The 72,089-nt window shown below is 39.1% G+C and overlaps 4 protein-coding genes and 1 non-coding gene across 6 annotated transcripts; 3 read left to right on the plus strand and 2 right to left on the minus strand.

The window, feature by feature from the left end:
• The first annotated feature begins 486 nt into the window (after positions 1-486).
• On the plus strand, positions 487-8,634 carry prop1 (PROP paired-like homeobox 1). The gene is made up of 3 exons (XM_061962963.2): positions 487-580; positions 3,601-3,815; positions 8,287-8,634. Exons 1-3 carry the CDS (start codon positions 487-489, stop codon positions 8,632-8,634), a joined length of 657 nt encoding a protein of 218 aa, XP_061818947.1.
• Positions 8,635-13,398: 4,764 nt separating this feature from the next.
• mcfd2 (multiple coagulation factor deficiency 2, ER cargo receptor complex subunit) lies at positions 13,399-21,480 on the minus strand. The gene is made up of 4 exons (XM_061962928.2): positions 21,356-21,480; positions 17,563-17,727; positions 17,297-17,456; positions 13,399-13,612 (listed from the first exon to the last, which is right to left on the minus strand). The coding sequence occupies exons 2-4, from the start codon at positions 17,721-17,723 to the stop codon at positions 13,481-13,483; spliced, it is 453 nt and encodes a 150-aa protein (XP_061818912.1). The 5' UTR covers positions 17,724-17,727; positions 21,356-21,480; the 3' UTR covers positions 13,399-13,480.
• Positions 21,481-25,954: 4,474 nt separating this feature from the next.
• Positions 25,955-40,471, plus strand: haao (3-hydroxyanthranilate 3,4-dioxygenase). The gene is made up of 10 exons (XM_061962865.2): positions 25,955-26,128; positions 26,246-26,324; positions 33,810-33,893; positions 34,449-34,555; positions 35,925-36,014; positions 36,080-36,123; positions 36,191-36,336; positions 39,846-39,914; positions 40,023-40,105; positions 40,225-40,471. Exons 1-10 carry the CDS (start codon positions 26,040-26,042, stop codon positions 40,295-40,297), a joined length of 864 nt encoding a protein of 287 aa, XP_061818849.2. The 5' UTR covers positions 25,955-26,039; the 3' UTR covers positions 40,298-40,471.
• A 2,219-nt stretch (positions 40,472-42,690) lies between these two features.
• On the minus strand, positions 42,691-50,851 carry LOC133607872 (transmembrane protein 229B-like). Of its 2 annotated transcripts, none has more exons than XM_061962904.2 (2): positions 50,723-50,851; positions 42,691-43,319 (listed from the first exon to the last, which is right to left on the minus strand). In XM_061962904.2, exons 1-2 carry the CDS (start codon positions 50,772-50,774, stop codon positions 42,853-42,855), a joined length of 519 nt encoding a protein of 172 aa, XP_061818888.2. In that variant the 5' UTR covers positions 50,775-50,851; the 3' UTR covers positions 42,691-42,852. The 2 variants fall into 2 exon arrangements, with proteins under 2 accessions (XP_061818888.2, XP_061818897.2); XM_061962913.2 differs by having other exon boundaries at positions 50,738-50,802.
• A 13,573-nt stretch (positions 50,852-64,424) lies between these two features.
• On the plus strand, positions 64,425-64,518 carry trnai-uau (transfer RNA isoleucine (anticodon UAU)). Its single transcript has 2 exons — positions 64,425-64,462; positions 64,483-64,518. It is a non-coding gene; the product is annotated as a tRNA-Ile (tRNA).
• Positions 64,519-72,089: the final 7,571 nt, after the last annotated feature.

Here is a 72,089-nt window from a genome sequence, read left to right on the forward strand (position 1 = left end):
AAATATGTAGCTTTCTAAATGTTATTATATAAGTCTTACTTATTGATAGTAAAACGTGTTATTTTGTTTGACAATTTTGCTTATAATTGTTTTAATGACTATTTTGTTGAGACGAGATGTTACAAATAAATATGGCACTTTAAAAAATTTTTTACATAGCAGTATTTGTCTTATTTTCCACAAACCGTGTTTATTTGTGAAATATATTAACATGAAGCATCATGTGTTTATTTATGACACCAAAAGTGACATTAAGACATCATTCCTGTTTGCCTTTGTCAGTCAGTACGTCTGTTTAGGCCCCTGCCTCTTCTTTGGAGCGACCCCTTGACCTACCATCACAATAAAGACAGTTCACAGGTGACGTCGCCGTCATGTCTCATACAAAGGTGAAGAGACACGTGACTTTCGGGTTACTTGTGTCTGTGTGTGTGTTGGGGGCCCCGACAGTGCTGACCTATCGTCCTTTCAGTGAGCAGTGCAGGGATGGCCCAGGTGAAAGTAACAGGGGAGGCTGTGAGAAACCACCAGGACTGTGTTGAGGTGTTCTCGGACATGGCGACTGTTAGCTCCACTGAAGGTAAGTTTAAAGATATCTCATTTAATGTAGTCTGTCTTTAGTTGATTCATTTTGAACAGGGGCATTCTGGTATTTTCCGATACAAGATTAGTATTTCATCCATAATAACTAATACTGTAGGCCTACATGAGTGTAACCAAAAAACACAACAGTTTGAATGAATATTATTATGTAATGATAACATTTACTACATGATGTTCAGCCAACAAACTAAACATTTCCCTTTAATCAAAGACATTTAAATTTGCATCTAATATTTGAATATTTCAACGAAAGGTTGCATGTTTTACCTCCTAAATCGATATATTCCAGACTAAGAACAATTTTTATTATTATTTTTTTTAAGTATGATGTTCTCAATGTCTAAAATTTTAAAAACATGTTCACACAACTGAGGGTTTATTTGCAATGTTTTATGGCCTTATAGAAATAATTGATAAACCTATATTAATTTTCCTGAGGGAACTCTCCTGAAGGAATCAATAAAGTACTATCTATCTATCTATCTATCTATCTATCTATCTATCTATCTATCTATCTATCTATCTATCTATTTAACAGTATTCAATATCAAATTGACGTTACAAGTGCAGATGGCAAAACAAGTATGTTGTATATTTAAAAGAAAAAGTGCAAAATATAATTTTAAACAATGAAATACTTATCTGGAAAAACTATATTATGTTCTAAAAATAAAGTTATAAAAAATGTTTTTAAAAAATAACAGCAAAAATTAGGGAAAAGGAGCAAAAATGTGTGATGTAGGGAGTGTTAGTTGAAATGTTGATGCTGATAACACATATCTGGCATGAAGACGTTTTTTTTATATATATAACTTCTCAGCATATTATTGGTTTTAGTCGTCGTACCTAAATATATCATACATATTACCAGCCAAAGAAACCACATTTTTCTTTTGAAGCATTGCTGTAGGTGTTATTTTATTTCATTTATTAATGGATATCATATGCTATACAGGTAAAAGCCAGTAAATTAGAATATTTTGAAAAACTTGATTTATTTCAGTAATTGCATTCAAAAGGTGTAACTTGTACATTATATTTATTCATTGCACACAGACTGATGCATTCAAATGTTTATTTCATTTAATTTTGATGATTTGAAGTGGCAACAAATGAAAATCCAAAATTCCGTGTGTCACAAAATTAGAATATTACTTAAGGCTAATACAAAAAAGGGATTTTTAGAAATGTTGGCCAACTGAAAAATATGAAAATGAAAAATATGAGCATGTAAAATACTCAATACTTGGTTGGAGCTCCTTTTGCCTCAATTACTGCGTTAATGCGGCGTGGCATGGAGTCGATGAGTTTCTGGCACTGCTCAGGTGTTATGAGAGCCCAGGTTGCTCTGATAGTGGCCTTCAACTCTTCTGCGTTTTTGGGTCTGGCATTCTGCATCTTCCTTTTCACAATACCCCACAGATTTTCTATGGGGCTAAGGTCAGGGGAGTTGGCGGGCCAATTTAGAACAGAAATACCATGGTCCGTAAACCAGGCACGGGTAGATTTTGCGCTGTGTGCAGGCGCCAAGTCCTGTTGGAACTTGAAATCTCCATCTCCATAGAGCAGGTCAGCAGCAGGAAGCATGAAGTGCTCTAAAACTTGCTGGTAGACGGCTGCGTTGATCCTGGATCTCAGGAAACAGAGTGGACCGACACCAGCAGATGACATGGCACCCCAAACCATCACTGATGGTGGAAACTTTACACTAGACTTCAGGCAACGTGGATCCTGTGCCTCTCCTGTCTTCCTCCAGACTTTGGGACCTCGATTTCCAAAGGAAATGCAAAATTTGCATGGTTGGGTGATGGTTTGGGGTGCCATGTCATCTGCTGGTGTCGGTCCACTCTGTTTCCTGAGATCCAGGGTCAACGCAGCCGTCTACCAGCAAGTTTTAGAGCACTTCATGCTTCCTGCTGCTGACCTGCTCTATGGAGATGGAGATTTCAAGTTCCAACAGGACTTGGCGCCTGCACACAGCGCAAAATCTACCCGTGCCTGGTTTACGGACCATGGTATTTCTGTTCTAAATTGGCCCGCCAACTCCCCTGACCTTAGCCCCATAGAAAATCTGTGGGGTATTGTGAAAAGGAAGATGCAGAATGCCAGACCCAAAAACGCAGAAGAGTTGAAGGACACTATCAGAGCAACCTGGGCTCTCATAACACCTGAGCAGTGCCAGAAACTCGTCGACTCCATGCCACGCCGCATTAACGCAGTAATTGAGGCAAAAGGAGCTCCAACCAAGTATTGAGTATTGTACATGCTCATATTTTTCATTTTCATACTTTTCAGTTGGCCAACATTTCTAAAAATCCCTTTTTTGTATTAGCCTTAAGTAATATTCTAATTTTGTGACACACGGAATTTTGGATTTTCATTTGTTGCCACTTCAAATCATCAAAATTAAATGAAATAAACATTTGAATGCATCAGTCTGTGTGCAATGAATAAATATAATGTACAAGTTACACCTTTTGAATGCAATTACTGAAATAAATCAAGTTTTTCAAAATATTCTAATTTACTGGCTTTTACCTGTATATAGCCTTGGCCACAATGACCCTTCTAATGCAAGGATTTACGTAAGTTACTAGAGTGCAAATATTCCAAAAAGAAAAAGGCACTTTATGAAAGCAATCATCAAATTGACGAAGGCCAGCAGAGTCGTGCACTTTGACAAATGAGTGACTTTGCTGCTAGTTGTGGTCATAATCTGCATCAAATCCCTCAGTTTCTGGTATCTCTTTCTCACGAGCTTGTGTGTGGAAACTAAATCTCTCTCGCTCTCAGGTTGCTTCGTGCCAGTGGGAACCATACAGTCCGTCTAATCCTTCTTTTATCGAAACAGTCGTAGGTGACCTTACGAGTTAAGTCAAGCTTTCTGCGAGATGGAAGCTGGGCTACACCACGACATCATGAAACAGGAGCTGAAGAATTGTCCTTAAAGTCAATGTCTGTGAAAAATCTCACTGTCTTTTTTCATCTCGAAAACAGAAATTGGAGATTTATCGTGTGCGACCTCCACGGCTGTAGGTGTCAGCCGACGGAGCAGAGCCTTTCAGTCTCCAACGAGGAGACGCCTGCGCACAACTTTCAGCCACAAGCAGCTGGAACATCTGGAGATGGCCTTTGGACAGAACCAGTATCCTGACATCTACTTCAGAGAGGAGCTGGCACGAATCACCAAGCTCAATGAAGCTCGCGTACAGGTATATATACACACACACATGCACGCACACACACACACACACACTCACACACACACACACACACACACACACACATATGTACGCACACACACATTCTTGTATTTGTTACCTTATTGAGACCTCCGAAAAATGCCTTCCTTTTTAGGACCACCATTTCTAGATATACAAAGATTTGTATATACAACAACGATAATATATACATACTATGCAACTATAAACATTTAGTTTTGTTTTTTTAATTTTTTTTAATGTTTTGTTTGCAATTGGTTTTTAATCTTCATTATTTACTTCAAGTTATTACAGTATGTCTCTATATACATATTTATTTATTTATTTTAAATTAATTTTGGCCTATGGGGGTGCATTTAAATTTCTTACACACACTTATTACATATGTTGGCCAGAGGGGGAGCACTTCAATTTTTTACACAAACTTGTTATTTCATATGTTGACCAGAGGGGGAGCACTTTTAAAACCGACACACAGTCAATTTGAAAAATCCCTCCTTTTTGGGACCACCTTAATTTTGATATAGTTCACCACCAGGGGTGCAAATGAGACATTCTCAATCAGATGCAATGGGTTTCCTTATTGGGACCATAATTTTGGTACAAGAGAACACACACACACACACACACACACACACACACACACACACACACACACATACACACTGACTAGAGATGTGCAAGTCATGAACGTGTTCTTCAAAACTTGCACGTTTTTTTCACTGATTTGGGACACATGTTAACTTGATCACTTACTCAGCTCTGCTACTGTTAGCTAAATAAAATTGGAGGCCAGGTTAACAAGCCACAAATTGCACAACTGTTAGTCTCATTGCATTTGCATTATAAAAGTGGAAAAAGCAAACGATCTGTTCCTTGCCTCATATATACTCTCCCGAACAATTTACTTGTGTGAGGTCGACTCACACTCACTTGTCGGGGGCTCGTGGGGGCTCGGTTGCTGGTTGGGTGGGGGCGGTCTTGTGTATCTGCGGGGAGTCTCTGGGCCCCTCAGGGCGGGACGTCATGTCTTTCATATATTAGCATTTTTCCCCCAGGGGAAACTGGGTAAAACACGGCACACGGACAAAGCTTAACCTATTTTACTATAACAATCTACAAGGTCTCTTTCTTCCCCTCCATTGATCTGCTTTCTTTTGTATTTCAAGTTATCATTACATATATGTATTGTTGCATTTGAAACAATTGTATTGTTGGTAACAGAGGTAAATATTGTTATTATTCATTATCAATAGTGTTTTTTCTATTGATATTGTTATTGCTCCATTTGTGGAGTAATAATATGTTAATTGTCATTTCTGTGTTATTAATATTTACTTCACTAGCTGCTTCTTTGCTCTCACTTCTACTATCATATTTGTACATATTGTATTCACTGATGCTGTTTTGTTGTTGTTGTTGTTTTTGTCTCTCTGTTTTATCCCCCTCTTGTCCCCGCAATTTCTCCCTCTGTCTTCCTTTTTCTCTCTTTCTATCTCCTCCTGCTCTGTACTGGCTGTGCCGAACATTAATATAAATCCATCTAATAAAGTCAAATACAAATAAGACAACAAGAGAAGTATCCCACACTTTTCTTTTTTAAAGTAAATCTGTACAGCAAATATGGGAATCTACATCAACAATATGATTGGCCCGAGTCGCTGGACAGGACAAAAAAAAAAGTTTTCACTGACTGGGTTGACAAAAACTGTTTCATTGTCTCGGTGGTACTCGACAAAGATTTAGTCGAGGTACAATGACACACGGGTTGCTTGATGAAGACAGGGATTTTACTGACTGAAGACTACTCGACAACGACGCAAGTTATCCTGACTCCTAGGTATTCGACGGAGACTCAAGTCTTACTGACTCACATGTTGACAAATACTCAAGATTCACTGACTAATGGGTTGCTCAATGAAGACTGGAATTTTCCTGACTCACAGGTATGCGACCTAGACTCAAATCTAGGTTGATAAATACTTACGTTTCACCGACTCATGGGCTGACAAACACTCGAGACACTCTCGACAAAGATTCAGTCGTGTTACAATACTCACGGGTTGCTTGATGAAGACAGGAATTTTACTGACTGAAGAGTATTGGACACAGACTCGAGTTTTGTGCTCACTGTTCACTGACTCACAAGTTAACAAAGACTCCAGTTTCACTGACTCACGGTTTGCTCAATGAAGAGATGAGTTTCACTGACTCACAGGTACTCGACTGAAATTTAAGTCTTACTGACTAATGTGTTGCCAAATACTCAAGTTTCATTGACTTACTGGTACTGGACAAATATTTGATCGTGTTTCACTGACTCACTGGTTGCTCAATGAAGATCACAGAGGACCCGTGTTAATAGTACACTGTCTGATGCTCGCTTATGCTCCACAGGATCACCCCAGGGACGGGTCATGTCCCCCCTGCTGTTTGTACTGTACACAAATGACTGTCAGAGCACACTTCAGTCAAGGTACATTATTAAGTTTGCCGACGACTCGGTCACAGTCAGCCTCCTGCAGGACAAAGAGTTAGACCACGGTCCTGTTCTGGAGAACTTCGTAAAATGGTGCGATGATTCGTACCTGGAGCTTAATGGCGATAAAACGAAGGAGATGTACATTGACTTTTGCCGTGATCCCCTGCCAAAGCACCCATTCTCATTAATGGCTCTGCTGTTGAGATAGTCCATGATTACAAGTATCTAGGCACAATTTTAGACAATAAATTGACCTTTGATGCCAACACTGACCATATTTGTAAGAAGGCCAATCAGAGGCTGTTTTTCTTGAGGATACTGAGGGGCTTTCAGGTTGATAGGACACTGATGAGGATGTTCTACTTATCTTGTATTTAATCTATTTTACTTCCTGGTTTGGTAACCTCAGTGTGGCCAATAAAAATAGATTGGGTGGTATAATCAAGGCGTGCCAAAAGACCATAGGCACTACCTTGAACCCCCTGAACCAGATCTATCAGGCCAGAGTCATCCAGAAGGCAAAAGCAATTCTGGTCAACCTTCAACACCCTCTCTTCTCAGAGTTTAGACTCTTACCCTCAGGATGCAGGTACGCCCCTACTAATAGAAAGGCCAAAAACAACAGATACATAAGATCCTTTGGTCCCTCAGCTGTTGCCTTTATAAATTAGCTTCTTAAACAAGCTTAGCTGCTATGCAGTCACTTTAGTGGGAAGCGACGTGTGATGATTAGTTTTTATTGTTTTACAAATGTTTTTAGTTTTTAGCTCAATGCTTTCATGATGGTTTGTATGTTGTATGTATTTTATGTATTTGTACCTTGTTTTTACTGTTGTACTTCGTTTTTACTGTTGCACTTTGTTTTTTTACTTTTGTACCTCGTTTTACTGTTGAACCTTGTTTTTTAATGACTACTACTGCAAACCAAATTGCCCCTGGGGGACAATAAAGATTTTCTAAGTCTAAGTCTAAGAGTTTCACTGACTCATGGGTACTCAACAAAGACTCAAATTTCACAGATACACGACATGACCAAGACTTGAGTTTCATTAACTCGATGAAGATGAAGACTCAGCGCAATTGCGAGTTTTTGCGCGAGCGATTTGCGATGGGTGCCTTGAGTGAATCAAGTGTTCTATTCCCTTTATTGAGTGACTCATATGAACTCAAGTCAGTAAAAGGAATCAAATCTCCAATTACCAACTGACTACAACACATTTGTTCTTTTGGTGATGTTTGCAAAATTTTTGTCTCAAACTGAGAGTGAATGTCTTCATTAAAGCAAAAAGTGCTTTACAAATAAAATTTTAGGGGTTGGATTAGTGTATTTATTACCTCTGCCAGGAGGTTATGTCTGTCTGTAAGCAATATAACTTAAAATATTATAAATAGATTTTCATGAACATTTCAGGAAATTTCCAAAATGGGATAAGCAACAACTAATTAGATTGTGCCGCTGATCTGAATCATTTCTACAACGTTATCTTACGTTTACATTTTGAGCTTCAACTTGTGTGTATGCTTGCGGCCCCGCCTCCACCCACAAAAACAAAACGAGTGGTGGACTCAACTCGGTTTCTTTGATTCCGCTCTAGATACTGTAGCTCAAAAAGTTATGGGCACATTTTGATTCAATTTTCAGGTACTGCCAGAAATTGCATAAGGAGCAAATGATAACATTTTGGGGGTGATCCGGCACTGTCTGGACTCAGGACATTTTTACTACTGGAAGTTAGGGTAATTTTTACGGAATTAGGTTCAGTTAGGCAAGTTTGAAACGATTTTTGTAGTAATTTATTACATGATATAATGTTTGAATTAGGTTAGTAAAATTGCAGGATGCCGTGAAAGAAGGGTAGAAAAAACAGTAGTGTGTAAAGACTGGATCTTAAGTGTTTCATATGAGCATCTTAAAAGAATACATTGTCCTCTCTCCTCTACCTGATTAACAATCTGGAATCTTCCTTTATGTGTCAACAGGTGTGGTTTCAGAACAGAAGAGCCAAGCAGCGTAAGCGTGAGCGGGCGTCCCAGAAAGCCCTTTCTCTGGGTGTTATACCAGGCCACAGGGCACTGCTGGGCAGCATGCACATCCCACCATCCATGGCTCGGCACTATTATGCTCAACCCCTAGCCACAGTTCTGCCTGCCGCCATGTTCCCCCACCACCCAACACCAGGCAGCCAGTACCCCTGTCCCTCTATGCCACCGCAGGTGACCCCTCAACATCAGCATGAGGAATGGTACAGCCCCCTGAGGAGCAACCTGACACCAACTATGTTCTCCCTGACCTCCATGCAGCCCCTGGACACCTCTCACTGGAGCTGAGCATCCACCAGTAACAAGATTGTTCACCAAACTATAGTTAGGCTGTCGAGTATTAACCAAAACCTCAGTCACATGTCCTTTCTCACATATTCATGTTCTTGGAGCACCTTTTTTATTATGAAAATATATTATAGTATATCAATAAGATATCAATGCAATTAATAGAAATTGCCCTTTGTGTAACAATGAAGTTTATGATGTCCATGTCCAAAAAAACTAATATCAACATTGAATCCAAAATTCTGTCTTTACAACGATAAAAACACACAGCTTTTGGTTACGTTGGTATGCCATTCCAAACGGTCCGATGGATATAGAACTGTACAAAAAAACATAACATTCCATTGGAAATGTTTAACTCCAATCGGCTCATCACTCATAGGAAGGGCCATAGAGGTTGGGTGTAGTGTGAGCTGGGCGGAAACCGAAGGCAAGGCACACGGTCCAATCATTGACTACATAAGCGAGCTCTTACGACGTGGAACGTCACTTCGCTGGGCGGGGGCCTCTGGAACCAGTTTTCTCGAGAGGGGATGGACTCTCTTCCACACTGGTTTTGCACGCAGTGAGAGGCGACGGGCTGCGGTGGCAATTCATGTTGCTCCCCGGCTCAAAGCCTGCACGTTGGAGTTCAACCCAGTGGATGAGAGGGTAGCTTTCCTCCGCCTATGGTTGGGGGGGCGCGTCCTGACTATTTGTGCTTACGCACCAAAAATCAGCTCAGAGTACCTGCCCTTTATGTACTGAATGAGTACTGAAGAGTGCACCCTCAGGTGATTCCCTTGTTCTGCTGGATGACTTCAACGCTCATATTGGCAAAGACAGTGAAACCTGGAGAGGCGTGATTGGGAAGGACGGGCGCCCGGATCTGAAGTATTTTGTTATTGGACTTTTTTGCTCGTCACAGATTGTCCATAACAAACACAATGTTCAAACATAAGGGTGTCCATATATGCACTTGGCACCAGGACACCCTAGGCCGCAGTTACATGATTGACTTTGTAGTTGTCTCATCAGATTTGCGGTCTCATGTTTTGGACACTCGGGTGAAATGAGGGGCCGAGCTTCGAAGTGATTCTGGACCACCATTCGCCGCCTCAGGAGAGGGAAGCAGTGCACTGTCAACACCATGTATGGTGAGGATGGTGTGCTGCTGACCTCGACTGCGGATGATGTGAACCGGAGGAAGGAATACTTCGAAGATCTTCTCAATCCCACCAACACGTCTCCCTATGAGGAAGCAGTGCCTGGGGAATCTGTGGTGGACTCTCCTATTTCTGGGGCTGAGGTTGCCGAGGTAGTTAAAAAGCTCCTCGGTGGTAAGGCCCGGGGGGTGGATGAGATCCGCCCAGAGTTCCTTAAGGCTCTGGATGCTGTCTTGGTTGACAAGACTCTGCAACATTGCGTGGACATTGAGGGCTGCACCTCTGAATTGGCAGACCAGGGTGGTAGTACCTCTCTTTAAGAAGGCAAACCGGAGTGTGTGTTCCAACTATCGTGGGATCACACTCCTCAGCCTTTCCGGTAAGGTCTATTCAGGTGTACTGGAGAGGAGGCTACGCTGATTAGTCGAACCACGGATTCTAGAAGAGCAGTGTGGTTTTCGTCCTGGTGGTGGAAATATGAACAAGCTCTATACTCTCGGCAGGGTCCTGGAGGGTGCATTCGACTTTGCCCAACCAGTCTACATGTGCTTTGTGGACTTAGATAAAGGCATTCGACTGTGTCCCTCGGGAAGTCCTGTGGGGAGTGCTCAGAGAGTATGGGGTGTCGGACTGTCTGATTGTGGCGGTCCGATCCCTGTACGATCGGTGTCAGAGCTTGGTCCGCATTGCCGGCAGTAAGTCGGACCCATTTTCAGTGAGGGTTGGACTCCTCCAGGGCTGCCCTTTGTCACCGATTCTGTTCATAACTTTTATGGACAGAATTTCTAGGCGCAGTCAGGGCGTTGAGAGCATCCGGTTTGGTGGCTGCAGGATTAGGTCTCTGCTTTTTGCAGATGTTGTGGTCCTGATGGCTTTATCTGGCCGGGATCTTCAGCTGTCACTGGATTGGTTCACAGTCCAGTGTGAAGTGACTGGGATGAGAATCAGCAGCTCCAAATTCGAGTCCATGGTTCTTGTCCGGAAAAGGGTGGAGTCCATCTCTGGGTTGGGGAAGAGCTCTTGTCCCAAATGGAGGAGTTCAAGTACCTCGGAGTCTTGTTCACAAGTGAGAGAAGAGTGGATCGTGAAGACGCAGTGCAGCGTCTTCAGTAATGCAGACACTGTATCGATCCATTGTGGTAAAGAAGGAACTGAGCCGGAAGACAAAACTCTCAATTTACCGGTCAATCTACATTCTCATCCTCACCTATGAGCTTTGGGTTATGACTGAAAGCGGCCAAAATGAGTTTCCTCCATTGGGTGGCGGGGCTCTCCCTTAGAGATAGGGTCAGACGCTCTGTCATTCGGGAGGAGCTCAAAGTAAAGCCGCTGCTCCTCCACAATGAGAGGAGCCAGACGAGGTGGTTCGGGCATCTGGTCAGGATGCCACCCGAACGCCTCCCTGGTGAGATGCTTTGGGAACGTCCGTCCGGTAGGAGGCTACGTGGAAGACCCAGGACACGTTAGGAAGACTATGTCTCTGAAAAATGGATGGGCGGAAGGGTGGGTGGATTCCTCGATTCCTTGGGATATGGAACTAAAATTGTCTCACATCAACTTATATATATCAATATGATATTAATACAGTACATGTGCATATATTAATAAATATACAAATAAAAATGTGATATACAAATAAATAAATAATTTGTATAAATAAACGCGTATTTGTAAATATATTTTTGAGATAAATACATACAAATAACATTTATAAACATAAAAATGTGACATACAAATAATGGTTGTTCAGGGGAGTGTGTAGGTCACATTTATTTGTGCATCTGGTTTGTGGGAGGAATGTCTCATCGACACAAAAGCAAAAAAGCAATCCACATATGCAAATTCAATACAAATCCAAATACAAAATCAAGCATATTTATATTCGAATCTCAAAAATATATTTATAAATACACGTTTATTTATACACATTTTTGATTTGTTTGTATGTCACATTTTTATATGTATACATTTTATTTGTATATATTTTCAAATCTCAAAAATATATTTACAAATACGAGTTTATTTATACAAATTATTTATTTATTTGTATATCACATTTGTATTTGTTTTTTTATATTTATTAATATATGCATATGCATTAATATCATATTGATATATATAAGTTGATGTGAGACAATTCTACTTCCATAGTGGGATGATTAGCAAGCAAACAGACCTGCTTTTTGAAGCAAACTTTTGGGGAAGATGTAATCCAAAGCAGAATCACATGAAAAGTGGGGCATATGAAAAAGTTTGTCACAAGTTGCAATGATGAATGACTGTACTGCATCATACTAAGCCCTGCTTTTAACATGTTGGTTACAATTAATGTAGTGCAGTTCTGCAATCACAGAAGTATTCATTAAACATTGCAATAGTGTTGTTGTTTTTTACTGTTTTTATGCATTTCTAACTTGTGTTTTGTATATAGCATGTTCTGTACTTTTTAATCTTTTACCTTTCTGTTTTAATTTGTACAGCACTTTGGGGCAGTAGTCTTGTTTAAAAATTGGGCTATATAAATATGTAATCCTTGACGTAGTTATTGTAGTTTGCAATGATGTGGAACTGTTCTGCATTCTGTTGAGCTGTTTCTAATTTGTTTGAGCAGGTTAGCAACATGAAAGGAAATGAGAACAAATACTGTAACAGTTAAATTATGACACATTTTGAATACAGTTCTGTACAGGCTGGGTTGGACATTTGATGTCACATGATTAAAAAAAACTAAATAGCAATGCTTATTTTGTCTTACTTTACAATAATGTGCCACAGCCTTAATGGTTACTTCTTAGCAGTAATGGTATACAATAAAGAAACAATAAACGTCAAAGTCGGCTGATTATAGATTTTAATAGTTCAGATTTTCATAAATATTTTCATTCAACAAGACAAACTGAAGAATCAACACAAGACACACACACACATATATATATATATATATATATATATATATATATATAGACTTCATCTTTAATAAACTATACTATAGACTTCATCTTTAATAAACTGTACATTATCAAAAATCGCAGATGGACAAAAATGGCAGCTGACATCCACAAATGTGTTGAGGTGTTTCACTGGGAATACCAAGTAAGCTTAGTAAGAGTACGTTTTATGAGCTTGTACACAAACTAGCGCACTTCTCGTTGATCTCATTCAGTGATAAAGAGGCAGCATTTCACAGAATGGCACTGCGATACATTCACAATGTAATGATACATTCATGACAAGTAACTGCTGGATGCACACTGTTACATTCCAGATAAGTAGCAGTTGGATGCACAGTATTTGGCTCAGATGTCTAGATATCGTCATCCGGATACAACGTTCAGGCAGATTTGCATTTAGTTTTTTTGTTTTTTTTAAGTATCACACTTTTGGTTTGAGTTGTAATCCAGCTGTGGCTCAGTGCATTTTTAGCTTGGGAATATACTACTAAATGTGATTTGAATGAAGTGGCCCCTTTAAAAGGCACTATTGTAGGAATTTACAATCATTAATAGTGCAGACATGTCGCCCACAGGGTAATGTTTGATGTTGTGTTTTGCTATGAATTATCTCGCTTGCTGCTGCAAGATGGCAAAGACAACTCGACTGATTCCTGGAAAAGAAAATGATGTTTTAAACAAGTGGCCACTCTGAAGGCTGTGCAGGTTCCATTTTGCTGTGTTGTGGGCAGCATTGTGTAAGGTGATGTGTTATTCCAGTGATTTGGCAAACTCGGCGTAGTCTATGTAACCATCATTGTTTAAATCATCGTCCCTCAGAACGTCGTCGATTAGATTCATTAGATCTTCCTCGCGCATCGGCTGGCTGTTTTCTCCTTTTTCCTAAATAAAGGAAAAGAAAGGAAAGTAACTGAGTACTCGGGTAGAAAACAAGTCATAGTAGTAATGTTCCAAAACCTTTTAAAACAGCCGTATATCTGGCAAATGTAACCTCATATTGCTTTTACAGTAAAATAGGGCTAAATGATTTTGGCCACAAATAAAACCTCAAAACTACAGAAGGCAACAAGAGGAATGGGGGTTGCTGATGTCATCTTGTGATTTTTTTAATGAAATAGAATAATAAAAAAGAAAGAAAAAGTTATACATAGTGTATTTTCCGGACCTATATTTTATATACCTACATTGGTATATAAGTTGCTAACACTGAAACACTAAAAAATATTTTCCCATATAATATAGCAGCACTGAACTCTAAGCCGCAGATGTATACTTTGTGAAATGAGTTATCTCCACAGTAAGATTTTGTAAATGTTTATTAATTCTTAATTGTTTCCAAACGGTGCCTGTAACACAGCAGTAAAACGATTAATCAAACAAAACACAAGTCATCGTCATGGACCCATTAGCTGCGGAAGTTAACTCTCCAATCGGCTAAACAGACTCAATGACTCCACGGTTACGTTTTGGTGAATTTGTGAAATTTGTGAAAGGAATTTGTGGAACTGAAACAATACAAAAAGAATACCATTCTAAGTTAATAATGCTAACACAGACACTCGTAAACGTGTTAGCATATTAGCTAATGCTAACGACGCTAGCTTCATTACGTTACAATAGCACATAAAAATATGCATGAAAACACTCCTACCCACGTCACATATGGCAGTGGTCCCCAACCACTGGGCCGCGGCCCGGTAACGGTCCGTGGATCGATTGGTACGGGGCCGCACAAGAATAAAAAAATAAAAAATAAAAAAAAGTTTTTAAGTTTTTTTTTATTAAATCAACATAAAAAACACAAGATACACTTACAATTAGTGCACCAACCATTCGCACAAAAGGGTTGTTTCTTTCTGTTATTAATATTTCTGGTTCCTACATTATATATCAATATAGATCAATATAGTCTGCAGGGATACAGTCCGTAAGCACACGATTGTATTTTTTTATGCCAAAAAAAAAAAAAGTAATTAAAATCTTTCATCAATTTTTAATCAGAAGGATTCAATCTCTCTCCTGTGCTATTTTGAAGCCGACACGACAAACGCGCTCAGAGGAGATAATGTTTAAAAAAAGGTGACTGTTTTGACCCAACTTTTGTTTTGAAGGGGGAATTGCAAACTTCCTGTTGATTTTTGCTGAGGGTTGTCAATATATGAAATATAGGACTAAGTGAGACCTACATAGAGGTTTTTGTTTCATGTCTCTACGAAATTCCTACTGGGAGTTACAGGCAGTTTTGTCTGTGTTTTCTTCCTAGGGGGCGCTAGAGCGCAATTTTGAGTTTTGGGGTTTGGTTTTTTGATTAGATCGCAATTTTTGCCAGTCCTGATGTGTGTGTCTAATTTGGTGAGTTTTGAAGCATGTGAAGAGGGTCAAATTACAGCTCAAAGAGGCAAAGGTGACTGTTTTTACTAAACTTTTGTTTTAAAGGGGGAATTGCAAACTTCCTGTTGATTTTTTCTGGGGGATGTCAATGTATGAAATCTAGGTCTAAGTCATGTCTCCACGACATTCCTACTGGAAGTAATAGGCAATTTTGTCTGTGTTTTCTTCCAAGGGGGCGCTAGAGCGCAATTTTGAGTTTTGGGGTTTGGTTTTTTGATTAGATCGCAATTTTCCCCAGTCCTGATGTGTGTGTCCAATTTGGTGAGTTTTGAAGCATGCTAAGGGGGTCAAATTACAGCTCAAAGAGGCGGCGGTATAATAATAAAGAAAGAATAAAACGCTAGAAATTCAATAGGGTCCTCTGTCCCCAAGGGACATTCGGTCCCTAATAAATAAAGAATAGTGAACAACAGGCTTAATAAGTGTACGTTATATGACGCATAAATAACCAACTGAGAAAGTGCCTGGTATGTTAACATAACATATTATGGTAAGAGTCATTCAAATAACTATAACATATAGAACATGCTATACGTTTACCAAACAATCTGTCACTCCTAATCGCTAAATCCCATGAAATCTTATACGTCTAGTCTCTTACGTGAATGAGCTAAATAATATTATTTGATATTTTACGGTAATGTGTTAATAATTTCACACATAAGTCGCTCCTGAGTATAAGTCGCACCCCCGGCCAAACTATGAAAAAAACTGCGACTTATAGTCCGAAAAATACGGTATCTTGAAAAATAGCTTAATAGTGAGGTTTTCGAGAATTATGGACCTATCAAACATGTTTCACTTTTGAAAATGAGATAAACTGAATATGGTGTGGGGGTGGGGTGTAATGCAATGAATGAAAAAATTAAAAATATTACCGTATTTTCCGCACTATTAGCCGCACCTAAAAACCACAAATTTTCTCAAAAGCTGACAGTGCGGCTTATAACCCGGTGCACTTTATATATGGATTAATATTAAGATTCATTTTCATAAAGTTTAGGTCTCGCAACTACGGTAAACAGCCGCCATCTTTTTTCCCCGTAGAAGAGGAAGCGCTTCTTCTTCTACAGTAAGCAACCGCCAAGGTAAGCACCCGCCCCCATAGAAGAGGAAGCGCTTCTTCTTCTACTGTAAGCAACCACCAAGGTAAGCACCCGCCCCCGTAGAAGAAGAAGCGCGCGGATATTACGTTTCATTTCATTTGTGTGTTTACATCTGTAAAGACCACAAAATGGCTCCTATTAAGAGACACGCGTACAACGCAGAATTCAAACTCAAGGCAATAAGTCACGCAGTAGAACACGAAAATAGAGCAGCAACGAGAGAATTAAACATAAATGAATCAATGGTGCGTAGGTAGAGGAAGCAACAAGATGACCTGCGCCACTAAGACAGGGAGACAGCGCCGGACGACATACGCCAACATCTGCCAGTGGATTGTAAATGCCTGGGCGGATATATCGGTCTCAACTGTGGTCCGAGCTTTCCGGAAGGCAGGATTCACGGAACTGCTGGACAACAACAGCGACATTGACTCTGATGACTTCGACGAGACGTAGCCGGCCATTTTGGATGCCGTATTCGCCCAACTTTTTAATTCAGACACTGAAGAAGAATTCAAGGGATTTATGGATGAGGAATAATTTCAGAAAGTGAGCTTTAAATGTTTATTTTGTGTGTTGTGTGACATTAACGTTCGAGCAACGTTGAGTTATTGATGTTGCTATTGCTCTGCACTAATTTGAGTGTTACTATTTTTGTGATTGCACATTTGCACATTACATTTTGGGGGTGAACAAAGTTGTTAGAACGCTGGTTTGTAATATATTATTAAAGTTTGACTGACCTATCTGACTGTTTTTTTTACATTCCCTTTAGCGCAGCGTAGGCGCGGCTTATAACCCGGGGCGGCTTATTGGTGAACAAAGTTTTGAAATATGCCATTCATTGAAGGTGCGGCTAATAACCCGGGGCGGCTTATAGTGCGGAAAATACGGTATGTTACTCTATAAACCGGCACTGTCACTCAAGAAATTCAACAATGGGAGGAACATTCAAATTAGAGCATGTTCAAGAATTCCATGGTCTTCAAGAGTTAGTAAGTAGCAAATGTTCACATGCACTTCTGGTCTCACCTCAAGAAGAGCAAATGCACAGAGCACAGATTTTTACCTCTCTGTGGACATGCGTAATAGCTGTAGCTAACTCCAGTCCATCCAACAGGTTGTTGCCGTCATAATCGTGCATCTTGAAATAGTGCAGCTGAAGCTCCTGGGGCGACATTTCTTTCTCTGGTTTGTCAATGACACCCTCCAAATGCTCCATTATGTGGCTGCAAAACAAGAGAGAGGAGTTCACACTGCTCCTGTCTGCTCAAAGTTCATCAGAAAACAGTCTCAATAGTTCATCCACATGACGGTTACGCAGGCATCGCTCACTCTTTATCTTGGACCGCCGCTTTGTCAAAGCGACCGTGACTCGATAAGGTGGCACCACTCTCAACCACAGGCGGCTGTCTCTGGACATGGTCCCCGTGACAGTGGACACACAGCAGGCAGGAGGACAGGAAGAGGAGGAGACCACATCTGCTGCTTCTCATCGTGCTGCAAGGCAAAAGGACACACATAAAGCAAAGTTACGCGAAAAATTAATGCACTGCTGCCTTCTGCTTAGTATTATATTCTATCATATTTTACCAGACTGTGGTACGTGTACCACTAGTGGTATGCCAAATAATCACTTGATTCAAGTAGAGTATTTTATTTTCGTAAAATCAAACACAGTGTTACTCTTCAAACTATGTGTAATGTAACATTGGCCAAAAATATTAAATATACTTGTAAAATGCAACCTCTGCCTTGTTTTTATTGAACTCTTAGGTCTACTATGCTACTGTTTTTTTAATGTTGGTTACCGTATTTTTCGGAGTATAAGTCGCATTTTTTGGAGAAATTTTGATAAAACCCAACACCAAGAATATACATTTGAAAGGCAATTTAAAATAAATAAAGAATAGTGAACAACAGGCTGAATAAGTGTACGTTATATGAGGCATAAATAACCAACTGAGAACGTGCCTGGTATGTTAACGTAACATATTATGGTAAGAGTCATTCAAATAACTATAACATATAGAACATGCTATACATTTACCAAACAATCTGTCACTCCTAATCGCTAAATCCCATGAAATCTTATACGTCTAGTCTCTTACGTGAATGAGCTAAATAATATTATTTGATATTTTACGGTAATGTGTTAACAATTTCACACATAAGTCACTATGAGGCCAAACTATGAAAAAAACTGTGACTTATAGTCCGAAAAATACGGTATTATGGTAGTATTTGGAGAGCCATGTTTCTTCTGAGGTAAAAAAAAAAAAAACACTTTGAAAATCACTGTATTATATTATGACAAATGAACAACACGCAAGTGGAATGTTTAGGTTAGATCAATGCTTCTCAATTATTTTAAGTTCCAACCTTTCTCCTCTCTCCCATGCACACAAACCACAACGACATCCTCGACATGACATTGTGCCCCTTTTAACATTGGAGAAAACAAAAAGTGGATCAACCGACAGCGAATAATAACTTCATTAAATAGTTTTTTAGTTGGTAACCAAAAAGATTACAAGTGCATCAATTTGTCTGACATTCAAAACATTTAATCCTTATTTAAACTATAACTATTTGATACTGAAAAATGTAATCAACTTAATAAATAATAAGCAAATTAAAATTTATCAGCAACATTAAAACTCGGGAGCACAATATGTTAAACACTTTAATCTACAAAGCCAAAAATAATTTGACAAATTGTGCTGATTTTTTTGTTTTTTATCAAAATTTGTAGTGCACAGGTTTTTAAATCATGATACTGATAAAGCATGTTTTCGGGGTCACGCGTGTACCCCCTGGCATCGCATCCCACCTGCCCCATTATTTGAGAAACTCTAGGTTAGATGCACAGAATATCATATGGAGGCAGCTTGAAAACATGTGAATAATCGTACCTGTGTACATAATCAATAGTGCTGAAAAACGTTATACGAATAATACATCTATGGGATGCTGACAATATTTTGCTATGCCAATCACACATAAACATACAGTCGTGGTCAAAAGTTTACATACACTTGTGAAGTACATAATGTCATGGCTGTCTTGAGTTTCCAATCATTTCTACAACTCTTATTTTATTGTGATAGAGTGATTGGAGCACATACTTGTTGGCCACAAAAACCATTCATGAAGTTTAGTTCTTTTATGAATTTATTATGGGTCTACTGAAAATGTGACCAAATCTGATGGGTCAAAAGTATACATACAGCAACATACATTATCAATTTTGGTGATGTAGAAAAGTTACAATCAAATCAAATTAGCTTCATGGCATGGCCTCTTAACTTCATGTGAGTGATTATGATTGTGTTGACTTCTCTGAGCCCATTTAAATAGGGCTCACGTGATGCAGTCATTAGACTCGGTTACAAACGCAACAATGGGCAAGTCAAAGGAACTCAGCACAGATCTGAAAAAACTAATCATTGACTTGAACAAGTCAGGAAAGTCACTTGGAGCCATTTCAAAGCAGCTTAAGGTCCCAAGAGCAACTGTGTAGATAATTGTTCGTAAGTATAAAGTGCATGGCACAGTTTTGTCACTGCCACGATCAAGAAGAAAACACAAGCAAATTGGTCAGGATTATCAGGAGTCAACCGAGAACTACCAAAAAGCAGGTCTGCAATGAATTGGAAGCTGCTGAAACACAAGTGTCTGTGTCCACAGTCAAGCGTGTTTTGCATTGCCATGGACTGAGAGGCTACCATGCAAGAAGGAAGCCCTTGCTCCAGAAGCGACACCTTAAGGTTCGTCTAAAGTTTGCTGCTGATCACATGGACAAAGATAAGAAATTCTGGAGGAAAGTTCTGTGGTCAGATGAAACAAAAATTGAGCTGTTTAGCCACAATACCCAGCAATATGTTTGGAGGAAAAAAAGGTGAGGCCTTTAATCCCAGGAACACCTAACCTACTGTCAAGCATGATGGTGGTAGTATTATGCTCTGGGCCTGTTTTGCTGCCAATGGAACTGGTGCTTTACAGAGAGTAAATGGGACAATGAAAAAGGAGGATTACCTCTAAATTCCTCAGGAAAACCTAAAATCATCAGCCCTGAGGTTGGGTCTTGGGCGCAGTTGGATGTTCCAACAGGACAATGACCCTAAACACACGTCAAAAGTGGTAAAGGAATGGCTAAATCAGGCTAGAATTAAGGTTTTAGAATGGCCTTCCCAAAGTCCTGACTTAAACATGTGGACAATGCTGAAGAAACAAGTCCATGTAAGAAAACCAACACATTTAGCTGACCTGCACCAATTTTGTCAAGAGGAGTGGTCAAAAATTCAACCAGAAGCTTGCCAGAAGCTTGTAGATGGTTACCAAAAGCGCCTTATTGCAGTGAAACTTGCCAAGGGACATGTAACCAAATATTAACATTGCTGTATGTATACTTTTGACCCAGCAAATTTGGTCACATTTTCAGTAGACCCATAATAATTTCATAAAGGAACCAAATTTCATGAATGTTTTTTGTGACAAACAAGTATGTGCTCCAGTCACTCTATCACAAAAAAAACAAGAGTTGTGGAAATTATTGGAAACTCAAGACAGCCATGACATTATGTTCTTTACAAGTGTATGTAAACTTTTGACCACGACTGTATCTAGGTGGAAAACCTGATGTCAATGAAAATTGTATTTAGGATAGCCCCTTACACGGGGGTCCGACACCAATACTGAACAACAAAAACCTACATTACAATGAAACAACAGCTAAAGCCACTGCACTACGTCCACATCACATCTGCTCACTCACATTTACATAAACCATTGCAATACATTACAATACAGTACAAGACAACGTCAACAGCAACTAAATACAATTTCAAAATCAGAAACAAACACAACTTGCTTGCAAGTGGGAAAATACATCTGATAATGATTTTTTTTAAATAAAAAAAAGAAGTAACGGACTTCAAAATGTTTCAGATTATTCCAATCGCCGCTTTGTGGCGTTATAGTCCACAGCTTGTTGATACACTACTCGCTAGCAAGGAGTTTACACTAGCATTGCGTCCAGTACCACTGGCTGATGAATGTATTGTATTATAATGGCATGAGTTTCAAACATTTGCATGGTTGTGGTGTAAATAATAAATGTATTCACCTGACTCTACGAGGATGGGTCTTGTTTCTCAGCTGTAGAGTGACAACGAACAGTCAAAGAAGAATTGACAGACCTCGACGCTTGCCGTATTTCCACAGTGACACGACATCGCATTGTGATTGGTCCAAATTGCCAAAGATGATGCAAGTGAAGCAAGAGAGTTACCTCAATCTTATTTTCGAATCTACGTTTGCTTTGTATCGCCTGTATGTCATGTTCGTCGAGTTATTAGCACATGGTTTATTTACTGGTTTATGCACAACTGTCGGTATTTTCTGTATGTAAAAACCTGGTATGCGTTCATTCTGAATATGTTGATTGAACTTGCAAGCACAATTATTTTAAAACGACGGTACCTAACGTACTTAAGTTACAGTATCCAAACCAAAAATTATATAAAAAAAAGTAAACCATGTTGCCATTAGTGGTTTAAAATAATATTTTTAAATGTATATATGTTTCACAATTACTAATTATATTGGAAATATATTGATCATCGGCCGAATAGAAGGGTTGGCGTTCAGACTGTCATTCATGGCTGTCTCATACGCACAGAGGCGCTCCTGGCGAGAGTTGCGCCCTGGGTAAACCATCCCTTGACGCCCCCATCCAAAAAATAAGACTTATCCCCAAACCCTGCCACCAACACAACAATATGTGTTTATTATGTGTATTATTTTATTATGTTATTATTTTATTATATAATCTTATATGCTAATGGTAAGAAGAACAGAAAAACTATAAATGAAATAGAGTATTTATTTCTTTATTTACAGATAGACATTGTTTTGTATTTCATTATTGTTTATTTTGTTAATATCAGAGTCCGTTCTGCAAAAAGGTCATCCCTAGAGGCACACAGCTTATGGACAGGGACCCACAGTTAAAATATACAGTACATCATCGTATAAGATACAAAATACAGTACAATACAATACATTTCAAAATCTACCCACCAAATACCCATTTACAATTCCATTTATAAATAAAAAGGAAATATTTAAATCCACCAAATCAGTCTCAATATCCTATTATTCATGACAATAAAGCTGATTCTGATTCTGATTCTTCTTCATCTATCCATCCATCCATTTCCTACCGCTTCAAATTTGATTAAAAGGTTGCATCTTGAAGATCTGTGAGAATCTCATCATACATACAGAGGTCAAGTCCAAGTATATAAACACCAATGTAAATTGCACAAATCCTTCATCACAGGTTCTAAAATTTATGCTTGAAAAATCCCAGAAGAAACATTAAAAAAAACAACTCCATTTTTTTGTATGTTACGTACAAGTTTTGTCTTGCATCATCCTAATAACATCTGAACAGTTCCAGCTATGATAACACGGCCGCTTTGTACATAGAGAAACAGCAGACCATAATATGAATTTAGTGTTGAGACTAGCAGAATTTTCAAATCGTGTTTTTCAACCTGTTTAAGCTGCTTACAAAATGTCATGTCAATGTATATTAGAAGTTATTTAACTTAGCGAATAGGAATAGAAAATTCCACAGTCAGGACGTCAACAATTTGCACTTGAAACAAACTGGACTATGTCGCATGAGATGGTATCTCATTTCTTATAATTGCTAGTTAAGAAAAACAAAAAAAAATACAATTGTTTTATGTGGTTAATGGCAACATATTAGCAAGAGGCTAGTTAATCAATCAATAAACAATCAATCAAAGTTTTTTTCATATAACCCTTAATCACAAATGCCTTAAAGGGCAGCACAAACCACAACGACTTCCGCGGCTCTGATCCCACATCCGGGCAAGAAAAAACAACCCAATGGGAACAATAAGAAACCTCAATAGCCTATAGCCTACGGTCACTCGCATCACTCATAGAACTCTGCATACTTTTATCTTGTGCCCGTTTCTCTACCAATGATTGTCACACACGCACGAGGTGTGGCGAAATTATTTTCTGCAAATGATTCTCTGGGAGGTGAGAGGAGCAGTGAGCAGCAGCGGTGGCTGCGCCCGGGAATCATTTTTGGTGATTTAACCCCCAAATCCAACCCTTGATGCTGAGTGCCAAGTAGGGAGGTAATGGGTCCCATTGTTATAGTCTTTGGTATGACTCGGCCAGGGTTTGAACTCACAAACTACCGATCACAGGGTGGACACTTTAACCACTAGGCCACTGAGTAGGTTTTTCTTCTTCTCTTCTTTTTCTAAATTGGGCACGTGATGGCTTCTTTGGTCTTTTACTTTGATCCATGATGAAGATGAAGACTCGACAATCAACATCATTAACTTTTCCATTACCTTTTGCCAGCACGTCCATTTGCCAGTCAATCAACCAGAGTCACGTTGATTGACTCCGGTTAAGTCCCAATTAATCACATGTTGGTAAATGGGTCTATTTTAAGTTTAGGAATACATTTTTTTGGAAGCAGTTTGTGTTGTGGCCTCAGCTGAGATCAGTCTATCCCTCGCCCGCCTCTCCCTTGCAAACCTCTGTCGCAAGTTGATCCCCCGATCCACCCTTTTTGCAGACAGGCCGGCAAATTGCTGCACTTACTTTGAAGCATATTTGCCGCTTTCTCTATTTAAATAAAAAAGGGCCACTGATGGAAATGAGTGGCAATAGTCTAGAAAACTGGCAAGTTGGTTTTTTTTTTCTGTTTTTTTTTTGTGCGTGCGCCCTCACATAAATTACGCCCTAGGCGTTCGCCCACATTGTCCATAGCAAAAACCGGCCCTGCATGCGCCTACAGTACGCGCCATGCACATAATCAAAAGCAGTCCAAGAGAAGCTGCTAACAATTCAAGATTCAAGATTGTTTATTGTCATATGCACAGTTAAACAGACAGTTTGCCGTACAATGAAAATCTTACTTTGCTAGTCCACCCTTCAACAAGTCACACGGTACTTAGCTAAAAATAAAAAATAAAAATAAAATGTATATACAAGGCACAGTAAGTAACATAACATTATTGCACATTCTGATTGACAGTCAACAGTATAAATATGGAGGTGACCTTGGGTCACAGCAGCAGGTAAAGTGTCTTTAGTGATCAAAGGTGAAAAGTGTCTACAGTGATGGTTCACAGTTCGGGGGTTGTCATGGTAGCTGTCTTTTGTTCAAAAAGATACAATTTAGCTAATGTAGTAGCTGAATGTTGCCAAATCGCTATCATTAGCAACAATGATAACTAAATACAGACAGCATATTGATTGATTGAGACTTTTATAAGTAGATTGCACAGTACAGTACATATTTCATGCAATTGACCACTAAATGGTAACACCCGAATACGTTTTTCAACTTGTTTAAGTCGGGGTCCACATTAATCAATTCATGGTATTATGTGTCCGAGCTAACACACTGGACCACTGCTACATAGTAATAAAGGACTCTCATCACTCTGTATCGCTCTGCAGCTTTAGGACTCTCCGATCACTGTCTGATTCGTCTCATCCCGACCTACAGGCAGAAGTAAAACAAAAAAACTGCTCGTAGTAGCAGGTGCAGGCCTGCTGTGATTGTATTGGAGAGTCTCTGAAAGTGAGTGCATCAAATCTTGACAAACTCACTGAAAATGTGACATCATACATCAGATGGAGGACCTGTTGTGCAGACCAGGGACATCATGTACAAAACCTGCGTACGCACAAAAACCTGCTGTACACCCTTTTTAACGGCCAAGGTGAGATGTATCAAAATTGACGCTGACAATGAAATGTGCGCTACCTCTCATCTGACATCACATGGACAAAAATAAGACCTTCTGGAGGAACGTTCTATGGTCAGATGAAACAAAAATTGAGCTGTTTGGCCACAATACCCAGCAATATGTTTGGAGGAGAAAAAGGTGAGGCCTTAAATCACAGAAACACCAATCCCACCGTCAAGCATGGTGGTGGTAGTATTATGCTTTGGGCCTATTTTGCTGCCAATGGAACTGGTGCTTTACAGAGAGTAAATGGGACAATGAAAAAGGAGGATTACCTCCAAATTCTTCAGGACAACCTAAAATCATCAGCCCGGAGGTTGGGTCTTGGGCGCAGTTGGATGTTCCAACAGGACAATGACCCCAAACACACATCAAAAGTGGTAAAGGAATGTCTAAATGAGGCTAGAATTAAGGTTTTAGAATGGCCTTCCCAAAGTCCTGACTTAAACCTATGGACAATGCTGAAGAAACAAGTCCATGTCAGAAAACCAACAAATTTAGCATGCCCGAAGCTTGTGTATGGCTACCAAAAGCGCCTTATTGCAGTGAAACTTGTCAAGGGACATGTAACCAAATATTAACATTGCTGTATGTATACTTTTGACCCAGCACATTTGGTCACATTTTCAGTAGACCCATAATAAATTCATAAAAGAACCAAACTTCATGAATGTTTTTTGTGACAAACAAGTATGTGCTCCAATCACTATCACAAAAAAATAAGAGTTGTAGAAAATTTGAAATGTAGGACTCTACCAGCAGCCTTTTTGTAAAAGATCCAGCTGCAAAACCTAAAACAAGTCAATAAAGTGGGTCTCCAGCGCTTAATGTCATGGTAACAACCTTTCACCATTGCACAACTCCTCCCACTTTCCTACACCCACTTTTGCATTTTGGACTTTCAGCGTCAGTTAGTCTGCCTAATCTTTTGAAAGACAACAGTCCAAAGTGACATAATACAGCAACAACACTCAAGACGTTGAATCAAAAATAATGAGCAATAGTCATCTTCTTGTGAACGTGGAGGAGTGGATAGCAAAGAATCAGAATGCTTTCCTGCCGCCAGTGTGCAACAAGCTCATGTGAGTAAATCTGTGACGTGGTATATGATCTGTGCATTGGCATTGACTATCTAACAAGAATCTCACGAGATCACGTCTGCTGTTTAAAGACATGCATCTGTTTTTTGTTTCATCCAGGCACTTTTCCCAGTTGAATATTATGTTTGTTGGAGGACCAAACACTAGGAAAGATTACCATATAGAAGAAGGTGAGGAGGTAAGAGACAAGCACACATGAATTGATTCCATCACCAAAAGGGACAAGCGGTAGAAATTGGATGGATGGATGGATGGATGGATGTAAGTGTTAACTGTCTCATGAAGACAAACACATTTTCACATCACATGGGCGTGACTAGGGCAGCACGGTGGTACAGGGGTTAGTGCATACGAAGGTCCGGGGTTTGATCCTGGGTTCGGGATCTTTCTGTGTGGAGTTTGCATGTTCTCCCCGTGACTGCGTGGATTCCCTCCGGGTACTCTGGCTTCCTCCCACCTCCAAAGACATGCACCTGGGGATAGGTTGATTGGCAACACTAAATTGGCCCTAGTGTGTGAATGTGAGTGTGAATGTTGTCTGTCTATCTGTGTTGGCCCTGCGATGAGGTGGCGACTTGTACCCCGCCTACCGCCCAAATGTAGCTGAAATAGGCTCCAGCACCCCGAATGGGACAAGCGGATGGATATATGGGCGTGACTATTGTAATTTCTACATTTGAAACCGTATTCACATCACACTTCAACTTCAACGACAATTGTTGGGGATGTTTGTCATCAACAATGACGTCTTTTCCTTTTGGTGAGTTCTCAATATTTTTGAAAAACTGTTTGCAAGAGGCCGCTAAAAATGCAGGTAATGGCGATATGATCTATTTTGTCTAAAAAGAACTCCAAAAACATTCAACACGGTTTTATATACATGCTGTAAGTATGTATGTATTCATGATAACATGCAGTATTTACAACATTGTGATAATTCTATCCATCCATCCATTTTCTACCGCTTGTCCCTCTCGAGGTCGCGGGTTGATAATTCTAAGCATTATCAACATTAATTTCCTATGCAGTGCTGAATGTAAAAGTTTAATCACACTTTTCTAGCAGATATATTTGTCATATTAAACTCACTTTTCTCACATTTAACTAATTTTCAGCACATTTAAATTTCAATTTAATGTGGTTTGCGTGCACTAAAACATGTGCAAACCTGATAGCACACGCAAAGCTGATCTACTAAACCTGTGCAAAGTGGATTGCGTATGTTAGGTGAGCTGAATAAGGCGCGCCATCCACTTTGCGTCTATGTCTTCATGAATATGCAAAATATATGCTGATCAATAAAACGCCCACAAAACTGTGAGGAGGGAATGTAAATATAGTTATACAGCATGCAAAATGTGATTTATCAACACTCATTAACATTTTTCCAGCAATTTGTTTAGCACATGTCAGAAGAACGTGCAAACTGACAGATGAGAATCATCCGTCCAACGCATGTGTGTCAACATTTTGGTGGACGGTCAGAAATAAAAATGTTAGACATATCATCTATTCAGCAATTTCATTTCATAATACCATTGCTGCTGGACAACTTATAGGGCTGATTAAAAAATTGAATTCAATTGATGCGTTTGCTGGCGTTTCTTTTAATGTTGTTCGTTTTTTTTAATTTAGGAAATATATTACTACAATATAGTTTAATATAGTTTAAGTACCTCGGGGTCTTGTTCTCGAGTGAGGGAAGCATACTTGCCAACCCTCCCGGATTTTCCGGGAGACTCCCGAAATTCAGCGCCTCTCCCGAAAACTTCTCGGGACAAATTTTCTCACAAAAATCTCCCGAAATTCAGGCGGAGCTGGAGGCCACGCCCCCTCCAGCTCCATGCGGACCTGATTGAGGACAGCCTGTTTTCACGTCCGCTTTCCCACAATATAAACAGCGTGCCTGCCCAGTCACGTTATAACTGTAGAATGATGGAGGGCAAGTGCTTGGTTTCTTATGTGGGTTTATTGTTAGGCAGTTTAATTAACGTCCTCCCAGCGTGGTAACAACACACAACAACAGCAGTCACGTTTTCGTCTACCGTAAAGCAGTTCGTCTGCCGTAAACATCAATGTTGTGACACTCTTAAACAGGACAATACTGCCGTCTACTGTACATGCATATGTGACAATAACATCTAGGGCTTTTAGAGAGTGCAGTGCACAACTGCGCACACAACAAGGAGACGAAGCAGAAGAACGAGGAAGATACAGCCGTGGCGACGCCGACGACGAGTAAGATGAAGAAATACGCTTGTAGGTTCCAAGCCGCAGCTGCGATTGGACCTGGATAGCCTCCGGGAAGAAGTAGTGGACTACCAAGTGCTTGGCAGTGAAGATCTTCCTCAGGAAGCAAAGATTGACCGGTTTTGGGCCATGCTAGGGAGAGATGGAAGATTCCAGACTGTCGTGCATTTGATGAAAGCACTTTTGTACATGCCACACAGCAATGCATCATCAGAGAGGGTGTTCAGCATGGTTAGAAAAATAGTGACAGAGAATAGAACAAAGATGGACAATTCAACCCTTAACTCAACAGTGAGTAGATGAGTGTTATGTGTGTGTATATATGTGTAAATAAATGAACACTAAAATTCAAGTATTTATTTTATTAATATATATACAGTATATATAAATATATATATATATATATATATATATATATATATATATATATATATATGAAATACTTGTCTTGGTGAATTCTAGCTGTAAATATACTCCTCCCCTCTTAGCCACACCCCCTACCACACCCCCGACCACACCCCCGACCACGTCCCCCCACCCCCCACCTCCCGAAATCGAAGGTCTCAAGGTTGGCAAGTATGGAGGGAAGAGTAGATCGTGAGATCGACATTTTCTTGCGTTTTAGTCATTCCAGACGTACGAATGTGCTGGTGATGCGATCCACAGCCTTGCGTACTGAATGTGAAAGTGAAAGAAAAGTGTCAGAAAGTGTCTGTATGCAAATGTTTCTGTTGTTTAGATTGCGATTTAGAAAATATGTTACAGATTATAGATGTTTCTTGCTGGTTCAACACATGGCACACAGGTGCATGAGAATATGAATGTGAAGAAAAGGATTGTCGCCGTAGTAACGCCTGGTAGGCACGTCGAATCCTCATTTAAATAAGGAGGTCTAAATATAAATGCTAAAGCTAAATGTTAAATCTAAATATAAATGTTAAAAGTACTGTTTGCAACTTCCTCGTAGTAACATTTTCAAAGTTACATAGTTGATTTAATTAAAAAAAAAAAATTCTGGCCCTAATGAAATGATTGATGTTTTCGGCCGTCACTCATCGTCAATACAAAAGCGCAGAGAGTGCGTGCGCAAAAGCAGTCCAAGAGAAGCAATGAACAATTTGCAGTCATATTGTTGTTATGATAGAATATACATTCAATGACAGCTAACGCTGTCAAATTGCTATTATTAGCTAACAACACCTAAAGCTAATGCGCGTGCATGTCACTACGTACGAGAAGCCGTAAAGAGATTGAAAAGTTGTCGCTCTCTACGCATCTTTTTAAATATTGCAAACAGCCCCTTTAAATCTAAATCTAAATGTTGAATCTAAATTTAAATGTTAAATCTAGAAATAAATGTTACATTTAAACCTAAATGTCAATCAACCTATCCCCAGGTGCATGTCTTTGGAGGTGGGAGGAAGCCGGAGTACCCGGAGGGAACCCACGCAGTCACAAGGAGAACATGCAAACTCCACACAGAAAGATCCCGAGTGCAGGATAGAATTCAGGACCTTCGTATTGTGAGGCAGACGCACTAACCCCTCTCTTCTACCGTGCTGAACCTTACTTGTGCGTAAATAAATAATAAACAGTAAACATTCAGTTCACAGAGCATAAAAAAAGTACTAGTACTCTAGGGCAGTGGTTCTCAACCTTTTTTCAGTGATGTACCCCCTGTGAATTTTTTTCAATTCAAGTACCCCCTAATCAGAGCAAAGCATTTTTGGTTGGAAAAAAAAGATAAAGAAGTAAAATACAGCACTATGTCATCAGTTTCTGATTTATTAAATTGTATAACAGTTCAAAATATTGCTCATTTGTAGTGGTCTTTCTTGAACTATTTGGAAAAAAAGATAGGTTTTTATTTATATTTATAAAGGATTTTTGAATTGTTGCTATTTTTAGAATATTAAAAAAAAAATCTCACGTACCCCTTGGCCATACTTGCCAACCTTGAGACCTCCGATTTCGGGAGGTGGGGGGAGGGGGTGGGGGTGGGCGTGGTCGGGGTGGGACGGGGGCGTGGTTGGGGGCGTGACTAAAAGGGAAGGAGTATATTTACAGCTAGAATTCACCAAGTCAAGTATTTCATATATATATATATATATATATATATATATATATATATATATATATATATATATATATATATGTCTTAATAAGGTTATCCAAAAAATAGTGCTCGATACCGTAGTAGAGCGCAATATATGTATGTGTGGGAAAAAAATCACAAGACTATTTCATCTCTACAGGCCTGTTTCATGAGGGGGGGGTTCCCTCAATCATCAGGAGATTTTAATGGGAGCATTCACATACCATGGATTATATAGGGCACAGAGTGGGTGGGTACAGGCTGGTGTAGGGGCGTGGTGATTGGCTCATGTGTTACCTAGGAGGTGTTTCCGTCTGTGGCGGCATGCTGTTACAATTTCGCTGCGCTTGTTGAGGGATGACAGGTCTGGACGGTAAATAATAAACAGTTTTTCTTTCAAGCATAGGTTGCATCTTTTATTACCACTATTGTAAGGTGTGCTGGATGCAATAATTTGTCATGTTATTGAATATTCAACATTATTGTCTTTGAGGTCCCAAATGTGTTTGCTGAGTTCTGTGGTATTCCGCAGGTTTTGGTTCCTGAAAGAAGCCTTGTGATTGTTCCATCTGGTTTTGAACTCTCCTTCAGTTAATCCTACATATGTGTCGGATGTGTTAATGTCCTTGCGTGTTACCTTAGATTGGTAGACAACTGATGTTTGTAAGCACCCCCCGTTGAGAGGGCAATCAGGTTTCTTTCGACAGTTGCAACCTTTGTTGGTTTTGGAGTCGCTCTGTCCGGGGGCCGACGGCTCATTTGCAATTGTTTTGTTGTGGTTTGAGATGATTTGTCGTATATTGTTCATACAGCTGTAGCTCAATTTAATGTTGTTCTTGTTGAATACTTTTCTTAGGGTGTTGTCTTTGGGAAAGTGTTTGTCAATCAGATTGAGGAATTTGTGTCCAATGTTAGTTGAGACGTTTTTGCTGTATGGGGGGTTGTACCAGATGATGTCGTTTCGTTGCTTGGTCAAATTCAGCTTTGCTAGATGACAGCATCGATAGCCTTTTATTAATTCCGGTAGGTATTCTTTTCGTGGTGGTGGGTGGGTGGTTGCTGTCATGGTGCACGTATTGGAGTGTTGTGTTGGGTTTCGTGAATGGTTGGTAGCTGTTATTTCTCAGGTTGAAAGTGACGTCAAGGAAGTTGACGGTTTGCTTGTTGGCTTCAATCGTGATCCGTAGGCCGTGCTCTTTGAAAATTTGGCATATGCGCTTCGGCCTACGGATCACGATTGAAGCCAACAAGCAAACCGTCAACTTCCTTGACGTCACTTTCAACCTGAGAAATAACAGCTACCAACCATTCACGAAACCCAACACAACACTCCAATACGTGCACCATGACAGCAACCACCCACCCACCACCACGAAAAGAATACCTACCGGAATTAATAAAAGGCTATCGATGCTGTCATCTAGCAAAGCTGAATTTGACCAAGCAACCCCCCTGTACCAAAAAGCCCTTGATGAAAGCGGATACAATTTCACCCTCACCTATGAACCCACGCCAGGAAACCAACCGAAAAAGAACAGAAAACGAAACGACATCATCTGGTACAACTCCCCATACAGCAAAAACGTCTCAACTAACATTGGACACAAATTCCTCAATCTGATTGACAAACATTTTCCCAAAGACAACACCCTAAGAAAAGTATTCAACAAGAACAACATTAAATTGAGCTACAGCTGTAAGAACAATATACGACAAATCATCTCAAACCACAACAAAACAATTGCAAATGAGCCGTCGGCCCCCGGACAGAGCGACTCCAAAACCAACAAAGGTTGCAACTGTCGAAAGAAACCTGATTGCCCTCTCAACGGGGGGTGCCTACAAACATCAGTTGTCTACCAATCTAAGGTAACACGCAAGGACATTAACACATCCGACACATATGTAGGATTAACTGAAGGAGAGTTCAAAACCAGATGGAACAATCACAAGGCTTCTTTCAGGAACCAAAACCTGCGGAATACCACAGAACTCAGCAAACACATTTGGGACCTCAAAGACAATAATGTTGAATATTCAATAACATGACAAATTATTGCATCCAGCACACCTTACAATAGTGGTGATAAAAGATGCAACCTATGCTTGAAAGAAAAACTGTTTATTATTTACCGTCCAGACCTGTCATCCCTCAACAAGCGCAGCGAAATTGTAACAGCATGCCGCCACAGACGGAAACACCTCCTAGGTAACACATGAGCCAAACACCACGCCCCTACACCAGCCTGTACCCACCCACTCTGTGCCCTATATAATCCATGGTATGTGAATGCTCCCATTAAAATCTCCTGATGATTGAGGGAACCCCCCCTCATGAAACAGGCCTGTAGAGATGAAATAGTCTTGTGATTTTTTTCCCACACATACATATATATATCTATATATATATATATATATATATATATATATATATATATATATATATATATATATATATATATATAAGAAATACTTGACGTTCAGTGAATTCTAGATATATATATATATATATATATATATATATATATATTTATTATATATATATATATATATATATATATATATATATATATATATATATATATATATATATATAATTTTTTTTTAAATTATTATATATATATATATATATATATATATATATATATATATATATATATATATATATATATATATATATATATATATATATAAAATAAATACTTGAATTTCAGTGTTCATTTATTTACATATATACACACACATATGCACTAGATGGCAGTATTGTCCTGTTTAAGAGTGTCACAACATTGCTGTTTACGGCAGACGAACTGCTTTACGGTATACAAAAAAGTGACTGCTGTTGTTGTGGGTTGTTGCCACGCTGGGAGGATGTTAATGAAACTGCCTAACAATAAACCCACATAAGAAACCAAGAACTCGCCCTTCATCATTCTATAGTTATAACGTGATTGGGCAGGTATGCATTTTTATATTGTGGAGGACCTGAGTCCGCCTGAATTTCGGGAGATTTTCGGGAGAAAATTTGTCCCGGGAGGATTTCGGGAGAGGCGCTGAATTTCGGGAGTCTCCCGGAAAATCCGGGAGGGTTGGCAAGTATGCCCTTGGCATACCTTCAAGTAACCCCAGGAGTACGCGTACCCCATTTGAGAACCACTGCTCTTGGGTACTAAAACAATTGGATATGCGCTAACAAACACGTAACTATAACTGTATTTAGAATCAAAGTACCCGCAATGCATGCTGGGTAGCCTAGCGGCAACTCTCCCAATGCTACATAATACTGTATGTTAATGGTTATGTTATTTTTTCCAACAGCTATTCTACCAGTTGAAAGGAGACATGTGTGTGAAGGTGATTGAAAATGGAAAAAACAAGGATGTGCATATCAAGGAGGGAGAGGTGAGCTTCAATTATGTCATTACAATTAATCAATGGAAAACAGTACCAACAAGAAATGCTAATGCAAAGTGAGTTACTTGCAAGATATGATATAATAATGTGTGGATATTGCAACATACAGAACCAGTCAGAAGTTTCTCATTTACTGTGTGATAAATGCTGAACCGGGGGTGTATCAATATAACTCATTCCAACGCACGATTTTAGATTTAAGGTTGGGATCGCACCATAAATCAAACCATGATGAGCTCAATTTTTGCATAAACCTGAACAGACGTTATGATATAGAAAAATAATGGCATGTCGGAGTGCCATGCAGGTTGTCCACAATATTTTCATTTGAAAATGATTAAATTGTCAACTGTTAACCCTTGACCGAGCAACTTTAAAGTCAAAACTACACAGCAGTTGGTTGCAGCACAGCAAAGTCAGTTAATAGTTATCCACAGGTTGATCATATAGTTCAAGTGTACCCTCTAACCTGGAAGTTTAAAATTTTAAATAAACCATTGCACGTGATTTGTGCCCTTTATTGAGGTCTGTTTCCTTTGTCAGATGTTTCTGCTGCCTGCTCGGATCCCGCATTCCCCACAGAGACAAGCCAACACTGTGGGACTCGTGGTGGAGCGGAGGCGGCTGCTCACTGAAACTGACTGCCTCAGGTTGGGCCTCTTTAATTGATGAAAACAGGCTTCAACACCAAATGAAAGAACTAGGGTTGTACAATATGCTGGTACTAATAAAGTACCACAATACTAACAAATTAAAAACGGAACTATACTGCTTCTGAAAAATATTTAAGTTTTTTCGGACATGAAGTCGCGTCGTCGTCACATCATGACATTGCTGGTAAAACGAGCAATGGTGTACGCATGGTGTACTTACAAGCAGACCAACTGTGGAGACATGAAAGGGAGAACGGACGTATTTTGGCTTAAAAACAAACGATGGAGGTGAAGCTTTTCACACTTAAACACCGCTCTGGAAGAGCTGCTTTAAACATGGCTAGAGAGCTAGCGGCGATCCATCCGCAGTCGGCAGTGTTTTAGCTACTTCTAAATCACTAATCATCACCTCCACGTCGACAAATAAACTGCGTTTTCACAAGTATCATCCCTGCTGGACGAGGAATAGCTAAACATGCTTCACTACACACCGTAGGAGGATGGAATAGCTAACAGCAAGCTATCGCTCCTTAATATAAATAAATGCCATGTGTGGATCAACACAGCCATTGAATGTAACGATACTAAGTACAAGGGCTGTACACAGTCGACTACAACGATTACATCGATATTTTTTTATCACCACACAATCTTTTGTCTTTTTTATTGTTTATAAACTCTGGAAAAACGTCCCTGGACACATGAGGACTTTTTGCTTGACGTTGCGATTCCAAGACGTTAGACGGCAATAGTGTATAGGCTACGATCTGTCTACTATTATCAGGAAGTAACCTTTGTCATTAAACTGAATCTAATCTAGTTTTTTGTTGCACCCTACAAAGTGTTTATACTGTAAATAGTGTACTTATTACACACTTGCTGTTTGACTGTAGCATGCTTCTTAGTTGTAGTTTTTATTGCGAAATTCAGAGGTGGTCACATCATCATATAAAATTGGTGATGCGAATCAGTAGCATGCATTTGGCAAAGCTAAAGTAATTTTACATCATGGTAGCGCATTTTGGAAAAGTGGAGCCTGACTTTACATTTAGGTGCTGAGAGTGCTGTTTGAGTGCTTGTTTCCTCGTCAAATGTTTAGTCTGCAACCGGGCGTGACGCCACGAGCACCGTTTGATTTTACTTGAATCTACAGGATTTGGTTGTTTTTTATAAAAGTGTCGAATTCGTTACGCAGCCCTAGGTAGGGATCTAAAATCACTCAAACCACATCTCAAATTCTATGTGGCAAAAGACAAAGCTTTTCCCACATTTTGTATTACTGGATTTTATTTTATTACAATGCAATTTCAGTTTTTATCAGATTAAGGGGTATTCTGTGGACATACGTACGTGTTGATATCTCTAGGTACTACATAGACAACACGATGGACATCCTGTTTGAGAAATGGTTTTACTGCCAACATCTTGGAACCCAACTGGTGCCAATCATCCAAGAGTAAGAAACACGCACATTTAAGATCCTCCTCTGTATTTATTTTAATTATATATTATTATTTGCAGGTTCATGGCATCAAAACAGTGCAAGACAGGAAAACCAGATCCCAGTGAGCCATCATGTTTAAGTCAATGCAAGAATCCTCGTTTATTGTGTTTTGTTTTTTGTTGGCTCAGACGAAGACTTCAGAGAGCCTCCATTCCAGATGAACAACATGAATGTGATGTCACCCTTCTGCTTTAAGTCTTGGCTGGATAAACATAAGCCATTCCTGACCAACGGCAACCCAATAAATATGTTTGGGGAACAGTTTGAGACAGAGGTACGGTCATCTACGAACCATACATTTGAACAGTGGGGGTAGTGCCAATATTTGATCTGCTGCTTCTTTGTAAAAAAAATGTTATGGTATCCATTTTCTACCGCTTGTCCCTTTCGGGGTCGCAAAGGGTGCTGGAGCCTATCTCAGCTGCATTCGGGCGGAAGGCGGGGTACACCCTGGAAAAGTTGCCACCTCATCACAGGGCCAACACAGATAGACAGACAACATTCACACTCACATTCACACACTAGGGCCAATGTAGTGTTGCCAATCAACTTATCCCCAGGTGCATGTCTTTTTAACAGATAAAATCCATCCATGCATCCATTTTCTACCGCTTGTCCATTTCAGGGTTGTGGGGGGTGCTGGAGCCTATCTCAGCTGCATTCAAGAACAACTAAAAAAATGTGTAATAAGTATTTGATCACACATACGTTAATGCATATGTATGTATATATGTAAATCACACCAACGGCAATAATTCTGATTATTATGAAGACACATGTACAGACCCGTCTTAAGTTTGCCAATGAACATCTGAATAATTCAGACAAGGCTTTTGGGAGAATCTATGGTCATATGAGACCACAATAGAGAGCTTTGACATCAACTTAACGCACGTTTGTTGGCAGAGAAATGCTAACATGGATCCAAAGAACACCATCCCCAATGTCTAAAAAGACCGTGTCATGACCTTTGGATTTGTTGTTCTTTTTGTTCAGTGTTTAGTTCCGTTCCCAGCGCTCCCTGCCTGCCTTTGTTTACTTTCTTATTACTGAATTCCGCTTATTGAGTGGTGTTCCCACCTGCCGCCAACACTAATCACGCCCCTTATGTACCCGTCTCGCCATTCACTCATCTCAGGTCCATTGTTTGCCGTTGGCGACTGTTTACGCTTCATGTTTGTTAACTATGCGATGCCAAGATATTGAAGTTTTGCTATGTTATGCTTTGCGTGCATTTCCCAGCTGCAAGTGACCTCTTTGTATTTGGCATTGTTTAAGAAGTAAAGATACATCTTACATGCATGCTGCCTCCCTTCCGCATCCTGGGAACCTGAACCATGGCAGAATGAACCTGCCAAAAGTGTTCTCACAGAAGGGCTGCCAAAAGTGTTCTCACAGAAGGGGAGAAGAGAAGCATCTACAAGAAGATGAAAACTGAGACACAGGCACAAAGGTATTCCTCAAATGCCGAGGAGATTGCCCTGATGGACTTTGTTTTGCTGGGGTTTTTTTCCCCCGGACTCACCGCACACAGAAGCTGTCCCCAGCATGCTTCCCACATGGACCACCTCTTCGCCAAACACAGGCGCGGACAGCTGCTTCTCCCTCGCCCACAGCCTGAGTACGGTATGATAAATACCCACCTTGCTTCTGTTTACAAGACTTGGGCTGTCATCCAACGCGACCAAGTCTCAAACCTTTTGAAGCCGGATGACCTCACACCGTCGGCCCCAGAGGCGCGTGCAGTGACGTGCATACGAAGGCGTAAGCGGCGGGCATGTATACAGGTTGTGCTTAGTACAGATACTCTTTCCATGACAAATTCTACGACTCAGCCTCCACCAAGGGACATTGAGTCAACTGTAGCTGACTCCATGAACATTTTTTCAAGAGCTAAAGCAGTCAGTCAGCCTAAACTCTTCAAGACTCAAGCTCCATCCTCCTTACCCACTCCACAGTTTTCCAAAGCTCTGACACCACCTGTTTCTGCTCCATGCAAAATAACGGTTGTGGTTCCACCTATTCCTGCTCCACACTTGTTCAAACCTCCCATGGTTTCAGTCCCTGTTAAACGCATGTTCATGTCTCCGAAGCTTACGGTTCCAGTCCCACCTGAACCTTGTGGGGATCCTGGACGGAAATATTCGAAAACGTTTTTCACCCAAAAACAACATTTTATTTTCCCGTGTACATACATTGATAAATGCACTGTATATAATAGCAATCACATCTTGTGTTATATAATTCAAATACCATTCGTCATGAATGATCCCTTTACGAAGACATTTGGAGTGACATTTTCAAACAAGCTTACCATAATATTACAAAGAGCAGTGCGGTTGTACGATAGTTAGGGCAGTCCGTAAAAAACTTTTTCACTTCTGATATGATATCAATATTGGAGCCTTGAGTGTTGGCTGATTACAATAATTACTGAAATTAAGGTCATGAGGGCTGCGATGAGGTGGCGACTTGTCATAATATTGTCCACAATATTATGTCAGACCCACTCGACATCCATTGCTTTCGGTCTCCCCTAGAGGGGGGGGGTTACCCACATATGCGGTCCTCTCCAAGGTTTCTCATAGTCATTCACATCGACGTCCCACTGGGGTGAGTTTTTCCTTGCCCGTATGTGGGCTTTGTACCGAGGATGTCGTTGTGGCTTGTGCAGCCCTTTGAGACACTTGTGATTTAGGGCTATATAAATAAAGATTGATTGATTGATTGATTGAGTGTAAGCCGCCTTCCGCCCGATTGTAGCTGAGATAGGCTGCAGCGCCCCCCGCGACCCCAAAGGGAATAAGCGGTAGAAAATGGATGGATGGATGGAAGGTCATGAGGGGTTAGTTAGCCTCACGTTATGAAGGTTCTGGGTTCGATTCATGATTCTTAGAGTTTGCATGTTTTCCCCATGACTGTGGGTTCTCTGCAGGTACTATGGCTTCCTCCCACCTCCAAAGACATGCACCTGGGGATAGGTTGATTGGCAACACTAAATTGGCCCTAGTGTGTGAATGTTGTCTGTCTATCTGTGTTGGCCCTGCGATGAGGTGGCGACTTGTCCAGGGTGTACACCGCCTTCCCCCCGAATGCAGCTTACCATCCATCCACCCACCCACCCTGCGACCCCAAAAGAAATGCAAACAATGCGTTTGTTACTGAATACTTTCTAATAAGTTTCTGCCTCGGAAACTGTGTGTCTGCAAGTACAGTAATATGCAACTATAATTATTTGATACTTGTTTATTATATTGACAAATGTCGTGCTTTAGACTGCAATATTGTTCAGTTACGTACACTTATTACTTACGTTGAGCTTTTGTGCTATTGTGTGCTTAGCTGTTGTGTAGCTGCTAGCTGTAGCCTATAGCCTATAGTCTATCACGTTTACATTTTATAAATGACTTGACTAAAATACAAGAAAATACCAACTTTGTGTGCTTATTGACATTTAGATGTTGACTGGCTGTCCATCTTTGTACAAGTAAACACGCTGCAGGACTGCTTGTATCGGAACTATGTCAGAGATCTTAGGTGCAAGCCAATATCATACAATACTTGGATCAGACCAACATACGCTATCAAAATTCGATCGGTACACCTTTAATTAGTAACAATGGAAGCACAAACAAGCACATGACTTTATGTCACTCGGGGTTGGAATACAGGCCACAGTAGTTGGTGAGTTTACAGTAGATTCTACAAGTATCAGTATTTCCAGAATGGTAGTTATGATAATTCAAACATGACATAACACTATAATATTTGTGACCCTGATAGGTAACTTTGTTTGGAGCTGGTTTGACTGAGTCATCTTTACCGCAAAGTGATGTGTGGATTTGGCAGCTGGTATGTTCAATAAATTATTCGCTCAGCTAACATCTTGTGTAAAACGTACTTGAACTCCAAATGTAGGTATAGATGACTAATATATCTTCTTCTCTTCGTCACCATCAGGAAGGATCTTCAAGAGTAACCATGAATGAGCAGGAGTTTACTCTCTCTGCGGGAAATAGTTTACTGATTCCCGAGCACAACCAGTCAGTTAACTTTATTATCAACATTATCAGTGACTTTCTATCATTTCACCACATTTCATGTACAGCATAATGGAGGCTATGATTTGGTAATGCAATATATTTTACATCTTATCCTTCAGGTACCACTGGCAGAGAGATGAGGAGACTGCTGCACTTGTTGTGGTGCAAAACCCTGAGCGTAAAAGACCCTGATCATACCTGACAACTACACACTAAATCTACTGTTTTGTTGTAAACCAGCAATTACTGCAAATTTCATATCAGCATAAAGAATAGAGGAAAATTAATCACCCATGAATTCATGATAATGTTACAAATACATATACTTCCGCTAAAAAAGAGTAAATAAAAACATTGTTATCTTTGTGTATAGTCTAATTTTGAAATGTGCAATGTCAACTGTAAACTGCACTGAACAATGTTCCATCCATCCATCCATTTTCTACCGCTTATTCCCTTCGGGGTCGCGGGGGTGCTGGAGCCTATCTCAGGTACAATCGGGCGGAAGGCGGTGTAAACCCTGGACAAGTCGCCACCTCATCACAGGGCCAACACAGATAGACAGACAACATTCACACTCACATTCACGCACTAGGTCCAATTTAGTGTTGCCAATCAACCTATCCCCAGGTGCATGTCTTTGGAGGTGGGAGGAAGCCGGAGTACCCGGAGGGAACCCACGCAGTCACGGGGAGAACATGCAAACTCCACACAGAAAGATCCCGAGCCTGGGATTGAACCCCCAGACTACTCAGGACCTTCGTATTGTGAGGCAGATGCACTAACCCCTCTTACACCGTGCTGCCCCAATGTTTATTGTGCTTAATTCCTTCCAAACATGACCTCTATATTTTGGAATAATTTCTTTAGGACTACACAATCAAACCTATGCTGTATTTCAATCAATCAATCAATGTTTATTTATATAGCCCTAAATCACAAGTGTCTCAAAGGGCTGCACAAGCCACAACGACATCCTCGGTACAAAGCCCACATAAGGGCAAGGAAAAACTCACCCCAGTGGGACGTCGATGTGAATGACTATGAGAAACCTTGGAGAGGACCGCATATGTGGGGGGGGGGTTACCCACCATAAATGTACACCATTTATGTACATATATATACGTATGTATGTATATAGATACGTATGTATGTATATATACTATATATATATATATATATATACATATATATATATATATATATATATATATATATAAATATATATATATATATACACATAGGCAGCACGGTGGGAGAGGGGTTAGTGCGTCTGTCTCACAATACGAAGGTGCTGAGTAGTCTGGGGTTCAATCCCAGGCTCGGGATCTTTCTGTGTGGAGTTTGCATGTTCTCCCCGTGACTGCGTGGGTTCCCTCCGGGTACTCCGGCTTCCTCCCACCTCCAAAGACAATCACCTGGGGATAGGTTAATTGGCAACACTAAATTGGCCCTAGTGTGTGAATGTGAGTGTGAATGTTGTCTGTCTATCTGTGTTGGCCCTGCGATGAGGTGGCGACTTGTCCAGGGTGTACCCCGCCTTCCGCCCGATTGTAGCTGAGATAGGCTCCAGCGCCCCCCGCGACCCCGAAGGGAATAAGCGGTAGAAAATGGATGGATGGATGGAATATATACACATACACATACAGTATATATATAGTATATACATATATACATATACACATATATGCATGTATATATGTTTATAAGTATCTACATATACATATACATATATACATGTGTCTATATACATACCTATGTATATATAGTTATGTATGTATATGTTAATGCATTTTATGTATATATGTAAATATTTGTATGTATATGTACGTGTATATATGTGTATATATATCTATATATCTATATATTTCTATATATACATATGTGTATATATATATATATATATATATATATGTATAAATGGAAAAATATACATATACAACATTGGGGGGACGATGTGGCTCAGGTGGTAGAGCGGCTGTGCCAGGTTTGAGCCCAGCTTCCGCCACCTTAGTCACGTCCGTTGTGTTCTTGAGCAAACACTCCACCCTTGCTCCTGATGGGTCGTGGTTAGCGCCTTGCATGGCAGCTCCCGCTGTCAGTGTGTGGATGTGTGTGTGAATGGGTGAATGTAGAAAAAGTGTCAAAGCGCTTTGAGTACCTTGAAGGTAGAAAAGCGCTATAAAAGTATAATCCTTTTGCCATTTACCATATGTATATATATATATATATATATATATATATATATATATATATATATATATATATATATATATATATATATATATATATATATATATATATATATATATATATATATATTATAATAACAGTTGTCTTCCTTTCTTCATTGGAATATTTCCATTGCATCTGTTCACTTTTATTATTTAGATAGTATTTATTTAATTGAGAGTTTAAAAAAAGTTATGAGTATTGGAATTGCAACAGTTCCAAAAACAATCAACATGACCTTTAACCTATACTACCCTAATTATATAGTAATGCATAAACTCAATAGAGAGCTTACTTTGACAACAGTTAACAATTAAGAAACACAATCTCACACAAAGCATCACAATCACAGATTTACAGCAACACAAAAAATGTCAGATTTAATACAAAAAAATTCCGAGATACCCCAAAAGTTTTATAATAAACAATGTTAATGTGATTTGTTCCTCTATTAATATCCATTCTTTTTTTTCTAGCCGCTGATGGAAGCTCATTTTTTCCTAAATGGTAGTTGTTCACCAGTACAGTTGTATCCTCAGAGTGTTTCTGATCACATGCTGCTCTGCAATAAAGGCTGCGAGTGCCCAAGGAAGCGCATATTCCAGAGTCACCAGTCCTCCCAGGTTGTACTTGTAACCTGAGTAGTCCCAGGGACAGGCTTTCAGCAAACTGAGCACAGTTCCCCAGGTGAACTCCCACAAGTAAATGAACAAAGTGTATGTGAGGAGACGCACGGGCAGTGGTCGATGATGAGTCAGCAGCAGCCAGTTTCTCAGTCTCTCCATAAGGTAGATTGCAGTGGCATACATGGGCAGCGCCCAGAGACTGCTGTATCCCATCATCCTCCTGTCCTGGATGCTGCACCAGTCCAACACGGCGGTGAAGCACACCTCGCAGAGACAGCCGTGTAATGCATAAACATAGAGACGAGCCAGTACAGACAGGGTGCAAGTCTTTGTTTGGACTTCATTGCCAACTTGTCCTGACAACAAGAAAACCAATTTAGTATGTGTAAGTGTCCTCGTGTGTAGCAGGACACTTCATTTCTTGGTCAAAAGTGTAAAAAATAGTGGGTCATAATTAGGGGTGTGGGAAAAAATCGATTCGAATTCAAATCGCGAATCTCACGTTGTACGATTCAGTGTCGATTCTAATTTTTCAAAAATCTATTTTTATTTTTATTTATTTATTTTTTTTACTTTATTTATTTATTTATTTTTTATTTTTCTATTAATCAATCCAACAAAATAATACAAAGCAATACCCTAACAATGCAATCCAATTCCAAAACCAAACCCGACCCACCAACACAGAACAGCAATAAACAGAGCAATTGAGAGGAGACACAAACACGACACAGAACAATCCAAAATATTGGATTATTGTTACTAATATCAATATTAGTAACAATTTCAACATAGCAGTGTTTAAAAATCCCTCATTGACATTATCATTAGACATTTATATAAAAAAATAAAAAACACAATAGTGTCACAGTGGCTTACACTTGTATCCCATCTCATAAGCTTGACAACACACTGTGTCCAATATTTTCACAAAGATAAAATAAGTCATATTTTTGGTTCATTTAATAGTTCAAACAAATTTACATTATTGCAATCAGTTGATAAAACATTGTCCTTTACAATTATAAAAGCTTTTTACAAAAATCTACTACTTGGCTTGCATGTCAGCAGACTGGGGTAGATCCTGCTGAAATCCTATGTATTGAATGAATAGAGAATTGTTTTGAATCGGAAAAATATCGTTTTTGAATCGAGAATCGCGTTGAATCGAAAAAATCTGATTATAATCTAATCGTGACCCCAAGAATCGATATTGAATCGAATTGTGGGAAACCCAAAGCTTCGCAACCCTAGTCGTAATAATCTAACAGTATGGTTTCCATCACCATGAACCCATTCAGGCGCATGTATTTTTGGCAATGCATTATAACAACAATACTGAAATTAATAGATGGTAATAGTCCAACTCATAAAATATGAAAATGATATCAGTAAAAAAAAAAAGCATTTTCTCTGGATTAGATATCAAGTCCATCCATCCATCCATTTTCTACCGCGTGTCCCTTTCGGGCTCGCGGTGAGGCTGGAGTCTATCCCAGCAGCACTTGGGCGGAAGGCGAGATACACCCTGGACAAGTCACAATCTCATCACAGGGCCAACACAGATAGACAGACAACATTCACACTCACATTCACAGACTAGGGCCAATTTAGTGTTGCCAATCAACCTATCCCCAGGTACATGTCTTTCGATGATATGCATTTGTTTTATCTATTCAATGAACTTAAAATAGTAGTGCATATGGCTACATTGAGCTTGTCAAGGCTATGAGATTCAATGCAAGTGTAAGCCACTGTAAATGTTGTTGTTATATATTTTTATAATTAATGGTTGTGATGGTGATGGAAATGATCAGCGATAATAACCATAATCGTACATAGTATTTAATCACTATTACGGATGTTGTTATCACCTTTTTTCTATCTATCTCTCTATCTATCTATCTATCTCTCTCTCTCTCTCTCTCTCTCTCTCTCTCTCTCTCTCTCTCTCTCTCTCTCTCTCTCTCTCTCTCTCTCTCTCTCTATATATATATATATATATATATATATAGCTCGGTTGGTAGAGCTCGGTATAGCTCGGTTGGTAGAGTGGCCGTGCCAGCAACTTGAGGGTTCCAGGTTCGATCCTCGCTTCCGCCATCCTAGTCACTGCCGTTGTGTCCTTGGGCAAGACACTTTACCCACCTGCTCCCAGTGCCACCCACACTGGTTTAAATGTAACTTAGATATTGGGTTTCACTATGTAAAAGCGCTTTGAGTCACTAGAGAAAAAGTGCTATATAAATGTAATTCACTTCACTTTAATTCCCTTTGCTGCAGTTGTTACATAAGATGTAATATTGAACATTGTAATTGGTATTTATTATATATTGTATATATTATAGAAAAATATAATATAATATAATACATCAGTATATATTGTATACTGTATATATAATATGTAAATATTACATTTATGTTATATTTTATATTGCTACTATGGTACATTTTTAGTCTACTTTATACCTGCATTAGCCTTTCCATCCTATGTTACTGAGCTACTGTGTGGAACAATTTCCCTTGTAGATCAATAAAGTTTGTCCAAGTCTAAGTCTAAGTCTACCATTGTTATTGATACTGTTGTTGCTATTAATAATTTGTGTTTCTCCTTTTTTAGTATTGTGTTTGTGTGTGTTTTCAATTGCTTTATGAGTATTGTAAAAGTGAGATTAGGTGGGAAATGGGGTTGCTATATTTTATTTTTATTCTATTAGATTGATTAACATTCTGTCTGATTTTTATAAATTAAATACATGGGAGGAAAAGAGGTGCATTTGAGATGTCAATTAATGAATGCCAAAGCCGCTTGATTGGAAATTTTACCGCAAACTTATTCCAAGCACCTTTCTGCTCCGTCACTGATAAGAATAAAATAGCAAATTTCCCCTGACATTGTTGCTCTTCCCCGTGGTGCTCGGGGGCCAGATTTGGCCGACCAGCATCCACAACCACTGGTCATCTCCTTTTCATATACAGAAGGAAATATGTTATTGTCATGTATGTCTTATATGGAAACAACTTCTTGCAATATGCACCGCAGTGTCTCCCAAAGTGCATCTTCAGCATGCTTCTGTTGTCTAGGTCGCACTTCAATACAGCCCAAAAAAGGTGATATATATTATTATTTGTTCGCTGCATGTCAACAACATGACGAAACACCACAGGTTGGACCATATGACGCCAAAAATGTGGCGAGAAATGACTGTGTCCATGGTGACAGCCCGTATATACACAACATCCTCATTTAAATAGGGCAGTTTGCACTTGTTATCAATTGGAAAAATCACCCACAAATAATACACAAAATGTTACAATTTGCACACTAAGGCCCACCACTGCCCTGAACAGTTGTTAGTAATTGCACATTTACTGTACAAACATACATATGCACATACTGTACATATACATTCACTGTACAAACACACATATACACATACTGTACATATACATTCACTGTACAAACATACATATACACATTCTGTACATATACAAGTACATATACATACATACACTCATGCACATAATCACGTTTCATCAAACGTATATTAACGTTGTTGCTCTAGGGCAGGGGTAGGGAACCTATGGCTCTAGAGCCAGATGTGGCTCTTTTGATGACTGCATCTGGCTCTCAGATAAATCTTAGCTGACATTGCTTAACATGATAAGTAATGAATAATTCTGCTGGTAATCACAGTGTTAAAAATAACGTTCAAATTATAAAACATTCTCATGCATTTTAATTCATCCATCCGTTTTCTATCGCACCTGTTCAAGAAGTCGCATTAATGGTAAGAAGTATTATATTTATTATTGGTTAGCTTTAGAATAACAATGTTATTAAAAAGAATAAGAGACTTATTATACTCTAAAAATGTTGGTCTTACTTAAAAATGTTTAATTGTTTAGTTGTATTCAGTGTTAAAAAATATTATATGGCTCTCACGGAAATACATTTTGAAATATTTGGCTTTCATGGCTCTCTCAGCCAAAATGGTTCCCGACCCCTGGACTAGGGGAAACTGGGTAACACATTGCACACTGACAAAGCTTAACCTATTGCTACTATAACAATCTACAAGGTTAATATAGGTTGCTTCTCTTTCTTCCCCTCCATTTTTCTGCATTCTTTTGTATCTCTAGTTATCATTATACGTATATGTATTGTTGCATTTGAACAACTGTATTGTTGATAATAGAGGTAAATGATTGGTATTGTTCATTATTAATAGCGCTATTTCTATTGGTATTTGTATTGCTCCATTTGTAGTGTAATAATGCTCATTGTCATTTCTGTGTTATTATTTATTTCGCTAACTGCTTCTTTGCTAGCACTTTTACCATCATATTTGTACATATCGTATTTGCTGATGTTGCTCTATTGTTGTTGTTGTTGTTGTGTTTGTTGTTTTTGTCTCTCTGTCTAATCCCCTTCTTGTCTCCACAATTTCCCCCTCTGTCTTCCTTTTTTTCTCTTTCTATCCCCTCCTGCTCCGGCCCGGCTGCACCAAATGATAATATAAATACATTTAATAAAGTCAAATACAAATAAGGCAACAAGAGAAGCATCCTACACTTCTCTTTTGTAAAGTAAATCTGAACAGCCGATATGGGCATCTACATCAACTATATGATTTGCCTGAGAAACTGGACAGGACACACCCAAAAAAAAAAAAGAAAAAAGTAATTGCACATTTAGATCGAAAAATGCAGTATGTGCTCAATTTATTAATGTGTTGCGTGTGGTAGCATATGCCAGCCCTTTACAAACCTCACTTTGAACATGCCAGGATTCGTGAGATTGGGATCATATTTATTCTTGCAATTTCGTACGCTCACAACTTTTACGCACATTTTGGTCAATCGGACATCAATTTTACCAATCGAATTTGTACCCTGTAGAGCTCACATCCTCATTCACAGTCATTACGTTCCCATGCACTAAATGAGTCTGATTTCTGAAATAGTTAGTTGTTTTGTATTTACACACCTATGTGTAAAGTCCAAGTGTCCATGCACTCTCTCTATTGCGACTATTGGTCATACACCATGTGCCTACCCGTACACTGGGGGGCGCTTATTTCATTTATCTATGCATCCATCAATCCATTTTCTACCGCTTGTCCCTTTCGGGGTGCTGGAGCGTATCCCAACTGCACTCGGGCGGAAGGCGGGGTACACCCTGGACAAGTCGCCACCTCATCGCAAGGCCAAAACAGATTCACACTCACATTCACACACTAGGGCCAATTTAGTGTTGCCAATCAACCTATCCCAGGTGCATGTCTTTGGAGGTGGTAGGAAGCCGGAGTACCCAGAGGGAACCCACATTTAAGCACGGTTAAATTAATTAATTTTCCTATAATGACGTCACACTAGCCAACTGCGGATCCTTACAACTTGTTGATGTTAAACAGCCAGACAGTATCAATAACTGATCTTGGATTGTGCTACGAACATGACGCTACTACCAAGAATGTATCGGGGCGGATGCAGATTCGAAACAAAGACAGACCGGTGGAAGAGTTTTTTCAAATGAGTTTTTGGACGAAGAATCATGGAAACAAAACTCTTGAATGTCTCGGAGTTTATTCATAAGGCTTTCGATTGATCCGAAGGGAAAGACCGTTTGTGCTGCGGTCGATACCATTCAAGATGAAGTCTGCTATTGTTCTGGACTATCTTGTCAGTTGTGTGGAATACAGTTATTGATAATCAGTTATGGAGTGCACAAATGCAGCGTAAAGAGGTTTGTGTACACTTTATTATTCACCTTTAATATAACTGCTTCATTATCTTCCATCTCATTCTTATTCCGTTAGGGAGTCCGAATTAAGCCGGCATTTTACATTTCCTTAGCTACCTGCTTCAATAAATCTCTGTTTCTTTTTTCTACCATTGATGCACTTCAAAATGTTTTGTTCTTTTAATTTGTGAAACAAATAAAAAGTATCCTCTTCATGACAATTGTTGCTAAGTTTTTATTGGATAGCATCCGCTTCCGGGTTGTATCCTGGGCGTTGAGACTGGCGCACGTGATACGATGGGTCCTCTCCGGTCGCACACACCCACTGGAGAGATTTGGTTTCCAATCGTTTAATCCAGGTGTGTAGGCCTGGACCGATAACAAATTTTGCTCTACAATATATTGACCTACATATTATTGCCGATAAGCAATACAATTGCCAATATTTTTTGCGACCAAATTAACCACTGATGTAATGACAATACATAATAATAATGGAAGTGTACCACTTCAAATGCAATTAAGTTGTACATGTCATATATTTTACATTGTAATTGAAATGCAAACTTTTAAACATCAAGCTAAATAAAACCAACAAATAATACAAATACAACATAATGTCTGTAAGCAAAATTTTGCACTTGAATAAAAAAAATCACAACCAAAATCGGTTCTGTCAGGGGGTGGGAGACCCTCAAATATACAAAAAAAATCCCCCAAAACAATAAATAAAATGTCTAAATGAAATAATGTTGACCAAAATGATCACGGTTATCATTATTATCGTGGTGTTGTTGAATGTGCTCAAAAAGTAATTATACACACACTTACATTTTATTACGAAGTTTTATTTTTTTACTAACTAGAATAAATACACACAATAAACTTAATTGGCAGAGGAAACATCAAATATTGTTTTGGCTTCATAAGAGCCACATTATTTTTATTTGTGTATTTAAATATGTTTATCTTTTATTTTAAATTGAAAAGGGTGGTCAGTTGTTTCACTTCAGATTTGTGACGTCATGTGAGTTAAACTTCTTTTTGAACGGCCTCTGTGTCCGTCTGTTTCAACTTGTCGTGTTTATCGATAACTTTGCACAAAAAAACAGCACATTCTTTGTTTAATGTGAATACTGTCGCTCAGTTGTTTAAACAGTACTGTATTTGTACAATTTTAGATTGGGGAATGACATTTCGTAATGGGGAAAGACGTTAATATCTGTTGTTTACATGTTAGCATTCAAGCTAGCGGCAGTCAGTCCGTCTGTATAAGTGCAGTTATGAATGGCGGTTCTTTGATCATTTTAATTTGTTACAATAATACTAACTGTCGGAACTTTCCAAAGATTTATCGAATATCGGCCCGGGCCTACAGGTGTGTTAGTCTGACTTTTCAAAAACCGAACACAATCGGATTAAGGTATTTCCATGGGCTGTTGGAGGCGTATTTGGAGCCAAACTATTTGAGGAATCAAATTAATTTAGTACTGATTGACAAGTGTTGACTTGTGATGATAATCTGTCATCGTCGCTCATTGGTTTGGTTTTTTCACATCAAGGGGGGCAATATCCCGACATCTGACACACATATCCTGATATGGTGAGCAAATAAGCGCTGAGCAAAAATAAATTAAAATCTTTTTTTCTCCCTCACCCTTGTGGCGCCCCTAAGGGAATTGCCCATGTGGCCTATCGCTCCTGCCTGGACCTCACAGGATTGACAGCACTTCTCTAATTAGGATTAACAGGCTGTGATTTCAGCTTAACTATTTAAAGACCTGGAAATGGGTTTGCATTTAGCACAACAACGTATTGAGCGGCTATCACTTTTATGTTACCATGTCTTTTCTTAAAATGACACGGATAATTAAAGTCATACAGTATCATTGCTGCTTGTTTCATTACTTTCTTCATAGCAGTGCTAATTAATGCTATAACAAGTCACAAAGTGTGGACATCTGCAGCCATAGAACACAGACTAAAAGTGCCATTAACAGTCATAATTCTCACCTGGGTCATCACTACCTTGTGTTCTCCTCTCATGTAGTATTCTCGCCTCCATCCTCAGGCAGCATATGTGTCCCTGTGCCTTTTTAATCCCCCTCTGTGTGTATGTGTGTGTGTGTACACGTGTGTATCTCGAGCTAAACATTAAGCTGATCCATGTTTGATAGAGACGTTCCTGTGACAGACTGAGGTCGAGGACAGAGGGAGAAACCCAGGAAGCAAATCTGTACGACAAGTTAAAATTGATGTGTGCGGTACAATTGCCAGTATTGATCTGATGGGCTTTCCTGTGAATGCTGCCTTTCATAGCCTCAATCAATGCACTTGCACAAATATAAGATGATCAATATTTGTACATTGAAGCCCTATTTAATGAAGTGTTGAGTCATTATTGGGTCAGCTTCACTTTTAACAATGCACACAGGAGTTGGGCCTGTCAATAATGATAATAAAAGTTAATGATTGGCTCTAAATCTAACCCCACTTGTATTGTTCATTCTTTTGTACAAGCAGTTAAAAAGTGCTCAATTTGATTTTGATTTTTAATTTTGATTTTTATTAAGGACCCCATTAGCTGGTTGCCACAACAACCCACTAGTCTTCCTGGGGTCCACAAACTCAATACAAATGACAAGTAAAAGCATATAATTATAACTACACAATACAAAACTGAACAAAAATCATCAACAAGCAAACTAATTTACAGACTCAGATAAAATATTAGTTTCCTTTTAAAAATCTGTTTACTTTCAATGCCGGTGATTGGGAGATTGGGTGATTGGTAACCTATGCATAAAACAACTCACTATGCTATGACTACAGAACTAACAGCAAAGACAAGGCAATATATATATATCCATCCATTCATTTTCTACCATTTGTCTCTTTCGGAGTCGCGGGGGTGCTGGAGCCTATCCCAGCTGCACATGGGCGGAAGGCGGGGTACACCCTGGACAAGTCGCCACCTCATCGCAGGGCCAACACAGATAGACAGACAACATTCGCACTCACAATAACACACTAGGGCCAATTTAGTGTTGCCAATCAACCTATCCCCATATATATATATATATATATATATATATATATATATATATATATATATATCCCCATATATCCCCATATATATATATATATATATATATATATATATATATATATATATATATATATATATATATATATATATATATATATATATATATATATATATATATATGGGGATATATGGGGATAAATATATATATATATATATATATATATATATGGGGATAGGTTGATTGGCAACACTAAATTGGCCCTAGTGTGTTATTGTGAGTGCGAATGTATATATATATATATATATATATATATATATATATATATATATATATATATATATATATATATATATATATATATATATATATATTTATATATATATATATATATATATATTTATGGGGATAAATATATATATATATATATATATATATATATATATATATATATATGTAATGTTTATATATCTTTTTTCTTTCATCACAGGATTTGTTTGTAAGTTTGATAAAAGATATAGACCAAAAAAAAATGCTTCTCGGGAAAATATAATGCATTACATTTCATCCATTATATTTCCAATCGAGGTGATACTGTGACAAATGTGGGTGTTTATTTAGTGCGACTACCTGAAACCAGTTTGATGAATGGTAGACCTCCAGATCAGAGTCCATAGATTCAGTAAACACAAATTCACCACATCAGAGTCAATGACCATAAAGTTTTCAAACTGTCAAAGGTGGAAGCCTCATAGATTATGTGTTTGGTTAGGGAAATTAGTATCGTGAGAAAAAAAACGACAAAAAACACCTCACTGACTGAAAACTAGCATGCGCAAATTTAAATAAATGTAAATAAATAAGTAAAACTAATATTCAATTTTTAATTATATTATACTGCAATGATCAGTATGATTATGCAAGGAAATTAGATTAGCATTGCATTTTCTTAAAAACATGTATCTCATTGGCTCACAAAAAGGGTTGAAAAATGAAAACAGTTTAATTTATAGGAAACTTTTACCTTTATTGGGCACACTCCACATCTAAATCCAGCACATTTGGCTAGTGTGAGTGCTCTGGTCAATGTTCAAGTTCAGCGCAAAAAAACAAAGACTAAAAAAAATATCCAAAAGTCAAATTCCAACTGCGACTACATTTGCGTGTATAATAGAATAGAATAGAATAGAATGCTTTATTGTCATCAAACAAACCTATGACCAAGACTGTTAGGACCGGTCAGAGGGGGCACTCTTTCAGACCTCGGCAGACTTAAATGACTACACCAGTGGCATTGATGTCTGTGGTTAAAAGGGTTTTAAAAGGCTTGTTCTCCAATATTTCGAAGAGACTGCCTCCCCCAAAACTTGGATCGACATCAGTTTGCCTACAGGCCACACCGGTCCACAGAGGACGCTACCGCCACTGCTCTCCACTCAGCTGTGGACATACCTATGTCGTCAACTACAGCTCAGGGTTCAATACCATCATTCCTGAATCCTGGTGGAGAAGATTCACTTTCTTAAAATAAACTCTGCAATTATATATTTTACAGACAAACAGTTGTCCACTGTATCCCATGCTTGTGCTACAGCACACATCTTATTGTGCAACATGTGAATGTCTTAAGATGAACAAAATGTGATCACTGAAAGGCGTACATGTCTAAAATTCTTCCAAAGCAGGACCCCCACCCAGACATTCAACATACAGCTCATGAAAAACGTTGAATTTTGTTCATTGTTATATTAGCAAATATTATAATGGAAATGATTGATGTTATTTGATTATTACAATAACTTGAGCACCACGGTAGATATCGCTTGTGCCTCACAGCAAGTAGGTCCTGGGTGTGAGTCTTGTGTGTGGTTTTAACTGACAATTACTGTCAATGGAAAAATGGTACCAGTTATTTCTATGGTAAAATTGTGGCGACTAAGCTATCAGTTTTTATCGTAAAATCTACTGACTTTTTATACTGTTGAAATGTTGACGCTAATAACGCAAAGATGATATGCAGATTATTGTTCTTCTTTTAAAAAAATCGATGTATGGGATTTGAAAGTGAAATATATCAAAATGGCCCCTACATCCTTTAATTTTTTTATCTGCGACCCTCATTACAAAAAACATTTGGACACCCATAGTTTGAAGTGATGATGGCAGTGAGAATTAAATATGTTTTAAATATATGTTTTGGGACAAGCAGGACTTTAAAGCGGTGACCTGGTGGTAGAAGCTGGAGTGATGGGTGCAGTGGGTGCATGGGGCCCAGTAATGGGCAAGCTACTTGGAAAATGTATTAACCTAAACTAAAAGTTACTACACTACACAAGCTACACGACAAAAGTAGCTTGCTATATCAAACCTACATATACATATATATATATACACATATATATACAGTATATACACACATATATATATATATATATAATATATATATATATATATATATACATAAGTGGATTCAATAAGGGTCCATTACTATTAACTATCTGTCATTTAGCTGGGGACACCCTACAACTACCTCTCTGGGTTACCGCACCCCACGTGCATGTAAAAAAACAAAACCAAAAAAACTGAACCTATATCTTGAAAAAAACAATTGGATGGATGGACTTGAGTGTTGTTTAGGAACAGTTAGTAATGGTTATGTGCAGTAAAACTTTTCATGAACTCAACTCACCTTAATGTGTGTTCCTTAATTTGTGTTGGACGTCTTAGGTCAATTAAAAACTAAGGGCATTGTTTTCTCGAAACACATACATGTATCTAAATATGGCCAAGGACACACACAATATTGTGGGTTTCCTGGACGTCGTCTTCATCACTAAATGAAAAATCTAATCTACGGGAGAGAATCCCTCTGCCATTTTCAAGTATGTTTCTTCCTTTTTTTGAGTGGTCAGCTTGAAGCGTCCCTCTGTCTCCGACTCCCTCCCAAATATGAGTGGAAATAGTCTACAAAGTCAGTGAATTTGGAGTAATAGAGCATTAATGAAGTGATGGGACAAGTACTGTAAAATGCGGTACCAATAGCCTAGTGTGAGTACACTCTATATAAGGCCAAGGTCAAGGTTTCTTTAATGGTACCCTGAGGTAAAATAGTTGTGCAGACATTTGTAACTCAGCGTCAAGACAGAATGAAACAAGCAAACACAACTCATATAAAACATAGAAACATTAAAGAAAACGTAAACGATCACCAGTGTACAGACACACTGTAGAACAATAAAAATATAATACCTAATAAACCAATAAAATCATTGTGATTAAAGTGCAATGGCATAATAAATAAATGCTCTTCACTACTGTGGCATGCTGGGTAAAGGAGTTATTATGTTACCTAGCTCATAACATCACAATATATATCTGCCTTAGGCCATCTAGAAGGCCGTACTGACAACAACTCGTGATCTGATTGGCTATCGCAGCTGTCTGTCAAATGTTTGTGTCCGTTCACTTACAGTGTATGGACTATTCTGTTGATTCTGAAGGCCCCGGGCAGATTTGGTACAGCATGGCAACATAAGCTAGCTGAATTCTGATTGGATAAAAACTTTATAACCTAAAAACAACAGCGCTGAAAGGAGCATAATATGAAATGAAGAGAATATTAATATTTTTAGATATTTAGGTAAAGTAAATTAAAATGTACCTTTATCTTTAATTATGATCATGATTTCTGGTTATATTAGGCCAGCAGAGAAGGCTTTGCTGGCCCTGACGGCACACCACTGTTTATACATGATTATTTATACTAAGTGCACATTATTTCATAACTTGCAAAATATTAATAATATATATTCTTAATATCCAATTATAAACATAATTTTTAAACTGCATTTTTGTTGGTTGTGTGTTTTATACTCACACTCCCATAGCCAAATCTACTTTTGTTTGTCAAGAGGAATTCCTATATATATATATATATATATATATATATATATATATATATATATATATATATATATATATATATATATATATATATATAAATTCAATATCTTCATATATATATGTATATATATATATATATATATTGATATATATATATATATATTGATATATATATATCAATCAATCAATCAATGTTTATTTATATAGCCCTAAATCACAAGTGTCTCAAAGGGCTGCACAAGCCACAACGACATCCTCGGTACAAAGCCCACATAAGGGCAAGGAAAAACTCACCCCAGTGGGACGTCGATGTGAATGACTATGAGAAACCTTGGAGAGGACCGCATATGTGGGTAACCCCCCCCCCTCTAGGGGAGACCGAAAGCAATGGATGTCGAGTGGGTCTGACATAATATTGTGAGAGTCCAGTCCATAGTGGATCCAACATAATAGTAAGAGTCCAGTCCATAGTGGGGCCAGCAGGACACCATCCCGAGCGGAGACGGGTCAGCAGCGCAGAGATGTTCCCAGCCGATGCACAGGCGAGCGGTCCACCCCGGGTCCCGACTCTGGACAGCCAGCACTTCATCCATGGCCACCGGACCTGTGCCCCCCCCCTCCACAAGGAAAAGGGGAGCAGAGGAGAAAAGAAAAGAAACGGCAGATCAACTGGTCTAACAGGGGGGCTATTTAAAGGCTAGAGTATACAAATGAGTTTTAAGATGGGACTTAAATGCTTCTACTGAGGTAGCATCTCTAATTGTTACCGGGAGGGCATTCCATAGTACTGGAGCCCGAATAGAAAACGCTCTATAGCCTGCAGACTTTTTTTGGGCTCTGGGAATCACTAATAAGCCGGAGTTCTTTGAACGCAGATTTCTTGCCGGGACATATGGTACAATGCAATCGACAAGATAGGACGGAGCTAGACCGTGTAGTATTTTATACGTAAGTAGTAAAACCTTAAAGTCACATCTTAAGTGCACAGGAAGCCAGTGCAGGTGAGCCAGTATAGGCGTAATATGATCAAACTTTCTTGTTCTTGTCAAAAGTCTAGCAGCCGCATTTTGTACCAATTGTAGTCTTTTAATGCTAGACATAGGGAGACCCGAAAATAATACGTTACAGTAGTCGAGACGAGACGTAATGAACGCATGAATAATGATCTCAGCGTCGCTAGTGGATAAAATAGAACGAATTTTAGCCATATTACGGAGATGAAAGAAGGCCGTTTTAGTAACACTCTTAATGTGTGACTCAAAGGAGAGAGTTGGGTCGAAAATAATACCCAGATTATTTACTGATTCGCCTTGTGTAATTGTTTGGTTGTCAAATGTTAAGGTGGTATTATTAAATAAATGTCGATGTTTAGCAGGACCGATAATCAGCATTTCCGTTTTCTTGGCGTTGAGTTGCAAGAAGTTAGCGGACATCCATTGTTTAATTTCATTAAGACACACCTCCAGCTGACTACAATCCGGCGTGTTGGTCAGCTTTAGGGGCATGTAGAGTTGGGTGTCATCAGCATAACAATGAAAGCTAACACCGTATTTGCGTATGATGTCGCCTAGCGGCAGCATGTAAATACTAAAGAGTGCAGGGCCAAGAACCGAACCCTGAGGAACTCCGCACGTTACCTTAACATAGTCCGAGGTCACATTATTATGGGAGACGCATTGCATCCTGTCAGTAAGATAAGAGTTAAACCACGACAAGGCTAAGTCTGACATACCAATACGTGTTTTGATACGCTCTAATAAAATATTATGATCGACGGTATCGAAAGCAGTGCTAAGATCAAGAAGCAGCAACATGGATGACGCATCAGAATCCATCGTTAGCAGTAGATCATTAGTCATTTTTGCGAGGGCTGTCTCCGTAGAGTGATTTGCCCTGAAACCGGATTGAAAAGGTTCACAGAGATTGTTAGACACTAAGTGTTCATTTAGCTGCTGTGCGACAATTTTTTCGAGGATTTTCGAAATAAAGGGAAGGTGGGACACCGGTCGGTAGTTTACCATGAGGTCAGGATCAAGGTTAGGTCTTTTGAGCAGAGGATGAATAACCGCTTTCTTGAATGCTAGGGGAACAGTGCCAGAGGAAAGTGATAAGTTTATAATATTTAGCACTGATGGACCTAATAATACAAAAAGCTCCTTGATAAGTTTCCCAGGAAGTGGGTCAAGTAAACATGTTGTTCGTTTTATCCCACTTACACGCCGTAATAGTTCCTCTAATGTTATTTCATCAAAAAGAGAGAGACTATTTTGTATTGCAGTATCCGTCGTAGATACAGTTGTATCTGTGTTAATAGAACCCAGTTGTAGCTGGGATGCGTTGTCTTTAATCTCCTTTCTAATGAGTTCAATTTTCTTATTAAAGAAATTCATAAAGTCATCTGCCGAGTGGGTGGAGCTATTGGGAGGAGTCCCTTGTTGGGTTAGCGATGCTACTGTACTAAACAAAAATTTAGGGTCGTTTTTGTTGAGGCGGATGAGATTTGAGTAATATTTAGCTTTAGCTAAGGTAAGCATACGTTTATACGATATTAAACTATCACTTCATGCTTGATGGAAAACCTCAAGCTTGGTCGCGCGCCATTTGCGTTCCAACTTTCTACATGATAATTTATGAGCTCTGGTTTCTTCTGTAAACCATGGGGTGCGCCTTTTAGGGGCCCTTTTTTGTTTTAGCGGTGCTATACTATCAATGGTTTTGCGCAGGGCATTGTCAAAGTTGTTAGTTAGGTTATCAATAGAGCCGGCATAATTTGGGAATGGTGCCATTACCGAAGGCAGTAGGTAGGTCAGCAAGAGTCATCGTTGTGGCAGCATAAATGTTGCGGCTGCTATAGCAGTTATTATTATTATTAGTTTGTTGACAATGAGTCAGAACTTCGAATTTTATAAGGTAATGATCGGACATTACTTTAGTATACGGGAGTACCATAACTTTGGAGGTGGTGACACCCCTGACCAGCACTAGATCTATCGTATTACCGTTGCGATGCGTAGGTTCATTTATTATTTGTGTAAGACCACAGCTATCAACTATAGTCTGGAGCGCCACGCACTGAGGGTCCGATGGGGTATTCATATGGATATTAAAGTCCCCCATTATGATTATAATGTCTGCGTGCGTCACTAGATCAGCAACGAACTCGGAGAATTCATTGATAAAGTCCGAGTAGCGCCCTGGGGGGCGGTAGATAACAGCCATATCGAGAGGCAGCGGTGCAACAGACCTCATAGTAAGCACCTCAAACGATTTGTATTTATTATTTAGGTTAGGGGTAAGGTTAAAGTTTTCATTGTATATTAGTGCGACCCCCCCACCCCTTTTAAGGGGACGGGCAATATGCACATTCGTATAGTTAGGAGGAGATGCCTCATTTAGCGCAAAAAAATCGTCTGGTTTGAGCCAGGTTTCGCTAAGACCAATGACGTTAAGATTGTTGTCTCTAATGACCTCATTAACTAATAACGTTTTGGGAGACAATAATCTTATGTTTAAAAAGCCCATATTATAAGTATTGGGCTGTTTTGACGAGTTTTTGTTTAAATTATCCGTAGTAGCAATATTAATAGTGTTGCGTTTATTATACGTAGTGCACTTTAAATAGTTTCGACCATATCTAGGAATTGATACGACGGGAATTTTCAGATTGTTTGCTTGATGCTGCGATCGACTGAACGCATCATGATTTGCCACCTCAGTAGAATGCATATCTACCCCGGACACATTCACAACAGAAAACACATTATGTGAGTTGTGTGTTATTCTAAGAGAATTGCTATGCGTACAGGAATTATCCAGCCTGGCGCTGGCTAGTTCTAGCTTAACTGACTCCTCACCCGGACTAGCAGGCTCTATAATTGCCTGTGACCGGGCTTGCTCTAGTGTAGTTAGTCAAATGTGACTTAAACAGTAGTCTATGTTTTTAGACAGGATGATGGCGCCTTCCTGGTTAGGGTGAAGGCCGTCTCACATCAGCAAGCCTGGTTTGCCCCAGAAAGAGGGCCAATTATCAATAAACGTTAGTCCCTGTTGTCTACAGAAGCTAGCCAGCCACTAATCTGCTATATCTCTCATCATTGCCTCTCGCAGGCAGGGGGCCAGAGACAATTACTCGATGCCTGGACATCTTTCTAGCGAGATCACAAGTCCTGGCTATGTTTCTCTTTGTAATCTCTGACTGTCTCATTCTAGTGTCATTGGAGTCAACGTGTACAACTATATTCGCATAACTAGTGGTGCGATTAGCCTGTCGTACGTGTTTACTAGGCCTGTTGCGAGTTAGCTCCCTAAGATTAGCCTCAATGTCAGGTGCTCTGGCCCCAGGGATGCACTTAATTGTGGCTGGTTTGCTAAGCTTTATGTTTCGGGTGATGGAGTCCCCTATGACTAAGGTGTGGTGCCCGGTAGACTGGGGTGTAGGACTAGCTAAAGAGCTAAATCTATTATGCGTCTCAACCGGTACACCGTAGTTTTTAGGCCGCTTAGGACTACTACAGGCTGGGCTAGTTAGCTCGCTACAGCTAACGCTAGCAGATGTGTCCGCAACTTCTAAAGTTACGAGATTACTCTGCTCTAACTGGCGGACACGGCCCTCTAGCAGAGCCAGCCTCTCCGTGAGTAAGGTGCAAGACGCGCAGGAAGCCATACTCACAGTGTTTTCTGTCACCGAGTGAAGTTCCTGCTGTCTTCCGAGAAGTCCTGGTCACGGTGTGCAGGAGTAGATTCCTTCTGACCAGCGACCGGCGCCGCCTTTCTCCGCGCTATCTTCGTTAGCTTAGCAGCTAGCTGCTAGCTAGCTGCGGGAGGGGTGGTGAGACAGAGATCGGGTGATTTGCAAGTTAAATAGCACTACTAAATATCAGAGGTGTGGACTCGAGTCACATGACTTGGACTCGAGTCAGACTCGAGTCATGAATTTGATGACTTTAGACTCGACTTGACAAAATGTAAAGAGACTTGCAACTCGACTTAGACTTTAACATCAATGACTTGTGACTTCACTTGGACTTGAGCCTTTTGACTTGACATGACTTGACATGACTTGCCACTTTCCCCAAAATCCAAAGCTTAAAAAGTTATTTGGGAGCGCTCCGTATTTTTCATTTTCTTCGTCTGTCTATCAGCGTGTTATTCCTGTCAGCTGGTGTGCTGTCAGTACAACAGCCAATCAAATTAGAACTACGTTGTTTTCATCACACAGCATTCATCCAATCAAATTGCAGGACAACCAATGAACAAGAGTTGGTCCAACAACGTGCCAGTGATAAACAATTATGTTAAAGTTGGTTTCGTTCGGGTATAAAAACTACGACTTGGTCAACAAAAAACGAATTGCCGTATGCAAATCACGCAGTTCGAATATTACAGACGGAGACGCAACAACTTCCAACTTCGTTCGACATTTGAAGTTGCACAAAGAAGGGTAAGTTTTGAATGTAAGATAACGTTTATTGGCTAAGTAACGTGACTTTTATTTGCTGTGTAGTTAAATCAGTGAGGCTGCAAACTCACTGCTAACGTTATAACCATAGACATCTTATAAGTAGACGCAGCATAGAGCGCTACTGCCTACTGGCGCAGACGAGACGCGGGGCCGCCATCTTGGAGTGGTGATCCGCTCCACTCAGTGCAATTCATTTGGCAGGAACAATGAACTGTCAGCGCATTTAATTCATTTTACCTCACTGAAATACCACTGATTTTCACGCGCTTTTTTGTCATACGTGTGTAACAGACACATGTTTTGGCGTGTTTTATTATTCATAGTTTGCTTAACAGTAATATAATATTCTTATACGCTATAAGTGACCAGACGTCCGAGATCAAAACTGGGAATATAATCCCAGAGAAGGGGACAAAAAACGGTAAGCTATTTTTAAGTTGAAGAAACAATATGATTAGGTTATATATACATATGCGTGTATCCTACATAAACAATGTATGAATACATTAGATATCTATATATCTTAGGGACCTATAGACTGTATCTCTGTTGCTTCAGCAGCAGAGAGTTTATTCTGTCTTGACACTTTGTATTGATATTTTCTATTACATTCTTCCCTTAAATGATAATGTTTGCAGTGATTGTTTTATATGTATTATTTTATGTAAGTCGCTTTGGATAAAAGCGTCTGCCAAATACTTAAACATATATAAACACCTGAAAGTCTTCATATCAGCTAAAACCACCAATCTGTTTCACTGGATTCAGAATAAAACCAAATTCTGTTTAACCCAACAATGTTAGTATTTGAATATTGTTACTTGAAGACTGATTCCTGGTTAAAAATTTACACTTTTAAGAAAGTATTGTCTTATACTTTGCCTAAAATAGAGAATACATCATAATCAGTAGTGGCTGGTGAATTTTGTTTTAGGTGGGGCTGAAAGTTTGTAAACCAAACCCCTGTAGGGGCGTCATCCTCCCCCAGAAGATTTCTTTGTGATTTTCACATACAAATATTAAGATCTTTGATCCTTCTCAACTCTGTGGTAATATTATTTTCATAAAATACAACCAATAGTACGTTAATGTTAAATCTTACTTGTGAAAAGTAATCCCCCGATTCCTATTTTCAACAGTCCGCTCATTTGAGCAGGAAAACGCTGAACACCATCTTTGTTTTCTACCTTTCAACTGTCAGTTTAGGCTGCTCGCCGGCTCCTCATCAGCACTTCAAGATGGCGGGCAAATTGCTCACGTCACAGCAACCAATGCTGCGTCTACTTATAAGATGTCTATGGTTATAACGTCATTGCAAACACGGCAATCTGTTGCGTCCACTGCAGTTTGCTACCTTATTCATACTTTTTGTCAAGTGATTTTTTTTTAAGCAGGGTTTCATGAGGTATCTATACATAACGTTACGTTAGTCAATGTATCACACACAGTAACGTAACGTTAGTCAATGTATCACACACAGTAACATTACGTTAGTCAATGTATCACACACAGTAACATTACGTTAGTCAATGTATCACACACAGTAACGTAACGTTAGACGGCAGTCAGCAGCACCGCGTATTTTAGCCACCTACAAAAAGACAAACATAGTCAAATAAAGGTCAGTTAAAATGTATACTATATTAAGAATATGTGTACATATTGCATAGGGTCCTGACATCTAAAAAGTACAACTCTGTTCATTGTTATGTTCATATATTTGTTATGTTTTTCATGTGTACGCACACATAAACACACATACAGTATGAGATGAGATAAATGAGATAAGGTAAGAACAGGATAGAAACTGCTGTGGAACTAGTTATAATGCAATATGCCATGGAAATACAATGTTAACACTTTTGTGCAAATAAGTACAGTTGCACTTGTTTTTTTCAAATGTGTTTATTCTGTAAAGGAATGAGTTACATGTTTAAAATGACTGGTTAATAGTGCTATTTTGAAGTGCAATGTCAGCACTATCTTTTTCCCTGCAATTTCAAATGCACTTGTTTTAATAAATAAATACAGCGTTTTAAAAGCATACACAATCTGTGTAAATATATTAGTCTGTGGTTAAATGACTTGAAAGGACTCGAAACTCAAAATGCAGGACTTGGGACTTGACTTGAGACTTTCCAGTCTTGACTTTGGACTTGACTCGGACTTGCCCTGTCTTGACTCGGGACTTGACTCGAGACTTGAGGGTAAAGACTTGAGACTTACTTGTGACTTGCAAAGCAATGACTTGGTCCCACCTCTGCTAAATATGTTGAGAAAGTAATAAAGAAAGCTGCAGAACAATTAAAAGCACACAAATAGAACGATACTTAGCTTTTTCGAAACAGCGAGCAGTCAGCGAGCAGTCACGCACGGTATATATATATAAATTCAATATTTTCATAGCTATAAAGCAAAAAAATGTTTACCACTTTCAAAATAATTTCTTTAACATTAAGAAGGCCTTCCAGACATGAAATAACACCCACATATTCACTTTTTCAAGCCACAAATTTCGAATTTCAAAGATTGTATTACAATGCTCACAGCTCTATAACCCATATGGAGTTACACAATATTAAAGACCGAAAAGGGGCCACAAACAAAATATTTAGTCTCACCCATGAAAGCACAAGTCTCAGGCGTTCCAACACGGTCTGAAGTAGTACCGAGACTGACCACTGAGAGGCAGCAATGTACCATCAAACTGCAAAATAAAAAAAGAAGCATTAAGGAGCTATTATTGTAGCATTAGCTGTTAACTACTAGCTGCAGTAGGATTAGGGTGGCGGCATAATGCCAATTTTGCTCTTTATCGGTTCTTTTGTGGTAAGGCACATTATTTATCAACACGTGTGTGAAACGACTCCTAAGTGTCTCTTTTTTTTAACCGTCATTGTTATTCTTGCATAAGCAGTCATCAAGCTTTCTGTTTTCATTGAGTTAAGCTTTAACTAACCTCCACTGTATATACACTTTGTTGAAACGCTACTGTATTGTCTAAACGGCCGTATAGTATGTGTTTGATTTGGGGTTCAACCGTTCAACCAACAACATAGGGAAAGTAGAAAAACAGCTCTCGAGTTTATGTTCTAAGTCATATCGACAATGTAACCAAGAGGTTATGTTTTTCCTAATCGTGTATTCCCTAATGATTATTTGTAATATTTCCCTAATCAAAAATGCAAGGAAAAGCTTCAACTGCGAACAAATTATGGCGTAAAAACGATGTAAAAACAGGGCACATGAGAACTGCTGAGTCTCTACTGTAGTTATAAAGCTTTATGTTCACGGGTTTAGCCGGGCTCCAGTGGCGCAATCGGTTAGCGCGCGGTACTTATATGACAGTTCACTGCAGAGCTATGCCGAGGTTGTGAGTTCGAGCCTCACCTGGAGCAGAATTTTGAAAACACGTAACGTTTTTTTTCTCACGTTGTAAGGAAAATATATCATCTTGCGACCCAGTTTGCTGTGACAAGAATGATTTTGCAATGGAAGTGAACGAATTGAGCGAGAGATCTAAAGTTGCGTTTTGGCTTTGCAGCCAGTAGAGGGCAGCACATATCTACTTTTGACAGCAATTTTAATTTGACATAAAGAATCCATGGTCATCATAAAACAATCATATATCCGTCAAATCTGATCATCGTTCTTTTTCCAATGACACACCATATCAATATACTTGTTAAGATACTCACAGGTGACAAATATCCATGATTTGTATTCATATTCAACAGTAATGTAACTGTGATGTTAAGATCACAGGAAATGTGCCTTTTTTACTGTATATATTTGGTCGTTTAAACTAATTTTCAACATGATTTCATGCGACAGTTGCATATACCTACACTTTACCCAATACATGATATTACAAGACAAAACGAAAGATTAAAGCACACCAGTTTCAAGTTCAGATATGGTTATTATGGTTTGAATTGTAGGACAGTGTATTCTTTTACTTTGCAGTTTGCTCTTCTTCCAGTAGGGGCTGCTGTTGTCCACAGTTTGCTCTTACTACTATTTCCTTAAACTGGATCAACTACCAGGATGCATGTGCATGAATATGATTGGCTGTGTGTTCTGTTTGAACAAAAACAGTTGCACCAGTAGTTTACCTCCAATTTCTTCTCTGTGTCTTCCTATCTTTATATGCATTTCGAAGCAACATTTTACACACAGTGACATCCTGTGTGATTTATGCTGAATAAAACGTTAGAGGCTACAAATGATTATTATCAGTACATATGTTTTTTTCAATTATGTTAAAGATTTTAAATGCAAGTACTACTAGATTACTCGCATTGCTTCAAGTTGTGTAGCTCTCCTATGCACAACATTAGAACAGGCAAATTAAAGGCGTATTAGAAATACAAGAACCTATAAGGAGAACTTAACAAAGTTAAAGGTAATCAATATAGCAGAGTTTACATTTACAAAGTGTGTGTGTTCTAAGATCCACTTTTGAAGGCCAACTGTATCCAGCAGTGTACAGTCAACAGGATGGCTTCTAAGGCCATGTTTACACTGCAGGCCAAAGTGGCCCGAATATGATTTTTTTTTTTTTTTATTGCATTTTTTCCAGCGGACGGTTTACACTGCAAGTAAAATGTGTTTTTTATCACACTCCTTTAGCCCCAATGTGGCCTCGACGTCACTTGCATACGCAGTTCAATAAAATTAAAAAGGAAGTTGACAGGATTCCGGCAGGAAATCGCTACATCCATCCAGCATCTTCCGCTTATCCGAGGTCGGGTCGCGCGGGCAGCAGCCTAAGCAGGGAAGCCCAGACTTCCCTCTCCCCAGCCACTTCGTCCAGCTCCTCCCGGGGGATCCCGAAGCGTTCCCAGGCCAGCCGGGAGACATAGTCTTCCCAACGTGTCCTTGGTCTTCCCTGTGGCCTCCTACCGGTCGGACGTGCCCTAAACACCTCCCTAGGGAGGCGTTCGGGTGGCATTCTGACCTGATGCCCGAACCACCTCATCTGGCTCCTCTCGATGTGGAGGAGCAGCGGCTTTACTTTGAGCTCCTCCCGGATGACAGAGCTTCTCACCCTATCTCTAAGGGAGAGCCCCGCCACCCGGCGGAGGAAACTCATTTCGGCCGCTTGTACCCGTGATCTTGTCCTTTCGGTCATAACCCAAAGCTCATGGCCATAGGTGAGGATGGGAACGTAGATCGACTGGTAAATTGAGAGCTTTGCCTTACGGCTCAGCTCCTTCTTCACCACAACGGATCGATACAGGGTCCGCATTACTGAAGACGCCGCACCGATCCGCCTGTCGATCTCACGATCCACTCTTCCCCCACTCATGAACAAGACTCCGAGGTACTTGAACTCCTCCACTTGGGGCAAGATCTCCTCCCCAACCCGGAGATGGCATTCCACCCTTTTCCGGGCGAGAACCATGGCCTCGGTTTGGAGATGCTGATTCTCATCTCAGTCGCAGCTGAATGTGAAATCGCTACAATTACTACAAAATAAAAAGTCATCACACTTTAAAATTTTTTTTTTTTTTTTATAAATTATAAAGTAATATAAAATATGCATGGCTGGATATGAAATATGCAAATATGCCACAGCTTCAATTCCGGTCCTTCAACAATCGCTATTTCTTCGGAATCAAAATATATATTCATATATATATACTAGTGCTGCACCGAAAATTCAGCTGTCTGAAAAACCGAATGTTGTGATGGAGTATGAAGTAGTGCAGTGTAAACGAGGCCAAAGTCTCATTTCATGATTTAGTGTGATCTTTCTGAGTTTGTGTGCTAACAGAAGTGTGATCTTTGTGAGTTTAAAAGCGTGTCTCACAATATTATCTACCATACAGTGATGTATTAATGTCCAGTAACCCTCCACCCTTGGATTTACATTCCAAGACCCCCAGCGAACATACTTGCCAACTTTGAGACCTGAGTATTAGAGAGATTATATATATATATATATATATATATATATATATATATATATATATATATATATATATATATGTCAGAAAACCAACAAATTTAGCTGAATTTCACCACTTTTGTCAAGAGGAGTGGTCAAAAATTCAACCAGAAGCTTGCCAGAAGCTTGTGGATGGCTACCAAAAGCGCCTTATTGCAGTGAAACTTGCCAAGGGACATGTAACCAAATATTAACATTGCTGTATGTATACTTTTGATCCAGCAGATTTCGTCACATTTTCAGTAGACCCATAATAAATTCATAAAAGAACCAAACTTCATGAATGTTTTTCATGACCAACAAGTATGTGCTCCAAATACTCTATCACAAAAAAAATAAGAGTTGTAGAAAGAATTGGAAACTCAAGACAGCCATGACATTATGTCCTTCACAAGTGTATGTAAGCTATTGATCGCGACTGTATATATATACATATATATATATATATATATATATATAAAGATATATATATATATATATATATATATATATATATATATATATATATATATACAGTCGCGATCAATAGCTTATATACACTTGTGAAGGACATATATATTGTGTATGTAAGCTTTTGATCGCGACTGTATATATATATATATACATATATATATATATATATATATATATATATATATATATATATATATATATATATCGCTTTTGATCGCGACTGTATATATACATATATATATATATACATTTATATATATATATATATATATATATATATATATATATCGCTTTTGATCGCGACTGTATATATACATATATATATATATATATATATATATATATATATATACATATATATATATATATGTCTTAATAAGGTTATCCAAAAAATAGTGCTCGATACCGTAGTAGAGCGCAATATATGTATGTGTGGGAAAAAAAATCACAAGACTATTTCATCTCTACAGGCCTGTTTCATGAGGGGGGGTACCCTCAATCGTCAGGAGATTTTAAAATCTCCTATATATATATATATATATATATATATATATATATATATATATATATATATATATATATATATATATATATATACATCGCTTTTGATCGCGACTGTATATATACATATATATATATATATATATATATATATATACAGTCACGATCAAAAGATTACATACACTTGTGAAGGACATAATGTCATGTATATATATGTATATACATACAATATACCGGTACTAATAAAATATCGCGGTACTAATCAATTGGAAACGGTACTCTACTACCTTTGAAAAATACCAATACCTTTTATGCTCATGTGCGGCGGTGACTACAGAGCCGAGGCGCATGATGTTAAGTGTGTCAAAACGCACACACAAAGTGCATACAAGCAATAACATCGTGGAGAGGAAGAATGGCGAAAAAAAACGACAATTATATAGCTAATAAAGAGGATGAGTTAAGTGCAATATGGAGGTATTTGGGCTTCAAAACTAACAATAAAGGTGACGTACTGCAAGTGTTGCTTTAAAACATGGGTTTTAAACGTAGGTAAACTTTTAACTTATAAGCATTCTGATGTGCACAAGGAGTTATAAAGAGTGACAGGTAATAATGTAGATACAGTTACACTTTTCCTCCTGTTCGGCTCCCAGACCATCGTCGAGGAGCACAGGGCAGACAATCCCTCCAGGGCCGATGTTTTCGTCGGGGGTACCCCTTCACTTTACCCAGCAATGGGTCTGCTAAACTCCGCTTTCGGGTCAGAATGCGTGACAATCACTTTATTGTTAGTTTTGCAGGACACAACCGGAGCCGTTCATCACTCTACTGCTAGTGCATACGCTACCTCTCTCCCTCTTTACTCACTCACTGACGTCACTCAGCCAACACGTTGCCATTCTCGCAAACACACATACGCTACTCTCATAACAGTTAACCAGCTCCCCTGTTGTGCACATGTAGATACGTAGACGGGCACACAGCTGTTTGGCTTGATGCTAAATATTAACTGAGTTAAAACTGCCCAATTAGCGTTAACTAGCGCAAGTGAAATGACTGAATTTTGTAACAAATTCCTACAATTTGTGTTTTATCTTTAACAATGTGTATTTTGCCTGCTACATGGCTTATATGTGTACTTTTATCCATAGTTTTGTTTTTAGTACTTACTAAAATTCTATTTTTCTTAAAGTACAGACCAGGAGTGGCAACCATAAATCATGAAGCATTTAATCTAATGTCAATAAAACTTTCTGTTCTATTCTAACCTAATCCTTGATTATGGCAGATTATATGTAATATGGAAAATTGTAAATTGTTCTCCCCTGCTGGTCTCCCAATGGACTGGACTTGCACATGAAGTCAGGACCTGGGGTGACCACTCCTTATGCATCAGTTGGTGACGTCTCTGCGCCGCGACGGGTCTACATGCAAGAGGTTCCCCTGCTGGCCCCACTTTGGACTGGACTCTCACATTATTAACCGTATCCACTCGGCATCCATTGCAACGGTCGCCCGGGAGGGGGTCCCCACATCTGCTGTCCCTTCCAAGGGATCTCATTACGCCCGATGGGTTGAGTTTTTTCTTGCCCTGATGTGAGAACTGAGCCAAGGATGTTGTTGTGGCTTGTGCAGCCCTTTGAGACACTTGTGATTAAGGGCTATATAAATAAACTTTGATTGATTGATTGATTGATAAAACATAGCCTGTACAACAACAGATACGGGTATATACATAGACAACGAACACGTATTAAGGCTGGAATATATTCTCGCATCACATACTGTAGCTTGCATCCCTTCTGACGGAGTCTTGTTTGATTTATAGTTCTTTCGTGAAGGGTGGTGCCAGACCTGTAATTCTCTTCCAAAACACTAAGGTGCAGTGTCTCCGGAAGGAGCAACTGCTACGCCTGGGCCGATAACAAATTTTGCTCGACGATATATTGATCTACAAATTATTGCCATCATTTTCTTCAGACCAAATTAACCACTGATGTATATCCTTTCAAATGCAATAAACATTTTACATTTTCTCGTATATGTTAACATTGTAATTTGAATATAAACATTTAAATCTCCAAGTTAAAAAAAATTGTTAGCAAAATTTTGCACTTGATTGAAAATCACAAATAAAAGCAATACAATATGATCGAGGGGAAGCCTCAAATATATGCAAGCAAAACAATAACTAAAGTTATTAAAGTATTGACAAACAAAGTTGCACTTCCCTATTGAACATGTAGGCAGACGTAGTTGTTCATTACTGCAATCAAGTTAGGACATTTTTAGACAAAAGTGTACAGAAACAATATAAACACTACACTAGTCATATGCAAAAACAAATTAAGACTGTCAGATTCCCAGCAAGGAAACACCGACATGACATGAGAAAATGAAAAATATTTATCAAACTTTTGCAGCAGTATAGAAATGTTAGTTTTTCAACAGTATAAGGCCATGTCCACACGAATACAGAGAGTTTGAAAAACACAGACAGTTTTGAAACTACACTTGTGTGGATGGAGATTGTTTTAACCCCAAATATATGTCTACACATAAACGCAAACACCTGCTGTCATGTCTATGGACTGGACTCTCACACTATGATCTAGATCCACTCGACGTTCATTGCATTGTGTCGCCCAGGGGGGGTCCCCACATCTGCGGTCCCCTCCAAGGTTTCTGATTGTAATTCCATTGGGTTGAGTTTTTTCTTGCCCTGATGTGGGATCTGAGTCGAGGATGTCGTTGTGGCTTGTGCAGCCCTTTGAGACACTCGTGATTTAGGGCTATATAAATAACCTTTGATTGATTGATTGATTGATCATGCACATTTTGTCCAATAAGAAGCCTGAAAAACGCAGCAATATCTGACTTGGTTGCATTACACCTCTATTATGTTTATTTTGATGGACTTTAGACGTACAATGACACGTACATTATCTTTAAAACCAGCCTGCACGTACACAGAGCCCTGGGAACATTATTAAAGAGTGAATACACACCTGTGCTGCTGAAACCCAACACTCATAGAATTATAACATGTTCAGCAACATGGTGATGTATTACATGTGCAGTGAAGTGTACATTATTTCTAAAATCAGCACGCACTAAAGAGCCAAGGAAACCATTTTGCATGTTTAAGGGAATTATAAAGCATTTAATCATGGATATAGTGATATGATACATGTGCAATGAAGTTATATTGTCTTTAAAGGCCTACTGAAATGCGATTTTCTTATTTAAACGGGGTTAGCAAGTCCATTCTGTGTCATACTTGATCATTTTGCGATATTGCCATATTTTTGCTGAAATGATTTAGTAGAGAACATCGACGATAAAGTTCGCAACTTTTGGTCGCTGATAAAAAAGCCTTGCCTGTACCGGAAGTAGCAGACGAGTAGCGTGACGTCACAGGTTGTGGAGCTTCTCACATCTGCACATTGTTTACAATCATGGCCACCAGCAGCGAGAGCGATTCGGACCGAGAAAACGACGATTTCCCCATTAATTTGAGCAAGGATGAAAGATTCGTGGATGAGGAAAGTGAGAGTGAAGGACTAGAGGGCAGTGGGAGCGATTCAGATAGGGAAGATGCTGTGAGAGGCGGGTGGGACCTGATATTCAGCTAGGAATGACTAAAACAGTAAATAAACACAAGACATATATATACTCTATTAGCCACAACACAACCAGGCTTATATTTAATATGCCACACATTAATCCCGCATAACAAACACCACCCCCGTCCCGTCCATATAACCCGCCAATACAACTCAAACACCTGCACAACACACTCAACCGCACAGCCCAAAGTACCATTCACTTCCCCAAAGTTCATACAGCACATATATTTCCCCAAAGTCCCCAAAGTTACGTAGGTGACATGCACATAGCGGCACGCACGTACGGGCAAGCGATCAAATGTTTGGAAGCCGCAGCTGCATGCGTACTCACGGTACCGCGTCTGCGCATCCAACTCAAAGTCCTCCTGGTAAGAGTCTCTGTTGTCCCAGTTCTCCACAGGCCAATGGTGAAGCTTGACTGTCATCTTTC

This window comes from Nerophis lumbriciformis, linkage group LG02 (genome assembly GCF_033978685.3).
Source record: "Nerophis lumbriciformis linkage group LG02, RoL_Nlum_v2.1, whole genome shotgun sequence".
Classification (NCBI taxonomy): domain Eukaryota; kingdom Metazoa; phylum Chordata; class Actinopteri; order Syngnathiformes; family Syngnathidae; genus Nerophis; species Nerophis lumbriciformis.

Bases quoted from the DNA above. Each gene is read 5' to 3' on its own strand.
- haao (XM_061962865.2), top strand. From the start codon at position 26,040: ATGAGCAATAGTCATCTTCTTGTGAACGTGGAGGAGTGGATAGCAAAG. The intron at 36,015-36,079 runs GTAAGAAACACG...TATTATTTGCAG, and splicing joins CTGGTGCCAATCATCCAAGA to GTTCATGGCATCAAAACAGT. The intron at 40,106-40,224 runs GTCAGTTAACTT...CTTATCCTTCAG, and splicing joins CTGATTCCCGAGCACAACCA to GTACCACTGGCAGAGAGATG.
- mcfd2 (XM_061962928.2), bottom strand. From the start codon at position 17,723: ATGAGAAGCAGCAGATGTGGTCTCCTCCTCTTCCTGTCCTCCTGCCTG. The intron at 17,457-17,562 runs GTGAGCGATGCC...CTTGTTTTGCAG, and splicing joins GCGGCGGTCCAAGATAAAGA to CCACATAATGGAGCATTTGG. The intron at 13,613-17,296 runs GTAAAAATCTGT...TCCTTTATTTAG, and splicing joins TTACGCATGTCCACAGAGAG to GAAAAAGGAGAAAACAGCCA.
- prop1 (XM_061962963.2), top strand. From the start codon at position 487: ATGGCCCAGGTGAAAGTAACAGGGGAGGCTGTGAGAAACCACCAGGAC. The intron at 581-3,600 runs GTAAGTTTAAAG...TCTCGAAAACAG, and splicing joins GACTGTTAGCTCCACTGAAG to AAATTGGAGATTTATCGTGT. The intron at 3,816-8,286 runs GTATATATACAC...ATGTGTCAACAG, and splicing joins TCAATGAAGCTCGCGTACAG to GTGTGGTTTCAGAACAGAAG.
- LOC133607872 (XM_061962904.2), bottom strand. From the start codon at position 50,774: ATGGAGGCGAGAATACTACATGAGAGGAGAACACAAGGTAGTGATGAC. The intron at 43,320-50,722 runs GTGAGAATTATG...TCTTGTTGTCAG, and splicing joins ACAAGGTAGTGATGACCCAG to GACAAGTTGGCAATGAAGTC.